The sequence below is a fragment of the Narcine bancroftii genome, chromosome 10 (assembly GCF_036971445.1).
Source record: "Narcine bancroftii isolate sNarBan1 chromosome 10, sNarBan1.hap1, whole genome shotgun sequence".
NCBI classification, from domain to species: Eukaryota; Metazoa; Chordata; class Chondrichthyes; order Torpediniformes; family Narcinidae; genus Narcine; species Narcine bancroftii.
In genome coordinates, this window is record NC_091478.1 from 108,316,559 (window position 1) to 108,388,647 (window position 72,089).

A 72,089-nucleotide genomic window follows, 5' to 3' on the forward strand; every position below is an offset into this window, starting at 1 on the left:
CATCTGTGTACCGAGAACATTTAATCTTCCTGCTTGTTTTGGTCACAGACTGTCAGAGCCTAGCCTTGATGTAGAATAAACCATTTTATTAAAAATGATAAGCTGAAAATTATGTTATTCGTTAATTAACCTAGCATGCTAGCTCGCTTGCTTAACTTTCATGCTGTGCTGGGAATAGGTGCTTGGGTAAGCAGTTTTTGGGTAATAAAAGGCAAGGTCCCGCTGCTGAAGGGAGAGACTCTCCGAGAGGTGGCAACAACTCTCAGCAAGAAGAAGAACTTCTGGAGTCCAGCCAACGTCCCGGTCAGGGGAGGTGGAGAAGTTGCTACTGGCGCCCTGACAACCAACTACAAGTGTGCAGTCATTGCCTCGCTTCAGCAGTTGGGACCAGTCCAAGTGTTGATAAGTATAGTTGGGAAGGGCTTGCATATTGTAGTGTGAAATCAGCTTTTGAATTTGTAATAAACATTTGTATAATCTGAACTGCTCTCGGTGTGTGTGTCTATTTTCTTTCGGTAGTTCAAACATTGTGACCAATCTAAAATGAACAAAGTGAGAGGTACAATTTTACCCAAGATAAGTACCTTCACAGAAATTGCTCGAGACAAAAATTGAGAACAAAAAACATTTATTATACAACAATGCAAAGTTGGGTGCTTCCCCTTACCCTGGGAATACACACATACACAGGGGCTCACCCAACTTTTATAGAGTTGATTTCAGTATAGGAATACCCTCCCCCTTACATTCTTCTGCCACCTGGATGAGTTTGGCATTAGGCAATCCTGTCTGCCCACGTGCTGTTTCTGTGAACTTGGAGGACCGGGGGTATCCTGTCGGTGTCCCATCATGTCATTATCCTCTTTTCTTCTTTGGCTTGGCTTCGCGGACGAAGATTTATGGAGGGGGTAAAAGTCCAAGTCAGCTGCAGGCTCGTTTGTGGCTGACAAGTCCGATGTGGGACAGGCAGACACGGTTGCAGCGGCTGCAGGGGAAAATTGGTTGGTTGGGGTTGGGTGTTGGGTATTTCCTCCTTTACCTTTTGTCAGTGAGGTGGGCTCTGCGGTCTTCTTCAAAGGAGGTTGCTGCCCGCCAAACTGTGAGGCGCCAAGATGCACGGTTTGAGGCGATATCAGCCCACTGGCGGTGGTCAATGTGGCAGGCACCAAGAGATTTCTTTAGGCAGTCCTTGTACCTTTTCTTTGGTGCACCTCTGTCACGGTGGCCAGTGGAGAGCTCGCCATATAACACGATCTTGGGAAGGCGATGGTCCTCCATTCTGGAGACGTGACCCACCCAGCGCAGCTGGATCTTCAGCAGCGTGGACTCGATGCTGTCGACCTCTGCCATCTCGAGTATTATCCTCATTATCCTCATTGTCCTTATTCACAAACCTGTCTTTGTTCTAATTTACACCTTCCCAACTCTCAGGGCTACAACCTCTTCATATGTAGAACTTGTTAATACTGTCTAGGGCTACATTCTAATATCCATTTCTTATCCTGTTCATACTGGCTTTATTCATTTACCCATATATCTATATTAGTTTCCTAATCTTCATATTTTTATACCAGTTTTACTCATCTCTTACAATCCTCACTTTTTTTTTAGATCAGTGATACTGATCTCTCACAATGATCAGTGTTACTAATCTCTTACACGATCAACAAAGTAGAGAGGGTGCAGAGAAGATTTACATCAATGTTACCTGGATTTCAGCAACTTGATTACAAAGAAAGATTGAGCTAATGAAGTCTTTATTCTTTGGATTGTAGATGGTTGAGAGCGGATTTGATAGAGTATTTAAAATTACTAGAAGGATAGATTGAGTTGATGTGGATAAGCTTTTTCCATTGCGAGTAGCAGAGATTGAAACAGGTCATGAGTTAAGAGGCAAAAGTTTGGAAGTAACATGAGGGGGAACTTCTTTACTCAGAGTGGTGGCTGAGTGGAGTGAGCTTCCAGGAGAAATAGTGGTGGCAGGGTCCAAATTGGAGGGGTTGGGAATGCAGAGAGGTGGTACGAGAGGAGAGTATTTAGTTCAGTGCAGACAAGAAGGGCCAAATGACCTGTTTCTGTGCTGTAATTGTTATAGGGTTAAAATGTGTGGCAGTAACTTGGAAGTCCGATGCGTATTTGGGAATGGGTCGATGGCCACACTGAAATAGGCCGTTGATTCCCACGAAATAATTACATCGAATTCACGGAACAAATTTGAATTTCTCTTTTGAAGATTTGGGATGTGTATTTACCAATTGTAGGAATTAAGTTGTAATCACCCAACACTAACTTTCTGACTCCTAAAACCAAGAAAAGCAAGATTTTATTTGAGAGTTTTGGCCAATTTTTATAAATACTATCTAGATGTTTTCTCTCTTTATTGTTTTCTATTGGGCAGCTGTGGGAGGGGTTACTTTTGAAATCACTATGCATTAATTTTATCTTATTTTCAAATAAGAAATTTAAGTTTTTTAATGCATATGTTAAATTAAATGTAAAAATGTTACAAATAAGATGAATGAAGAATTGTTTCAGGAACTGGCGATCTTCCACGAGTGCCGTGAACCCCAGGCAGCAGGAATGTGTGAACGAAACACAAAACTGGCCAGAACAACTGAGGAAACACGGCTAAAAGTGCCCAAAAAGGTGCTAATGCCATCTTGATTTTAATGCAGGTGACACCGAGGAATGCGTTGGGGCAGAGATGGTCTATGGGCAGCCAATACAGACGCCTTGGGGAACAAAGCCCGCACCACCAGTAGGAATGGATAATGGTGGGTAATGAATAAACAAATATGATTGACACCGAGAGAGAGAGTCACAGACAGACCCCCGATTGGTTCGTGAGGTGCCTGGGACGCAGGTTAATGATATTCCCCACCTGATTGGTTCAGGGGTTGCATGTGACCATGAGTAATGGTATTCCCCACCTGATTGGTTTGGGATTGCATGTGACCCTGGTTAATGATATACCCCGCTCGATTGGTTCATGCATTGCCTGGGATGCTGGTTTTTTTTTAAAATTTTTTATTTTTCACACCATAAATCACAATAGCCATGATATACACTTTTTCTTTGCCTGGGATGCTGGTTAATGATATGCCCCATCTGATTGGGTCAGGGATTGCATGTGACACTGGTTTATGATATACCCGACCCGATTGGTTCAGGCTTTGCCTGGGATGCTGGTTAATGATATGCTCCACCCGATTGGTTCATGCGTTACATGTGACGCTGTTTATTTATATTCACCTCCCGATTTGTTCACAATTTGCCGAGAATGCTTTTTATTGATATTCCCCACCCGATTGGTTCGTGAGGTGCCTTTAACGCTGGTTAATGATATTCCACACCTGATTGGTTCGTGGGTTGCACGTGACGCTGGTTAATGATGTGCCCCGCCCGATTGGTTCATACGTTGCCTGGGACGCTGGTTAATGATATACCCCACCCGATTGATTCATACGTTGCCAGGGACGCTGGTTAATGATATGCCCCACCTGATTGGTTCAGGGGTTGCATGTGACCCTGAGTAATGATATTCCTCACCTGATTGGTTTGGGGGTTGCATGTGACCCTGGTTCATGATATACCCCGCTCGATTGGTTCATGCGTTGCCTGGGATGCTGGTTAATGATATGCCCCATCTGATTGGTTCAGGAGTTGCACGTGACGCTGGTTTATGATATACCCGACCCGATTGGTTCAGGCTTTGCCTGGGATGCTGGTTAATGATATGCTCCACCCGATTGGTTCATGCGTTACATGTGACGCTGTTTATTTATATTCACCGCCCGATTGGTTCACAATTTGCCGAGAATGCTTTTTATTGATATTCCCCACCCGATTGGTTCGTGAGGTGCCTTTAACGCTGGTTAATGATATTCCACACCTGATTGGTTCGTGGGTTGCACGTGACGCTGGTTAATGATGTGCCCCGCCCGATTGGTTCATACGTTGCCTGGGACGCTGGTTAATGATATACCCCACCCGATTGATTCATACGTTGCCAGGGACGCTGGTTAATGATATGCCCCACCTGATTGGTTCAGGGGTTGCATGTGACCCTGAGTAATGATATTCCCCACCTGATTGGTTTGGGGGTTGCATGTGACCCTGGTTAATGATATACCCCTCTCGATTGGTTTATGCGTTGCCTGGGATGCTGGTTAATGATATGCCCCATCTGATTGGTTCAGGAGTTGCACGTGACGCTGGTTTATGATATACCCGACCCGATTGGTTCAGGCTTTGCCTGGGATGCTGGTTAATGATATGCTCCACCCGATTGGTTCATGCGTTACATGTGACGCTGTTTATTTATATTCACCGCCCGATTGGTTCACAATTTGCCGAGAATGCTTTTTATTGATATTCCCCACCCGATTGGTTCGTGAGGTGCCTTTAACGCTGGTTAATGATATTCCACACCTGATTGGTTCGTGGGTTGCACGTGACGCTGGTTAATGATGTGCCCCGCCCGATTGGTTCATACGTTGCCTGGGACGCTGGTTAATGATATACCCCACCCGATTGATTCATACGTTGCCAGGGACGTTGGTTAATGATATGCCCCACCTGATTGGTTCAGGGGTTGCATGTGACCCTGAGTAATGATATTCCCCACCTGATTGGTTTGGGGGTTGCATGTGACCCTGAGTAATGATATTCCCCACCTGATTGGTTTGGGGGTTGCATGTGACCCTGGTTAATGATATACCCCGCTCGATTGGTTCATGCGTTGCCTGGGACGCTGGTTAATGATATACCCCTCCCGATTGGTTCATACGTTGCCTGGGACGCTGGTTAATGATATGCCCCACCCGATTGGTTCAGGCGTTGCCTGGGACGCAGGTTAATGATATGCCCCACCCGACTGGTTCATGCGTTACCTGGGACGCTGGTTAATGATGTGACCCAACACTTGGGCACTGAGGCTTAGGGTTTCCACCCATTTGTTTCCAAACGTCTGTTTCTACGCCTCTTGATTCAATCTTCTGTTTCCTCCCTTTGTTTCCCCGCCTCTTTTTACATCCCTCTGTTTGAATCCATCTATTTGCAGCCCTCTGGTTGCATCTTGGTTTCAACGTCTCTGTTTCCACCCTTCTTTTTCCACACCTCTCACTCCATGCGGTGTCTCCTCCTCTTGCTTTTGACCCCTCTGTTTTGAGCCCTCTCATCTGTCTCTGCCCCTCCAATTCTGCTCCACTGAATGAAGCGCTCAAGTGCGCAGTGAGTTCACTCTGACACCAGGGGGAGATATTGCACCTAATGTGGGCTTTTGCAGTTTGCCCATCTTGACACTGGAGGGCGGTGTGGTCCCAATTTCTCTCAACTCCATCTCCACCTGCACTTACTGATTCACCAAAATTAAGTCAATCATTTTTAGGTGTTTTTGAATCTTAAATCTTTGTAAAACACTCTTTATTCCAATGTTTAATTTTAGAAGTGTTTTGGGTCATTAAGAAGTTTGGTGGTGTCTTTGTGCCCAGATATAAGCACCAGCAACTCGTTTTTCTGGTTGAGGCTCTTGTTAAATGTTGTTTGACATCACAAAGTGCTTTCCAAGGACGTCCTCCCTCCATGGAATGAGATTCTGACCAAGAACGTCTCCCCTCCATGGAATGAGATCCTGCTGTATAAAGGTCACAGGAAAGATTTCAAGCAGAGCACATAATGGGAAGGTGAAAAGAGTCCTTTGCGAGTGGGTGTAGGGAGAGTCCCAATGCATTTTATACCCTCATGGAAAACCAGAGAGGGAATGGGACCATTCAAGGTCAGTTTGGAATTTAAAAATTAAACATACAGCACAGTAACATGCTGTGCTTCCCAAATCCCCATTGAATTGGCAGACCCTGTATGTTTTGAAGCATGTGAGGAAACCAGAGGAAACCCACAGACACAAGGAGAAAGTACCAACTCCTTACGGACAGTGCCAGATTTGAAACCCGGTCACTGAGGCTGTGACAGTGTTGCTTGGAGTCTGAGGACATGGTTGTGGTACTGACTGGGTGTTTTCCATCAGTATTTACTAAAAAGGACATGGTGGATATTTGGGCATGTTCATGGGTCCAGGTGTTTTGAGCGGAATTCTTGGGATTTTTTGAGGAGTCTGAGCCCTTCATCAGGAGTGCAGGATAACAGGCAAACACTTGAATAAAAAGATAGGGGAGAGGAAGAGACAAAAAGGTAACAGTTAAGGGGTAACAGGTGGACACAGGTGGGAGGGTAGAAGAGAAAAATGGGGGGAAAAAGGACAGGGAAGCATAGCTCTGATAGAATAAAGGCAAAGGGACATGAGAGGAAAGGAGACAGGTGGGGAAATAGAGACCAGAGGAGTGGTCTTACCAGAAATTTGGAGGTCGATATTGATGCTATTTGATTAGAGACTTCCAAGATGGAATTTGTGCTGGGCCTTGATTTGGCAGTGCGTGAGGCCATGGACAACCATGTTGAGTGGGAATGGGATGTGGAATTAAAATGGTCTGCCCCTGGGAGATCCTTCTGTTGGAGCCATCAGAGTGAAGGTGACCAATGAAATGATTTTTCCAGTTTGCGTCCAATCTACCCAGCATAGAGGATCAACAGATCCAGTGAAGGACCCTACGGGTTCATCAGTGAAGTTTTGCTTCACAGAGTCAGGTTCCAAGGGAACAGTTGATGGGAAGGAATGAGCGAATCACTGATGGAGTAATCACAACAGAAAGGAAGGAGGTGTCTGATGGCAGGAGTGGTGGAAAATATATGGTGTGGGAGGCAATGACCAGGAGAATTCTGTCCTTGTTATATTGAGGGGGGTGGGGGAGGAGGGGCAGGGCTGGGAATAGAGATGTGGGCAAGGGCATTAGGCCAGATATCCTGGACCAGATGGCCATACAAGCACAAATGTGAGCTGAATTCATCACCTCACAAAGATATGTCACTTGCTTTAGCTAGTCTACTGCCCAGCAGCATCCCATTCCAGGAGCTGCTCAAGATGTTACTATTCTATGATGTTGTCTTGACCACAATGAAGAAGGTCGAATCCGCCCCTTGTTTCAATGTCCAGCAACATTCAGCTGTGATACCTCACACCTGAAGGATCAGCCAATTAACTCTTGGCCAGATTCCAGCTCAGGCCTGGCTGCTGCCTCCATCACCATGGCCAATAGTGAGAGAGCATCAGTTCAGGGGCTGTTAATCAGGTGACAGAAATTCATGGGTTTAAAGCAGATGAATTTCTCTCCCCGCCCCACTCTCCTCTCTTACCCCTTCCCCCGCTCCCCATGGCCCCCGCTCATGACGATGGAGCCAGAGAAATGTGTTGGTTTCATGTGTGTGGTTTACGCTGCCTGCAACTTTCGCTCTTGTCTTGGAATGATGGTTTTGGGATGTTTGTACCTGATTGTGTCTGAGGTTTGCTTTTGAAGTGTGGGCTGCTGATGGATGTAGGTGGGCAAGAGCTGGGTTTGGGGATTGCATGGGCAATGGGGAATTCTCTTGCTCTTGAATGCAAGAAGCACTTCATTTAACTTTCTGCTAATGTAACCCTATCTGCCTTATGCATGAATGAGTGGTTTGTGTAATATTGCACTTTATTACAGGACAAACAATTGAATTTTGATCTTGGCATGTTTAGCAGAATGTTCTTAAAGTGACAGTGACCCAGGTTCATATCTGTCCCCATGTAAGGAGTGTTTTTATCTCACCCTTTACAAAATGGGAAGGTGAATGAGGGTATTTGTGTGGTTCTGTTCTGAATGTTTAAAGTTCCTGTCTCTGGATGTACAGTTCAGGGGTGAAATGTCCTGATGTCAATTCTTCTGTGTTCACACGTAGTAACTCAACCAATTTCTGTAGCGACGCAAATGCTGGGGAGGCTCAGCAGGTCAAGCAGTGAACTTTATATAGTACAGATACTTGCCCTGATAAAGGGCTCAAGCCTGAAACGCTGTTGTGTGTTTATCTGAATACTGTCTGGAGCAAATAAACCAGGGTCTCCAATCAGAATTGGGTGGGGAGTTTTGTGCATTACAGTCGTAGCGATGCAACATTTAAAAATATTTAGGTTCATCTGTGTCTTAAATCTTTAAAGTTATACCTGCAGGACAATAACAGGCCCTTCACCCCCAATTAACCTCCAGTCTCCAGAGAACAGTCCAGCACAGAAGCAGGTCCTTCGGCCCTTCGAGTCTGTGCTGAACTATTATTTGGCCCATTCCCACTGACCTGCAACCAGTCCATTGCCCACCATACCCTTCCCATCCATATACCCATCCAAATTCTTCAATATTAAGCTTGACTCCTCATTCACCATCACCCAGTAGCTCATTCCACATTCCCTTTACTCTCTGAACAAATTTCTTCCAATTTTCCCTCTAAACTTTTCCCATTTCACTCTTATTCCAAATCCGCTGGTTTGTCTCTGAGTGGATAACGCTGACCTACATTTACTGTCTATCCTCCTCAAAATTTTAAATACCTCTGTCAAATCTCAGTCATTCTTCTACCCTCCAGGGAATAAAGTCCTAACCTGTTAAACCTTTCCTTGGAACTGATTTCCTGAAGTTAGAGCAACATCCTAGTGAATTTTCTCTTTCAATCTTATTGATATCTTCCCTGTCGTTAGGTGATCACAACTGCACACAAAACTCCAATTTTGGCCTCACAAATTTCTTGTGAGGCTTCACCGTAAACTCCACACTTTGAAACTCAGTACTTTGGTATATGAAGGCCAATATGACAAAAACTCTCTTTACAACTCTATCCACCTGTGACAGCACTTTCATGGAATGACACCTGTTAGAGATAGAGAATTTAGGTTAAAATGGCTTAAGTTAAAATGTGATGATTAATCATAAAAAGGGAAGCCAGAACGGACAGGGAGCTTACTAGCAGCCAAGGACAAAAAGTTCAGCTGGATATGTTTTTTTAAACATATCTTTTCATGGTCATAGTGAGAGACATGCAGGAGACAAAAGATTGATAAGAAGGGTGAGAAACAGAATTTAGTGTATGTAGAGTTCGCAGCGTACGTAACGAACGTGATAATTAAAAATGCAGTTGTACTTAGAATGCTTTTGCAATACTAACCAATTAAAACAGTATTAATAAGAAGGGGAAGGGCAAACAACAAGGGTATAAAAATCAATGCACTGTATGTATCGGGGCTTAACTGGTGAGAAGCCAGTTGAGTCCAACTCTGCAGACTTGTAAATAAAGCTTGTCGTGTCATCAGTTTTAAAGAGACTCATGTGTGAGAAGTTTTATTTCTGACAACACCTGTTTCCCAGTTCCCTCTGTTCTACCGCACTCCTCAGTGCCCAACCGTTCACCGTCTTTTCATGGTTTGTCCTTCAAAATGCAACACCTCACAGTTGTTCATGTTAAATTCCATCTGCTGTTTATTCCAGCTGGTCCAGATCCATCTGCAAGCTTTGAAAACCTTCCTTGCTGTCCACAACGCTTCTGATCTGAGTATTGTCTGCAGACTTGCTGATCCAATCACCACATTGTTGTCCAGATTGTGCATCTCTATGACAAGCTACGCTGGTCCCAGCACCGATCCCTGCAGCACAGATCCCTGCAGCACACCACTAGTTACAGGCTTCCCCCTTCCCACCCCCCTCCAAAAACAGTAAATATTGAACATATAAAATACAATAAAACAATATCTTTTACAAAAGGAATACGAACAAAAAAGACGTATCATCTACTTATTCACATTAAATCTGATCGTGTTTATCTTCTTATCATTTTAGGTGGTGGTGGTCCAAGGCCTGCTCTTTCTGTTATGTTCCATATATGGTTCCCAGGATTTTTCAAACATTGTAACTTTGTCTTTTAAATTGTATGTGATTTTTTTTCCCATGGGATATACTTAAACTTGGTTATATTATTCCATTAATGTTTATAGTCATATCGTCCAAAGTGGCCATCTTATATCTTTATTTTCACTCTTTCCCACCTCTTCACCACCTCCATCCCTTTTTTCCATTACTGTTTTTTAAGCTTTCCTTTTTAAACTCAGTATATGACAACGCACTTAAGATATGAAATACCCCAACAATCCCCACAAGCAATAACCCTTTAACCCCAAATGAACCTCCCCTCCTTGGATTGCCCTTTGTCCCTTGACAGGAACCATAACTCCCCTTTCCATTCAGTTTGCAAACTTACTCGCAAGCGTCAACCGATTTCACAGTGACCATTATTCTTCCCCCCCCCCCAACCCCCCAGAGAACACTATTTTCCTATACATATAACAAAGCTCTCTCTCTCTCTCTCTTTTTTTCCCTTCTTCTCCTTCTCTTAGCCATCTTTAAATCTTTATGGATACATTATCTTTACTTTATATTTTTGAATATTTTCTTGCCAGTCTTCTTTCTTGTCACTCTTCTCCTGTCCTGCAAATGTTCAGCAAATTCTTGGGCTTTCTTTGGGTCCAAGAACATTCTATTCTGTTCCCCAGAAATAAATACTTTGAGTACTGCTGGATGTCTTAATATCAAGTTATAACCTTTCTTCCATAAGATTGTTTTCGCCATGTTGAATTCCTTCCTCTTCTTTAAAAGTTCAAAGCTTATGACCGGGAAAAAAATTTTTTGTCCCTTGTATTCCAACGGCTTATTGTGTTCTCTTGCCTGCTCCAGTATGTTATCTCTTGTCGTCTATCTTAGAAATGTTACCAATATGGATCTCGGTTTTAGATGTGGTGGCGATTCCAGTACTAGCGTTCTATGTACCCTTTCGATTTCTATTTCTTCATGTGAATCTGTCATTCCCAGCATCTTTGGGATCCATCCTTTTATAAATTCCTTCATACCTGACCCTTCTTTACCTTCTTTCAGGCCCACAATTTTTATGTTGTTCATGTTGTTTCGCCTACTGTTTCCAATACGTCAATTTTTTGTGTTTCTTAGCTGGCCTCTCCTCAGCTAAGTTCCCCTCCCACTGGCATTCACCTTTTCTTTGACTTGCGCATTGCGCATGTGCAACTCTTCGCGCAGGTGCAGTTGAAGTCCACCGGTCGGGAGGACACCACTCCTCGGGGAACATCAGAGATCGGACACTCTTCTCCACGGTGGCTCTCTGCTCCAATGTGCAGATAAGGCCTTCTTCTTTCTTCTCCAGTGATTTTCCTTCTTCCCTTTTCTCTTTTATTCTTACGATTTCTCTTTTGGGTGCCATCTTCTGTCTCTTCTCTGAAACTTTATCTTTCTCTTCCTGTATTTATGTTTATTGAGCTCTGTTTTTCAAACTTTTTTTTCTTTTCCCTGGAGAGGGCTGGTTCCACTCGACCAGCCACGACTCCATCACGTGACTCCCTCTCCTCACCCTCGTACTTGAGAATGATGTGAACTCTACTCTAGAAACAACCACAGCAAAGAGACCATTCAGCCCTTCTCGTCCCTGGTGAAATAAAATTTTGCCAGTCTCATCGACCTGCACCCAGTCCCTAACCCTCCTGACTTCCCACATCCATGGATCTCTACAATTGATTCTTAAAACGAAAGAGTTTTAATGTTAAATGGCAGACCATTGAGAAGTGTCGTCGAACAAAGGGATGGAGGAACTGTGGAACAGAACTGCCCGAAAGTGGAGTCCCTTGTAGAGATGGGGGGGGGGGGGGGAGATGAAGAAAGCTTCTGGTATTTTGGCCTTCAGAAATGAGAGGATTGAGTGCAGGAGGTGGGAGGCCATGAGGAAGTTGGACAAGGCATGGGTGAGGCCAACTTGGGAACGTTGTGTGCCGTTTGGGTGGCCGGAGGAGAGGAAGGATAGGAATGAGAGCGCATCGAGGAGAGGGACAAGAAGGTGGTCTGGCTTTCGGGGTTTGAGTTCCAGGGGAAGGTTGGACAGGCTGGGACTTTATTCCCCGGAGCGTAGAAGATTGAGGAAGATTTGAAAATTGTGAGGGGGGACGGATCGTGTCCATGGGGACAGGCTGTTTCCAAGGAGAGTGGAAGAGATTCAAAGAGGAGGACATGGATTGAGATTGAAGGGGGATTTTCTTCCCTCAGAGGGGGGTGGGAGTGTGGAATGAGCTTTGGGCCAAGGTGGTGGAGGTAGGATGGACTGGACTCTTGGGGGGGAATGTGGGGCAGGTCCTGGTGTGGAAATGTGCAGCCTGAAGGGGAGATGGACTGGAGGCCCGAGGCAGCTCTCGGCCCCTTCCCCAGTGGGACTGGGCTGGCGAAGAGATCCCGTGGAGGGGTGGCTCAAGCTCTCGCGAGAGCGACCCCTGGGGGCCGCCATGTTGTTGATCTTTCCCGCCTTCGGAGCAGTTGGTCGCGAGCGGGAGAGGTTCGTGTCGGTGCTTCACGGGCGGGAATCGGGGCATTTTGGGAGCGAGACCAGGGAGGAGGGAGTTTCCACGGGTCGCCCTTTGGGTCTGGGGCGGACGGAGCTCGGAGGGGAACGGGCGGGGAGATGGTTGTGAGGTGGGGCCGGGGAACCGTGAGGGAGTTTGTGGCGGGGTGACATTAGGGTGTGTGGTAGTCGGGGACCCGCGAGGCTGACGGGGGGGGGGGGTCGGGGGCTGCGAGACTGAGGGGGGGGTCGGGGGCCCGCGAGCTTGAGGGGGGTCGGGGCCCGCGAGCTTGAGGGGGGGGTCGGGGCCCGCGAGGCTGGAGGGGGGTCGGGGGCCGCGAGGCTGAGGGGGGTCGGGGCCCGCGAGCTTGAGGGGGGGGGTCGGGGCCCGCGAGGCTGAGGGGGGTCGGGGGCCGCGAGGCTGAGGGGGGTCGGGGGCCGCGAGGCTGAGGGGGGTCGGGGGCCGCGAGGTTGAGGGGGGTCGGGGGCCGCGAGGCCGAGGGGGGTCGGGGCCCGCGAGCTTGAGGGGGACCCGGGAGGCTGAGTCATCCCGTGAGTGTGAGGGGGTTGGGGACCCTTGGATGGGAATGAGCGGGAAGTTTGTGAGCGATGTGAGGGGGCTGGGGATGGGGACCTGCAAGTGGGACGGGTGGTCAGGGCCAATAATAGAAAGGTTCCACTTTTCCACAGGACTCTCTGTTCCTCAAGTAGATGCGGCAGTGATGTTCCCCCCATCCCATCCAGCGCCAGGATTCCAGGCGTGGCGGTCAATGAGGGATCAGGGATGCTATGAGGACAGTCTGACCCGTTTGGGGACCCCTGACCTCAACCATATCAAGTGTTACTAAAAGGAATGGATGAAGGTCTGGCAGAGGATGAGGTTTGTCTTCATTTTGGTGAGGCATTTGATAGGCTCCACAGACTCAGTCATAAGGCTTGGGATCTATGGATGTGTGGATTCAGAAATGGCTTAACTGCAGAAAGCATTTGGATATGGGCATGGATGGGAGGGGTATGAAGGGATATGAAATGGGTGCTGGTCAGTGGGATGAGAAAATCAGTTCACCACAGACTGGAAGGTTTCTGTGCTGGAATGAGACGTCATTAACAATGACACCGACAGCCTAATCCTCTTTCTGCCAGTTCCGCTGCAGACATTGGAAGACGGTCCTGTTTAAAATAATCCGAATACCCCTGGGCGCGGACCCGGCGAAGCCACAGTTTAGTTCCTGCACCTCAGATGGTGAAGTCCACAGATTTTTCTTTAAAATATTGCTTACATTGTAAAAAAATTTGAAAAGTGCATGAGCATATATTGTAATGTTCAATTCAAAAGGAAAAAATAATGAAAAAATCTTAATTCAAAGCCCTAGCGCTAAGCGAGGTTAAAAAAAAACACACAGGAATAAAGTGCCAACATCCTGCAGATGGATTTATCAGTGGCTAAGGACCAGATATGTTCTCGTCGCTCGCCGTGCACACACGAAGATGAGAGCAGTGTTTGAGGTGCTCCAGGCTCCATGTTATAACGTGTACCCAGCCAGAAAGAATTCCGATCCATATCCCCACGTTTTTATTCCTGGGGCTGACGGCAAGGTTCAGCCTGAAATAGTAGAGGATGAGAATCCAGGCAAAAGGACAGAAGCCCAGACCAAAGCAACAATTGGAGCAGAAGGATTTAGTTCCACCGGTAGAGGGAGAGTGGAAGGACACTGTCAGAATGCCCATAGGATTTAACCTGTTTAAAAGCAGGTGGCACAAATCTGTGCAGAGGGGCACAATTTCAAGGTGATTGCAGATGTTTGGGAAGCTGCAGGAATTCAGCCCATCAGAATGAAGTAAATGCAATATCCAGAGAGAGAAACCTTGGGCTTTTCTCTGGAGTGATGCAGGAAGCTCATGTAGTGAATGGATTTGTGGCAGAGCTTGGTGGAGGAGCAGGCAGTGCTCAGGAAACACAAGGCTGCTGAAGGACTTGTAAAAAGAGAACGTGCAGAAGGCTGCGGGTGCCTGGAGCACATGGCCGGGCAGGATTGTGGTGTCTGGAATAATAGGGACCTTTAACATTTAGACAGGCACATTGATGCAACAAAAATAGTGGGTTACGGGTTTGAGGGGTGAAATGTTCAGTTTGTAGTAGATTTGAGCAGTTGTCTTGTGACACCAATACACCTGAGCAAAAAGCTCTGCAAAAGTATGGACACTGCCCAGGACATCTCAGGTAACCATTGAGAACATTTGCCGGGAATGCTGCTGTCAGAGAACAGCAGGAATCAAAGATCCACGTCACCCGCTCTGTTCTCACTGCTCCCATCAGGAAAGAGGTATAGCCAGGTTTATCACGAGACTCAACACACATTCAGGGACTCTTCCTTTTGCACTTTGAATTTTTTCTCTCTCCCAGTTTGTTTTCATATGCACATTTTCAGAGATTACATGTATTATAAGTAGATGAGTCCAGTTAGGGAAACTTCGTTTTGGTCTATATAATGGTTACTTTTATCCCCTTTTATTGTTCATTTATATTAGTGTCTGGGCCCCTATGTGGTCCAGGTACAGCTGACAGACCTTTACCAAAGGGTTACGTTTATGTGATTTTTTTTTCCCGTAGGTAACAGCAGTTCATTTCCACAGCCCAGCGTGCTATCGGACATCCAGTTGATCGTGATACATCTTTTCGCTAAGGCCAGTGCTATTTTTATAAATGAGATTAGATATTTGTTCAAGTTGTTGCTTGTTTCCATGAAGATATTGCTCCAGGTCTCACGTGGAGGCCACTCCTGTGATCGTGGTTAATTTTTCTGCGCTTTCTTGCCAAAATGGCCTCACTTTCATGCACGACCACGTAGAAAAGTTTAATGAAGCTCATCATCCCATTGGCCTTCATAACTATCCTATCAACCTGAGCGGCAACCTTGAGGGATGTTTGGATTTGAACCCCAAGTCCCTCTCTTTATCCACACTCAAGTAACCGACTGGTAACCTTGTGCCCAGCCTTCTGGTTTGTCCTTCCAAAATGCATCACCTGACACTTACCTGGATTGAAATCCATCTGCAACCTTTCTGCCCAAATCTGCATCCTGTCTGTATCCTCTTGTATCCTTCGACAACCTTCAGCTTCATCCACAACTCCTCCAACCTTCACATCGTCCGCAGACTTACTGACCCATCCTCTGCCTCTTCATCCAAGTCATTTATAAAAATCACCAAGAGCAGGGGTCCCAGAACAAATCCCTGTGGCACTCCACTGCTCTCTGCTTTCTTCCAACAAGACAATTTTTTATCCACAGCCAAAGTTATCCTGATCCTTTGCCAAATTACTTTCTGGATGAATCTCGTCAAATTCTTGCTAAAATCCATGTAGATCACATCTACCACCTGAGCCTCATTCATTTCCTTTGTTACCGCCCTTAAATAAAACTCATTTAGACTCATGAAGCATGACCTTCCCTTCACAAAGCCATGCTGACTGTCCTTGAGAAGTCTGTACTTCTGCAAATGCTCATAGATCCTATACTGGTCTATAATTCCCAAGATTCTCCCCATTACCTTTTTTAAACATGGCGACTGCATTTGAATGTTTGTGCTGGATTTTGGGGGCGGGGGGCTGGGTGTTTGTGGGCAAGGGCTGGGTTTGGGGGTGTAGGGAACTCAGGGAATTCTCTTTTCCTCTTGACTGCAAGGAACACTTTGTCTAACTTCCTGCTCATGTGACTCTCTGCTTTATGCCTGAATGAAGTGAATTTTGTGTAATATTGCACTTTATACCATGACAATCAATTGAATTTTGATCTTGGCATGTTTGGAAGAATGTTCTTAGTGACAGTGACCCAGGTTCAAATCTGTCACCATGTAAGGGGTTTGAGTGTTTTTTTTTCTCACCCTTGTTGAAGTTGACTTCCTGTCAAGGTACAAAAAGGTACAGTAACAAACCACAAACTCTAAAACACAGTCTTTATTGAGTCATGCCAGCAAGAATGATGTGTACCAGTGGTGGGTGAATAGACTCACCTCACTATTAATGTTTGAACGGGAGTTAAAGAACACAGTCACATGGTAGAGCTTTTAAGACATTTTCCTGCCAACAAATTAGATAACATTTCTTGGAAGGTATTGGTACAGCTCTGCTTTACATTTTGCACATCCTCTTCCTCAAGACATGGAAAGGAAGGAGTCACGTGATGGAGTAGTGGCCGGTAGGGGAACTCCAGCACTTTCCAGAAAAGTTTAAAAAAAAGATAGAGAAAAAGCAAAGGCACAAACTTAAAAACCAAAACAAAGTGAAAGTAAAAGTGTGAAGAAAATGGCAGCGAAGAAAGGAAAACAAAAAACAACAGGAAGAAAAGAAGAAGGAAAGACGTCGGAAGAAGAAGGTGAAGGCCTTACCTGTCCGAAGAGGCCCGTTGCGGAGAGAGAGGCCCGCTCCCACAGGTCAGTGGAGGTCCCGGGCTCGGGACTACAAAAATGGCTCGCAGAGCCGAGTAAAAGTGCGCAATCGCGCATGCGCGACAACAGATGGTCAACCCAGAGGAAGAAGAAGAAGAAGAACAGAAAGAAGTGGAAGAAGAAGAGAAAAGCAAGACAATGGATGTATCTTTTTTAAAGAATATATGGAATCAGTGAAAGAATGGCAATTACAAGAATATATGGAATCAGTGAAAGAATGGCAATTACAAGAATTTGATGAGATAAAAAGAAGAATTAAGAATGCAGAAGAAAGAATGAATAAAATGGAAGTGGCCATATCAGAATTGGCAAAAAGAGTGGAAAATATGGAAAAATGAGAAACATTTGTAGATATGGAAGTAAAAGACTTAAAAGAGAAATTAGAAGAATCTAATAAAAAAGCTAAAGAAGCACAGGAGCTGTTAGCTCAGAAGATAGATATAATAGAAAACTATAATAGAAGAAATAATATAAAGATAGTGGGCCTTAAGGAAGATGAAGAAGGCAAGAATATGAGAGAATTTATAAAAGATTGGATCCCCCAGGGTCCTGGGAAGACCAGAATTACAGGAAGAAATGGAAATAGAGAGGGCACATAGAACTTTAGCCCCGAAACCACAACCGCAGCAAAAACCAAGATCCATTTTAGTAAAATTCTTAAGATATACAACAAGAGAAAATATATTGGAGAAAGCAATGAAGAAAGTAAGAGAGGACAAAAAGCCACTGAAATATAAAGGTCAAAAAATTTTTTTCTATCCAGACATAAGTTTTGAACTCCTGAAGAAGAGGAAGGAGTTCAATACAGCGAAAACGATCTTATGGAAAAAAGGATATAAATTTATGTTAAGGTACCCAGCGGTACTTAAAATAATTATTCCAGGGCAACAAAACAGACTATTCTCAGATCCAGAGGAAGCAAGGAAATTTGCAGAACAACTACAAAACAAGCAGAGAGATGAAGACATGTAATAAGAGTAAAAATGACCACGATCTATATGTATGTGTGTAAAGGGGTATATGTGTGTGTATATATATATATATATATATATATATAGTGTGCATACATGAATGTATCCGTATTTAGAGGAAAATATATAGAGTATAGACAAGAATTAATAAGGGAGGGAAAGGGAATAGAGGGAATAAGGAGGGAATTAAAAGAGTGACCTTTGTTACATATGAAAATTGAAATCTTTTCTGGGGGGGCTGGGTGGGGAGGAGTTACGGTCACTGCAAAATCAGCTGACGTTTGCGAGTGAATTCGCAAATCCAAATGGAGAGGGGAGATGTGGTTGTCCGACAAGGGATAAAGGACAACTCAGGAGGGGGAGGGGAGAATGGGGTTAAAGAAGTTTTAAATAGGAGAATAGGGAAAATGTTTGATGTTTTAGAAATGTTGTTTTATAAAGTGTTCAAAACAAGAAAGCAAAAATGGATAAGAAGGAAAGGTAATGATGGAGAAAGGGAAGATAAACAAAGTATAAAATGGCTACGCTGAACTATATGACTTTAAATATTAACGGAATACATAACCAAATTAAAAGGAAGAAACTGCTAAATTTACTGAAAAAAGAAAAAATTGATGTAGCATTTGTGCAAGAAACAAATTTAACTGAATTGGAGCATAAGAAATTAAAGAGAGATTGGGTAGGACACGTAACAGCAGCATCGTATAATTCAAAAGCAAGAGGAGTAGCTATATTAATTAGTAAAAATGTGCCAATTAAAATAGAAGAGGAAATAATAGATGAAGCAGGGAGATATGTAATAAAATGTCAGATATATTCGGAGTTTTGGAATCTACTCAATGTATATTCACCTAACGAAGAAGATCAAAAGTTTATGCAAGATATTTTTTTGAAGATAGCAGATACGCAAGGGAACATATTAATAGGAGGGGATTTCAACCTGAATTTGGATTCAAATATGGACAAAACTGGGAAAAAAATTAACAGAAAGAACAAAGTAACCAAATTTGTAATTAAATCGATGGAAGAAATGCAACTTTTGGATATATGGAGGAAACAACACCCAAAGGAAAAGGAATATTCATATTACTCGGCTAGACATAAAACATACTCAAGAATAGACCTATTTTTGTTATCAGCTCGTATGCAAGATAGAGTAAGAAAAACAGAATATAAAGCTAGAATATTATCGGACCATTCACCCTTAATATTGACAATAAAGTTAGAGGACATCCCTCCAAGAATGTATAGATGGAGATTAAACTCCATGTTACTCAAAAGGCAGGATTTTAGAGAATTCATTGAAAGACAAATTAAAATGTATTAAGTTATGTAACCAAGATGAAGAAGGATTATAATCAGGAAACAGAGCAGTTGGAAAGGGAAATAGTAAATATAGAAAAAGAATTAGCAATGAAGGAAGATGCAGCTAAAAGAAGAGAATTGGCAGATAAAAAAATAAAATATGAAACACTACAAACATATAAGGTGGAGAAGAATATAATGAAGACAAAACAGAAATATTATGAACTAGGGGAAAAAACGCACAAAATTCTAGCATGGCAGTTTAAGACAGAACAAGCTAAGAAAATGGTATTGGCATCAAGGAAAAAAGACAAACAAATCACATATAATCCAAAGGAGATCAAGGAAAACTTTAGAGAATTCTATGAACAATTATACCGAACTGAAAACGAAGGGAAAGAAGGGAAAATAGATGAATTTCTAACTAAAATTGAACTACCAAAACTACAAATAGAGGAACAAAATAAATTAACAGAACCATTTGGAATAGTAGAAATACAAGAGATAATAAAAAAATTACCAAATAATAAAACACCAGGAGAGGATGGATTCCCAATAGAATTCTATAAATCATTTAAAGATTTATTAATTCCTCCCCTCCTGGAAGTAATCAACCAGACTGATAAAACACAAAGCTTACCAGATTCATGCAAAACAGCAATAATTACAGTAATACTAAAGCAAGGGAAAGATCCACTCGCACCAGTGTCATATATCTTTACTTAACACAGATTATAAGATAATAGCTAAACTATTAGCAAACAGATTAGCAGAGTATGTACCGAAAATGAACATTTTTCCAAGGATATTATACCTATTTCAGGCATTGCCAATACACCTGACAGAGAAATTCTTCAAGGAGTTAAAGAAAATAATATGGAAATTTTTATGGAAAGGGGGGAAACCGAGGATAGCACTAGATAAATTAACAGAATGGTATAAACAAGGAGGCTTACAACTGCCAAACTTTAAAAATTATTATAGAGCCGCACAATTAAGATACCTATCAGATTTTTATCAAACAAGGGAAAAGCCAGATTGGACTAGATTAGAATTAGATAAAATAGGGGAAAAGATCTTTCTTTGGCTTGGCTTCGCGGACGAAGATTTATGGAGAGGGTAAAAAGTCCACGTCAGCTGCAGGCTCGTTTGTGGCTGACAAGTCCAATGCGGGACAGGCAGACACAATTATTATATAAATGGGATGAAAAATTGGTACAACATAGAAGTTCTCCAGTATTACATCATCTACTCAATATTTGGAAGAAGATTCATGTAGAAAGAAATAAAACAAATTATCAATTACCAAAACTAATATTGACGCAAAACAAGTTACTCCCTTTTACAATAGATAACCTTTCCTTTAGAGAATGGGAAAAAAAAGGGATCAAAAGAATAGAAAATTGTTTTTCAGGAAATAGATTATTATCCTTTGAACAAATGAAAGATAAATACAATATAACTCAAGATACAGTGCTGGCATATTACCAATTGAGATCCTACTTGAAGGACAAATTAGGAAGCAGTCTGAGTTTACCAGAGGGAAGTAACTTTGAATATGTGATTACAGATACAATGATAATCAAAAGATTTATAACAAATATGTATATTAAACTGCAAGAAAAGGAGAATGAGGAAACAAATGGTAAAACTAAACAAAAATGGGAACAAGATTTAAATATAAAGATAAAAAAGGAAACATGGGAGAAGTTATGTTCTGGAACGATGAGAAATACAATAAATACGAGGTTACGTATGATACAATATAACTGGATACACAGGCTATACATTACACCTCAAAAGTTAAATAAATGGGACCCAACAGTATCTGATAGATGTTTTCGATGTAAAAAAGAAATGGGAACAACAATTCCTGCAATCTGGACATGTGAGAAAGTAAAAAAATTTTGGGAAGATCTAAATCAGATATTAAATAAAATAACAGAAAACAATATACCAAAGAATCCAGAGATCTTCCTCCTAAGTTACATAAAAAATAAAGAATTTGGAATTGATTTGGAGGATGCACAAAAAAGATTTGTTAAGATAGCTCTAGCCGTAGCAACAAAATGTATTATGTCAACCTGGAAATTGGAAGATAATTTGAAAATACAACAATGGAATATAGAAATGAATAAATGTATTCCATTAGAAAAAATAACATATAGTTTAAGAAATAATATTGAAATATTCGAACAAATATGGGAGCCTTACATTAAATACAATAGCGAAAACCTACCAGGGACAATCGGCCGCAACAGCAGTGTAGCCGTGTCAAGATGGTGCTGCTGAGCGCATCTTCTCCCCAGCTCAAACGGGCCATGCAGATGCACTTGGCTGCGTCATAACATCACCGCCCATGTGTGGGCATGACTTACGGGCCGCCTGATAAGGTGCAGCACAGGGATTTTCTAATTTAAACTGTTGGAAGTGCAAGCGACTAACAGAGTCATCTCCTTATTTCACTTCTCCTTGTAGCTACCGCTACAATTGGTGACCCCGACGAGTCCAGACGATTCTGGACCGCACACCATGGATGCTGCAGCAGTCAACGCAGTGGCTATGAAATTGCCAACCTCAGGATGCTTTGCCCACGCACTTAGTTCAGGCAAGCGGAAGCACGATTTCACCTCCGGCAGATCACGTCTGATAGGACAATGTTCTACCATGTCATCAGCTTCCTGGACCAAGAGACTGTGGCCAGGGTGGACGACCTGATACACGATCCCCGGAGGAAAGAAATACCCAGCCCTTCACAAACTCCTCTTGAGGGCTTTCGGCCTGTTCAGACGACAGAGCGCTGCCAGGCTGATGCACCTGCACAGCTTAGGAGACAGAGCACCATGTGCCCTGATGGATGAGATGCTCGCACGAGCAGAGGGCCACAAGTCATGCCTCATGTCTGAGTAGGCTTTCCTGGAACAGATGCCAGATGACATACAACTACTGTTGACGGACGAAGATTTCTCAGACCCACGTAAGGTCACGGCCAGAGCTGATGTACTGTGGCACATGAAACACGAAAATGAGTCCGCCTTGAACCAATTGACTCATCCCCATGTGGGGCAGCAGAACTGATCCCACCCGAACCGAGCACAATCGCACCCCACCAAATTAGCAGAGGTACTGAACGTTAGCTGGTTGTTTTATCACCAACACTGATGGGCTCGAGCGTGTAGATGCAGCCTACCCCTGCTCATTTTCAGAAAATGCCCAGGCCAGCCACCGCTAATGGACAAGGTGGCTGGCCTCACCAATCGCCTCTTGCACATTACTGACAAGGCTAGTGGCTAGTGGCCGGCAGTTCCTGGAGACACAGGTGCTGAACTCAGTGTCATCCCACCAATCGCCCTGAAGACACGAACATACCCAAAAGGTCCCACCCTCTGGGCGACAAAAAACACTGCCATCAAGACCTTTGACACGCACAATGTCCAAATACAACTCGGCAGAGAAAATTTCCAGTGGAATTTCACTCAAGGCACTGTGGACACATCACTTCTCGGCGCAGACTTTCTACGAGCACACAGCCTGCCTCTGGACGTGAAGGCCAAACGCTTGGTCCATTCCCAGACATCCCAATAGATATTTCTCCAGGAATGCTTTATGTTCTTGGCATTCTCTGGTTTATTTCTATTTTTAGGAGTGGGGGGATGTTGAGAGGGTGAGTTGAGGGGGATGGGAGGATAAATACCACGTGTTTAATTTTTAAAAATAATTTACAATTGAATGTAATACAATTATTATTGTGGTGAAAAATTGAGAAATAAAGTATTAAAAAAAACAAATTGCATTGTCTGCAAATCACCCAGAATGTGTGATGTGTGGCCGCTCACCACCAGGCAGGCGAACCAGCCCCGCTTGTAATCCACGCAGCGGGACAACCGGCCAAAATTGAACCGTTATGTGTGTTCCCTTCCTCCCAGCACGGGGCTCAGAAGACCCGTGCTGGGGGACCACGTGATGCCCGGGTGACGTCAGCGCCCTCCAGCTTGGTTCTCAGCCAGGTCCAGGATGGGAGTATAAGTACAGCTCAGCAGCCTGCAATAAACTAGTCTGCTCACTGAGCTCAAACTGTCTGGTTGTGTGTGTTCTTTCAGGAGCAGGTGTAGCTGATGCTACAATTGGTGACCCTGATTGGATCAAACGTCTTTGAACCCATCATGAGTGAGCCTGGGGTGATCAGCGCTTTAGCCACGAAACTCCATGAATTCTGGGTTCAGGAGCTGGAGACCTGGGTCGGCCACGTGGAGGCTCAGTTTCACCTCTGCCAGATTTCGTCCGACACAATCAAATTCTATCATGTGGTCGCTGACCTGGACCTGGCCATCAGCAGACACGTGCTGCACCTTTCTCAGCACCCACCCGCCGAAGACAAATACGAGACCATCAAGCAAGTGCTTACTGGATCCCTCGGACTATCCAGACAGCAGCATGCTGCTCAGATGCTACACCTCGACGCCCTGAGGGACAGGTCCCCGATGGAGCTGATGGATGAGATGCTCGCGCTCATGGGTGAGCACACCAACTCCCCACTCTTCGAGTGCATTTTACGCGACCATATGCCCGGGGACATCCAGCCGCTGCTGGTCCAGGAGAGCTTCACTGACCTGAGGAAGGTCCCCCAGAAGGCCCAGGAGCTATGGCTCACACGATTCCCAGAGGGCTCAGTGGTCCAGCAGGTCACGAGGCACAGACATGACCACGCCAAGCCTGCCCCGAGCACTGCAGTAGAGCATTTGGCTCCTGCAGGGGTGCCCAAGAGCATAACCAAGGCCACAGCATCTGCTCCAGGCCTCTGCTTCTACCACCAGCGCTGGGGAGCCAAGGCTCGGAAGTGTCATCAGTCTGACTCATTCCAGGGAAATGACCAGGCCGGCCAGGGTTAATGGCTGCGGGGGCTGGCCAAGAACACAGCCTCCTCTATCTGCGGGATAGGAGCACAGATCAACGTCATCCTGGCCACGGCGGTCGAGTCCAGGAACTGACCTCGTGGTCCTCCCCTCCATGCAGTCAATGCAACAGCAATCCAGATGTTGGGAGACAAGACAGTCCACTTCCAGATCAGCCAACGAAATTTCACATGGAGGTTCACCGTCTTGTCCTTTCGAACTGCCATCCTGGGTGCAGACTTCCTCCTCGCACATGGGCTTCTGCTAGACATTCGAGGTAGGCGTCTGGTGAACGCCGTACCTTCCAGGCCATTCGTCTCGACGCCTCCCGCTCGTAGCAACCGCAGATGGCCACGATCAGCACACCCAGAGACTCGTTCCAGTGAATCCTGGAAGAGTTCACGACACTCATCAAGCCATAGTTCTCCGCTGCCTCACCGCACCACGGGGTGTTCCACCACATCCCCACGCCGGGCCCACTGGTTCACGCCAAGGCTCGCCGGCTCCTGCCTGACAAGCTCAAGGAGGCGAAGGAGGAGTTTTCGCACCTGTTGGAACTGGGGATCATTCGGCGGTCTGAAAGCCCATGGGCCTCGCCGCTCCACCTGGTCCTGAAAGCCTCCGGCGGCTGGGGTCCCTGCGGAGACTATCGACGGCTCAATGAGGTAACAGTTCCTGACCGTTACCCCATCCCTCACATCCAAGACTTTGCGGCCAACCTACATGGTGCGAGGGTTTCCTCCAAGGTTGACTTGGTGCGCGGATATCACCAGATCCCGTTGCACCCTGAGGACATACCAAAGACAGCATTCATCTCCCCCTTTGGCTTGTTCGAATTCCTGCGCATGCCATTCGAGCTCAAGAATCCCGCTCAGACCTTCAAGCGCCTCATGGACTCTGTGGGTAGGGACTTGGATTTTGGCTTTATTTATTAGGACTACATTCTCGTTGCCAGCAAGGACCAGGCGCAACACAAGGCCCACCTATGTGCCCTTTTCTCCCGGCTGGCCGATTTCAGCCTTGCCATCAACCTGGCCATTTGCTAGTTAGGGAAAGAGTCCATGCAGTTCCTGGGCCATACCATCACGGCCAAAGGAGCCACGCCCACCGCTGCAAAGGTCTCCGCTCTCGGAGTTACCATGTCCGGACAGCCTCAAGGAGCTGCAGGAGTTTGCAGGTATGGTGTACTTTTACAACTGCTTCATCCCGGGATTTGATGGATGCAGCCGGTGCTGTATTAAAAGTAAATATGTCTGATGATGTTAAAAATCCACTGGCTTATGTATCTCAGACATTGAATTAACACTCAAAAGAATTCTTCTGCTGCTGGAAAATAATTTTTGTCCCTTGTATTAGCTCTGCAACATGTAGAAGAATGTGTTTGCGCTGCTATTTGATTAAGTATTGATCATAATTTTTGAGTAAGATTAAAAGTAAGAATAGATGATGATTCAACTGGAGTTTAATTTTGCAAGAATAGGACTGAAGTATAAGACATTATAATGATATTAAGGGCCAGTGTCATTGAGGATTGCTTATTTAGATGTTGGATTTAGAGGTTTCTGCTATATTTGTTTTTATTCTATTGATTATGGCTGTGAAATCTATTAAGAACAAATTGGAGATTGCAGTTTAAAATTTTGACCTTTCAGAAGTCTAAAAATTTCTCCATGGGAAGGAGGTGTCATTGAATTGTGTTAACCTTTCAAATAAATCCTCAAAGTCTTAACTTTATCACACAACCAGACAGACAAAAAAAAGTATTAATTTGAATCCCACAATGAAAACATAAATCTGAATGACTAAATCCTTATCTTTTTTTCCTGGAGTTAAATACAACTGATGTAAAAAAAAAATTATAATTCATCCAATTATATCACACATTAATCAATTTAATCCACCATCTTCACACATAGTAAGTAGTCCGTTCTTCTTGGGTTAATTCTAAAGAGGAATCTCCCATTTAATCTAAAGATGGTTTAGCCATTTTCTGTTGTCACAAACATTTCTGAAATAGATCCCTTTTTTTGCCCCATTTACAATTTTCAATTTTACTTAACTTGGGTATCTTCAATTCCCGCCTAAATCCACCTGTGACAGCACTTGCATGGAATGACACCCGTTTACCATGTCCCTCTGTTCAACCTCACTCCTCAGTGCCCGACCGTTCACCGTGTCTATCTTTTCTTGGTTTGCTCTTCAAAATGTGACACCTCACACTTGTCTGCATTAAATTCCATCTGCCCTTTCTCCAGCTGGTCCAGATCCTTCTGCAAGCTTTCCTGGCTGTCCACAACTCCTCTGTTCTTGGTGTCACCTGCAAACTTGCGAATCCAATTTACCAGATTATTGTTCCAGCACCTATCCCTGAGGCACATCTCTCGTCACAGGCCTCCAGTCTGAGGAACAATTGGCCACAGCCACTCACTGGCTTCTCCTGCACAGCCGTTGTTTCACATCCAAAATACAGAGGACATATGGATGGATGTTAAAATTCTCAAAGGTACATGAGTTAAAATGGTGTCAAATCACAAGGAACAGAAGTTGGCCATTCAGCCCACTGTGTCTGCTATCCCCTGATCTAAACAGTTCTCGCCTCTCATTCCAAGTTCTGGCTTTTTCCCCTGATCCCTTGATACCCTGACTCATTAAACATCTATTAATTCCGCCCCCCTCTCCCCCCACTTAAACTCCCTCAACAATCCAGCAACAAATTCCATGACCTACTGGTGAAATAAATTTCTCATCTGCTTTAAATAGGTATCTTCTAATTCTAAGACAATGTCTTTTTATCCAAGGGAAACATTATTCACATCTACTGTCCAATCCTTTCAGCATTGGAAAGGTTTCTGAGATCTCCTCTCCTTCTTCTATACTCCAATGAAGAGTGGAGATATATCATCCTGGTAAATCTCTGCTCTCTCTCCAACATCAGCACATCCTTTTTAAGATAAACTTCGCAGTTCTCCAAATGAGGTCTCTCCCATGCCCCATCAACACCTCCCTACCCTTGAAACAAAGGCCAACATAGAATTTGCTTTCTTTTCCTGCCGATCCAACCTGGTGGTTACCCACTCACTATGTTTTCCTGAACGAGAACCCCCCCAAGTCCCTTGACACTTGAAATAATTCCATGTAATTTCTGAAACAAATTTGAAATTTTTGGAAAGATTTGGGAATCCTATTTATAAACTGTAGGAATTAAGTTGTAATCGCCCAACCTGAACCTTCTGACTCCTAAATTCAAGAAAATTTGTTAGATTTTATTTGATAGTTTTTTAGTAATTTTTATATAAATACTTTCCAGATGTTATCTTTCTTTTATATTGGGTTGTTGGGCAGTGGGAATTTTAAAGAAAAATACTATGTATTAATTTTTCATTATCTTTGAATGAGAAATTTATGTATGCATTTAATGAAAGTGAAATTAAAATTTTCAAAGAAAAGCTTAACATAACGTAATACATTTTGCTTATTTTCAAGAGTTGTGGAGAGTGAGGAGGGTTTTCATGGACTACAAAAGGATTTGGACTGTTTGGAAAGATGGCAGATGGAGTTTAATGTAGGTAAGTGTGAGGTGCTTTATGTTGGGAGGAATAACCAAGACGTATGCAGTGAAGGGGAGGGCATTGATGAACAGAGGGATCTTGGAGGAATGGTTCAATAGACAATAGGAGCAGGAGTAGGCCCTTCGGCCTGTCGAGCCTTCAGTGACCGCCATTTTACAGAGCATGGCTGATCACTACTATCAGTACCCCTTTCCAGCCTTATCCCCATAACCCTTAACTCCTTTGCCCACTAGAGTCTTATCTAACTCTCTTTTGAACATAATCAGCGAATCTGCCTCTACCACCCTCTGTGGCAGAGCATTCCACAGATTCACACTTCTCTGGGTAAAAAAATGTTTTCTCATCTCCGTCCTAAAGGGTCTACCGTGTATTCTTAAACTATGCCCTCTAGTCCTCATCTCCCCCATCATTGGGAACAAGTAATCCGGCTTCACCCTGTCTATCCCCCTGATAATTTTGTAGACCTCAATCATGTCCCCCCTCATCCTTCTAAACTCCATCGGATACATGTCCAGTTTTTCTAGCCTTTCAGCATATGTCAACCCCGCCATCCCTGGAACTAACCTTGTAAATCTGTGCTGCACACCCTCTAGAGCTAGTATGCCCTTCCTCAAAATTGGAGACCAGAACTGGACGCAATACTCCAAGTGGGGTCTCACCAGGGCCCTGTACAACTGCAAAAGGGTGTCTCTGTTCCTATACTCCAATCCCTTCTTTATGAAAGCCAACATGCCATTTGCCTTCTTCACAGTTTTCTGAACCTGCATGTTATCCTTCAGTGACCGGTGAACAAGTACACCCAGATCCATTTGCACCTCCCCACTCCCTAGCTTGTCTCAATTTAAATAATACTCACCTTTCCTATTATTTCCCCCAAAATGGATAACCTCACATTTGCTCACATTGCACGTCATCTTCCATTCAGCAGCCCACTCCCCCAATCTGTCCAAGTCCCTCTGCATTTTCCTGACATCCTCCTCACACCCCACACCGCCACCCAGTTTAGTGTCATCTGCAAATTTGCTCATGTTATTAATAATCCCCTCATCCAAATCATTTACATAAATTACAAACAACTGAGGACCCAATACCGATCCCTGCGGCACTCCACTCGTCACATCCTGCCATCCTGAAAAAGACTCGCTTACTCCAACCCTTTCTTTCCTATTTCTTAACCAATTTCCTATCCATGTCAGCACCTTACCTCCAATACCATGCTCCCTGATCTTGCCCACTAGTCTCCCGTGCGGTACCTTATGAAAGGCCTTCTGGAAGTCCAAATACACCACATCCACTGGCTCTCCCAAGTCCACCCTCTTTGTCACATCCTCGAAAAATTCCAGGTTAGTCAAGCATGACTTGCCCTGAAGGAATCCATGCTGACTAGCCCTTATACTATTATTTCTGCCTAAGTGTTCTGCTATTACTCCTTTTATGATAGATTCCAATATCTTCCCCACCTCTGACGTCAGGCTGACTGGTCTATAATTTCCCGTTTTCTCCCTCCCTCCCTTCTTAAAAATCGGCACCACATCAGCCACTCTCCAATCCTCAGGGACCTCCCCCGAATCTATGGAACTTTGGAAAATGTCGACCAGTGCCTCCACAATTTCCATAGCAACTTCCTTAAGCACCCTGGGATGCAGCCCATCAGGCCCTGGGGATTTATCAGCCCTCAGTCCCAACAATTTGCTCACAACCTCCTGCTTCTAGATCCGGATATCCATGAGATCCCCTACTTCCCCAGGAAAGTTCCCCAAGTCTCTTGATACCGCATGACCACTAGCCCCTAACTGACCATAACCTATATCCTCCTTGGTGAAGACCGATGCAAAGTATTTGTTAAATTCCTCAGCCATCTCCTTGTTTCCGGTAATAATTCCAGCCTTTTCCATTCTTAATGGACCAATTTTAGACCGAACCAATTTCTTCCTCTTCACATATTTAAAAAAGCTTTTGTATCCTCCATTATATTATTTGCTAATTTCCTCTCGTACTTCATTTTCCCCTCTCTTATGACTTTCTTAGTTACCCTCTGATGCTCCTTGAAGGTTTCCCAATCCTCTAACTTCCAAATCCGCTTTGCTATCTTATACTTACTCCCATTGGATTTGATATTGCACTTGATTTCATTAGTTAGCCACGGCTGCCATTTGCATCTCCTCGAGCCTTTCCTCCACTTTGGAATAAATTTGTCCTGAATCCTGTGAAAAATGTCCAACAATATCTGCCATTTTTCCCCAGTTGTCCTCCCAGCTAGTGTATCTTTCCATTTTATTTTGGCTAGCTCCTCCCTCATAGCTGCATAATCCCCTTTATTTAACTGCAGTACAGATGCTTCCGACTTCCTTTCTTTTTCCCTTTCTAATTGCAGCTCAAAAGTAACCATACCATGGTCACTATTCCCTAATGGCTCCCCTACATCGAGGTCACTTATTAACTCTGCGTCGCTGCACAGCACCAAATCCAGAATCGACTTCCCCCTGGTTTGTTCCTCCACTAGCTGCACCAAGAAAGTATCTCGTAGACATTCAATAAACTCACTCTCTTGTGTTCCTGCCCCCGTCTGATTATCCCAATCCACCTTCATGTTGAAGTCCCCCTTAACTACCATATTGCTACCACTTTGACATGCCACTCTTAATTCCTGATTTATACTTCTCCCGATATCTGAGCTACTTTTCGGAGGCCTGTAAATGACCCTCATTATGGTCCTCATGTCTTTACAATTTCTTAATTCTATCCAAACAGACTCTACCCACCTGTTTCAGTGTCTTTCCTTTCAAACGCCTGAATTTCATTTCTTACCAACAGAGCTACCCCACCTCCTCTTCCTAACTTTCTGTCTTTTCTATAGAACGTGTACCCGGGAACATTGATTTCCCAATCCTGCCCTTCCCGCAGCCATGTCTCCATAACTCCGACAATGTCATAACCTCCCATTGCCATTTGCGCCTCAAGCTCATCCATTTTATTCCTTACACTCTGTGCATTCATACACAATACCTTGATACCATATCTCCTTTCTCCCTCCACCTTTGTTCTCGATGCACTTGCCCCTACTCTCCTATCACATTTAGTTCCCTTTTTCCTTATTGTTTCACCGTCTAACAGAACCACCCCTATATTCACTCTCCTATCTGCTTCCCTATCAGTCCTGTTCCCTTCCCCCTGCCAAATTAGTTTTAAATTTGAAGGTGGATTCCCATGGACACAGAAGACACACACAGAGACACAGACAGAGAGAGAGAGACACACACACATACAGACACAGAGAGAGACACACATTGAGATACAGAGGAAGAGACACACACAGACACACACAGACACACAGAGAGAGACACACACAAACAGACAGAGAGAGAGAGACACACACACACAGACCCACACAGAGTGAGACCCACACAGAGTGAGACCCACACAGAGTGAGACCCACACAGAGTGAGACCCACACAGAGTGAGACCCAGACAGAGTGAGACCCAGACAGAGTGAGACCCAGACAGAGTGAGACCCAGACAGAGTGAGACACAGACAGAGTGAGACACAGACAGAGTGAGACACAGACAGAGAGAGACACAGACAGAGAGAGACACAGACAGAGACACAGACAGAGAGAGAGACACAGACAGAGAGAGAGACACAGACAGAGAGAGAGACACAGACAGAGAGAGAGACACAGACAGAGAGAGAGACACAGACAGAGAGAGAGACACACAGACAGAGAGAGACACACAGACAGAGAGAGACACCGACAGAGAGAGAGACACCGACAGAGAGAGAGACACCGACAGAGAGAGAGACACCGACAGAGAGAGAGACACCGACAGAGAGAGAGACACCGACAGAGAGAGAGACACCGACAGAGAGAGAGACACCGACAGAGAGAGAGACACCGACAGAGAGAGAGACACCGACAGAGAGAGAGACACCGACAGAGAGAGAGACACCGACAGAGAGAGAGACACCGACAGAGAGAGAGACACCGACAGAGAGAGAGACACCGACAGAGAGAGAGACACCGACAGAGAGAGAGACACCGACAGAGAGAGAGACACCGACAGAGAGAGAGACACCGACAGAGACAGAGAGAGAGAGACACAGACATAGCCAGATAGACAGACACACTCACACACAGACACACAGAGACACATACACAACACAGACACACAGAGACACATACACAACACAGACACACAGAGACACACACAGACAGAGAGCGAGACACTGACAGCGAGAGAGAGACAGCAAGAGAGAGACACAGACACAGAGACACAGACAGAGACACACACAGAGACACACACAGAGACACACACAGAGTGACACAAAGAGAGAGACAGACAGGCAGACACACACACAGAGAGACACAGAGACACACACAGAGATACACACAGAGTGACACAAAGAGAGAGACACACAGAGAGACACAGACAGACAGAGACACAGAGAGAGAGAGACACAGATAGAGAGACACACAGACACCGAGACACACACAGAGAGACACACAGAGTGACACAAAGTGAGACACAGACAGACAGAGAGACACAGACAGACAGAGAGACACAGACAGACAGAGAGACACAGATAGAGAGAGACACAGACAGAGAGAGACACAGACAGAGAGAGACACAGACAGAGAGAGACACAGACAGAGAGAGACACAGACAGAGAGAGACACAGACAGAGAGAGACACAGACAGAGAGAGACACAGACAGAGAGAGACACAGACAGAGAGAGACACAGACAGAGAGAGACACAGACAGAGAGAGAGACACACACACACACACACACAGAGACCCCTTGGTTGTGCCCTTCACCTTCGCACTTAACTCCCTCATCTCTCCTGGCAGGATCTCATCACCTTTCCTACCCGTGGACCATGACATCTGTCTGCTCATCCTCCTTCCTGAGAATGGTGTGAACTCTACCCTAGAAACCCCACAGCAAAGAAAAGAGACCCTTCGGCCCTTCTCGTCCATGGTGAAATATCATTCTGCCAGTCTCATCGACCTGCACCCCGTCCCTAGCCCTCCTGACTTCCCACATCCATGGATCTCTGCAATTGATTCTTAAAACGTAAGAGTTTGAATGTTAAATGGCAGACCATTGAGGAGTGTTGTGAAAGAAAGGGATTGAGGAACTGTGGTACAGAACTGCCTGAAAGTGGAGTCCCATGTAGAGATGGGGTGGGGGGGGATGAAGAAAGGTTCTGGTATTTTGGCCTTCAGAAATGAGAGGATTGAGTGCAGGAGGTGGGAGGCCACGAGGAAGTTGGACAAGGCATGGGTGAGGCCAACTTGGGAACGTTGTGTGCCGTTTGGGTGGCAGGAATGAGACAGCGCGTCGAGGAGAGGGACAAGAAGGTGGTCTGGCTTTCGGGGTTTGAGTTTCAGGGGAAGGTTGGACAGGCTGGGACTTTATTCCCTGGAGCGTAGAAGATTGAGGAAGATTTGAAAATTGTGAGGGGGGACGGATCGTGTCCATGGGGACAGGCTGTTTCCAAGGAGAGTGGGAGAGATTCAAAGAGTAGGACATGGATTGAGATTGAAGGGGGATTTTTTTCCCTCAGAGGGGGGTGGGAGCGTGGAATGAGCTTTGGGCCAAGGTGGTGGAGGTGGGATGGACTGGAATCTAGGTGGGGAATGTGGTGCAGGTCCTGGTGTGGAAATGTGCAGCCTGAAGGGGAGATGGACTGGAGGCCCGAGGCAGCTCTCGGACCCTTCCACAGTGGGACGAGGTTCTCAGGACAGAGGGGGCTCCAAAGAGCTGGACCTCGAGCCCTGGGGCTCCATTCACGGGCTCGGGGTGGCGGAGAAGAGATCCTGTGGAGGGGTGGCCCAAGCTCTCGCGAGAGCGACCCCTGGGGGCCGCCATGTTGTTGACCTTTCCCGCCTTTGGAGGAGTTGGTCGCGAGCGGGAGAGGCAGAGAGGTTCGTGTCAGTGCTTCACGGGCGGGAATCGGGGCATTTGGGGAGCGAGACTAGGGAGGACGTAGTTTCCACGGGTCGCCCTTTGGGTCAGGGGTGGCCGGAGCTCGGAGGGGAATGGGCGGGGAGATGGTTGTGAGGTGGGGCCGGGGAACCGTGAGGGAGTTTGGGTCGGGGAACCGTGAGGAAGTTTGGGTCGGGGAACCTTGAGGGAGTTTGGGTCGGGGTGGCGTTAGGGTGTGTGGTAGTCGGGGCCCGCGAGGCTGAGGGGGGTCGGAGCCCGCGAGGCTGAGGGGGTTAGCGGCCCGCGAGGCTGAGGGGGGTCGCAGCCCGCGAGGCTGAGGGGGTCGCAGCCCGCGAGGCTGAGGGGGTCGCAGCCCGCGAGGCTGAGGGGGTCGCAGCCCGCGAGGCTGAGGGGGTCGCAGCCCGCGAGGCTGAGGGGGTCGCAGCCCGCGAGGCTGAGGGGGTCGCAGCCCGCGAGGCTGAGGTGGGGGGAGGGGGACCTGCGACGCTCAGGTGGGGGGAGGGGGACCCAGAAGGCTGAGGGGGTGGGAGGGGGACCCAGAAGGCTGAGGGGGGACGGGGACCCAGAAGGCTGAGGGGGGACGGGGACCCAGAAGGCTGAGGGGGGACGGGGACGGCGACCCAGAAGGCTGAGGGGGGACGGGGACGGCGACCCAGAAGGCTGAGGGGGGACGGGGACGGGGACCCAGAAGGCTGAGGGGGGACGGGGACGGGGACCCAGAAGGCTGAGGGGGGACGGGGACGGGGACCCAGAAGTGTGAGGGGGGACGGGGACCCAGAAGGCTGAGAGGGACGGGGACCCAGAAGGCTGAGAGGGACGGGGACCCAGAAGGCTGAGGGTGACGGGGACCCAGAAGGCTGAAGGGGGACGGGGTCCGGGACCCAGAAGGCTGAGGGGGGACGGGGACGTGGACCCAGAAGGCTGAGGGGGGACGGGGACCCAGAAGGCTGAGGGGGGACGGGGACCCAGAAGGCTGAGGGGGGACGGGGACCCAGAAGGCTGAGGGGGGACGGGGACCCAGAAGGCTGAGGGGGGACGGGGACCCAGATGGCTGAGGGGGGACGGGGACGTGGACCCAGAAGGCTGAGGGGGGATGGGGACGTGGACCCAGAAGGCTGAGGGGGACCCGCGAGGCTGAAGGTGGGGGTGTTAACCCGCGTGGTTGAGGGGATCTGTGTGGTTGAGGTGATCGGGGAATTGCGAGTGTGAGGGGGACACGTGAGGGTGAGGGAGTCCCGGACCCATGGATGGGAATGAGCAGGAAGGGGTGCTGATCAGTGGAACGAGAATATCAGTTCACCACAGACTGAAAGCTTTCAGTTCTGTAATGTGACGTCATTAACTATGACACCGACAGCCCAACCCTCTTTCTCCCAGTTTCACTGCAGACATTGGAAGACGGTCCTGTTTAAAATAATCCAAATACCCCTGGGCGCGGACCCGCCAAAGCCACAGATTAGTTCCTGCATCTCAGATGGTGAAGTCTTCAGATTTTTCTTTAAAATATTTTTTACTTTGTAAAACAATTTGGAAAGTGCATTAGCATATATTGTAATGTTCAATTCAAAAGGAAAAACTAATGGAAAAATCTTAATTCAAACACCTAGCACTAAGCAAGGGTCAAAAAAAACATACAGGAATAAAGTGCCAACATCCTGGAGATAGATTTCACAGTGACTAAGGACAAGATTTGTTCTTGTCTCTAGTTGTGCACACACAAGGATGAGAGCAATGTTTGAGATGCTCTCGCCAGAAAGAATTCCGATCCATATCCCCACGGTTTTATTCCTCGGGCTGACGGCAAGGTTCAGTCTGAAATAGCAGAGCATGAGAATCCAGGCAAAAGGACAGAAGCCCAGACCAAGCAACAATTTGAGCAGAAGGATTTAGTTCCACTGGTAGAGAGAGAGAGAGAGAGAGTGGAAGGACACTGTCAGAATGCCCATAGGATTTAACCTGTTTAAAAACAGGTGGCACAAATCTGTGCAGAGGGGCACAATTTAAAGGCGATTGCAGATGTTTGATTGGGAAGCTGCAGGAATTCAGTCCATCAGAATGAAGTAAATGCAATATCCAGAGAGAGAAACCTTGGGATTTTCTCTGGAGTGATGCAGGAAGCTCATAGAGTGAATGGATTTGTGGCAGAGCTTGGTGGAGCAAGCAGTGCTGAGGAAACACAAGGCTGCTGAAGGACTTGTAGAAAGAGAACGTGCAGAAGGCTGCGGGTGCCTGGAGCGCATGGCCAGGCAGGATGGTGTAGTCTGGAATAATAGGGACCTTTAACATTTAGACAGGCACATTGATGCAAGAAAAATAGTGGGGTTACGGGTGTGAGGGGTGAAAGGTTCAGTTTGTGGTAGGTTTGAGCTGTTGTCTTGTGACACCAATACCCCTGAGCAAAAAGCTCTGCAAAAGTATGGACACCGCCCAGGACATCTCAGGTAAAAACCCTCTACCATTGAGAACATTTGCAGGGAACGCTGCTGTCAGAGAGCAGCAGCAATCAAGGATCCACATCACCCGCTCTGTTCTCACTGCTCCCATCAGGAAAGAGGTATAGCCAGGTTCAGGAACAGCTGCTACCCCTTCACCACGAGACTCAACATACATTCAGGGATTCATTAAAAGACTCTTCCTTTTGCACTTTGAATTTTTTCTCTCTCTATTGCAGTTTGTTTTCATATCCACATTTTCAGAGATTACAAGTAGATGAGTCCAGTTGGGGAAACTTGGTTTTGGTCTATATAATGGTTACTTTTATCCCCTTTTATTGTTCATTTATATTAGTGTCTGGGCCCCTATGTGGTCCAGGTACAGCTGACAGACCTTTACCAAAGGGTCACGTTTATGTGATTTTTTTTTTCCGTAGGTAACAGCAGTTCATTTCTACAGCCCAGCGTGCTATCGGACATCCAGTTGATCGTGATACATCTTTTCGCGAAGGCCAGTGCTATTTTTATAAATGATATTAGATATTTGCTCAAGTTGTCACTTGTTTCCATGAAGATATTGCTCCAGGTCTCACGTGGAGGCCACTCCTGTGATCGTGGTTAATTTTTCTGCGCTTTCTTGCCAAAATGGCCTCACTTTCACGCACGACCACGTAGAAAAGTTTAATGAAGCTCATCATCCCATTGGCCTTCATAACTATTCTATCAACCTGAGCGGCAACCTTGAGGGATGTTTGGATTTGAACCCCAAAGTCCCTCTGTTTTTCCTCACTCATGTAACCGACTGGTAACCTTGTACCCAGCCTTCTGATTTGTCCTTCCAAAATGCATCACCTGACACTTAACTGGATTGAAATCCATCTGCAACTTTTCTGCCCAAATCTGCATCCTGTCTGTATCCTCTTGTATCCTTCGACAACCTTCAGCTTCATCCACAACTCCTCCAACTTTCACATCATCTGCAGACTTACTCACCCATCTTCTGCCTCTTCATCCAGGTCATTTATAAAAATCACCAAGAGCATGGGTCCCAGAACAGATCCCTGTGGCACTCCACTGCTCTCTGCTTTCTTCCAACAAGACAATTTTTTATCCATAGCCAAAGTTACCCTGATCATTTGCCAAATTACTTTCTCGTCAAATTCTTGCTAAAATCCATGTAGACCACATCTACCACTCGATCCTCATTCATTTCCTTTGTTACCCCCCTCAAATAATACTCATTTAGACTTATGAGGCATGACCTTCCCATCACAAAGCTATGCTGACTGTTCTTGAGAAGTCTGTACTTCTGCAAATGCTCATAGATCCTATACTGGTCTATAATTCCCAACATTCTCCCCATTACCTTTTCTAAACAAGGCAACTGCATTTGATGGTTTGCGCTGGATTTTGGGGGCAGGGGGCTGGGTGTTTGTGGGCAAGGGCTGGGTTTGGGGGCTGTAGGGGACTCAGGGAATTCTCTTTTCCTCTTGACTGCAAGGAACACTATGTCTAACTTCCTGCTAATGTGACTCTGTCTGCTTTATGTATGAATGAAGTGAATTTTGTGTAATATTGCACTTTATACCATGACAATCAATTGAATTTTGATCTTGGCATGTTTGGAAGAATGTTCTTAGTGACAGTGACCCAGGTTCAAATCTGTCACCATGTAAGGGGTTTGAGTGTTTTTTTTTCTCACCCTTGTTGAAGTCGAGTTCCTGTCAAGGTACAAAAAGGTACAGTAACAAACCACAAACTCTAAAACACAGTCTTTATTGAGTCATGCCAGCAGGAATGAGGGGTACCAGTGGTGGGTGAATAGACTCACCTCACTATTAATGTTTGAACGGGAGTTAAAGAACACAGTCACATGGTAGAGCTTTTAAGACATTTTCCTGCCAACAAATTGGATAACATTTCTTGGAAGGTATTGCTACAGCTTCTGCTTTACATTTTGCACATCCTCTTCCTAAAGACATGGAAAGGATTTGTTGTTGGCAATTTAATCTCATGTGCCCGTTATAATTAAGAACATCCTTCTGGTCTACAAAATTTCAACAGAAATCTGGAAGGGTTGCTCATAGTACACATTGGTAATCATTCTCTGCCTGTCTGATTTCTGGTTTCCAATTTACACATGCAAATGTCTAGTTTCATAGTAATTTTAAATTCTTGAAGTTGACAATGGTGGCTAACAGTTCAAAGCAGAAACTGCCATTCTGGGACTGAGTGGTGCTGAAGGCTTCTTGCAGCCTTTGGATCAGGCCTGATGAGCCTCCTTCAGGTGGCCAGAATACCCCCGATGTAAAGTCACATATTCTTCCCGAATGCGGCTGTATGGAGGCCATGTGAAAGAGCCTGATGCGGCTCGGAGGAGTACTTACCAATCTTCCTTCGGGAGTATAATCTCTGTGTCTGAGCAATTCCCCCGAAGAACCTGAATGCAGCCGCCTGATGATAATCGGCCAGGGACCCAAATCCCCGCGCCTGACGGCCCCCCTCCTCATGCCCGACAACCCACCCTTCCCGCGCCCGACAGCCCCATTCACCTCACCCGAGAGCCCCCATCTCCATGCCCGACACCACCCATAACTGCTGCCTGACAGACTCCCCTGCCCCAACATCATGAGCCAGCCGCACCTGCCCTGATGTCCCGCGCTGACAGGAACTGGAGTGCGCTCTGAGGCGCCTCTCCTGCAGCTGTCCCTTTCAGGCTGCCACCTGAAAGAACATTCCACAGGGCTGTTTCTGCTTCTGCAGACTGATTCTTGACGTAGAATGCACCTGAAAGTGGCTCCAGCTGTAGTCAATTCGCACTATTGTTTTAGAGATGAGGCAGCCATTAGGATATGAGACTCAAGTCGAGGAGTTGAGAATTGATTCCTGTCTGAAATGTCCTTGGTCACTCTCTCTCCTATCTTCCTGGTAAAATCTGTGTGATGGCGTCTTCATCACAATTATCAGAACAAGATCCAGCTAATATTCTGCACCCTTCATCAAATTGGAAAGTGAATGGGGGGATTTGTGTGGTCAGGGCTTAATATGACACAGAATGATGCAGGTCTGTGTGGATTCAGTTGAAATGAGAGGGCAGATAACGTTTAACTTATCCCTGATCCCCCAACAAACCCACGTCTTACCCCCAACCTTCAATACCTGACACTCCCCCAATACTAATCCCCCAAATGGCACAAGGTTGAACTGAGTCCTTTCAGGGTGAGAGGCAGAAGAGTGGCCTTTGTTCTGTACAAGGGCCAACAGATGCCAAGGACTGATCACCTCAAGGAGTGAACAAGGATTTAGAATAGGTTTTCCCCAACACAGAATCAAGTAGGATCAGGAGGCTGTTTCTCCCCTTGAGCCCATTCTGCCTTTAGGTGAAGGACCACCAGAATGAGGAATAAAGAATGAAGCTGGAGGAACTCAGCAGGTTAGGCAGTGTCCATGGAGAGAGATGGTCAGTTAATGATTCAGGTCCGTACACAGACTGAAGCGAGAAGGGGAGCTGGCACAAAATTGGGAGGGCCCAGTGCCTCGGAAGCCACAGAGGATCACAAGACCACCCGACAGGCTGAACCTGTGATGGAGACTATGATCTATGTATGTCATAAAGTAGTATGTGCTCTGTGTCGCCACATCACCTCGTTGGGTTTTATCTCAAAGAAGTGGTGAAAGGCTTTTATATAGATGTATGGACTGGCCAGTCCATATCTACCTGACCTTCTCCAACCTCTCCCTTAGCTCCACCCTGGATTTCCCGGACTTGCCCCCTCTTGCTTCTGTTCATGGATCCTGGCCCAGTCGTGTATCAGTAATGCTCAGGTTTTTGGTCATTGAAGGTGTTTAATCATTCCATCCTATTTGACGTGATTATTGTGTGCACCACAATGCTGATCCCAAAGGCTTTGGGCAATGTGTACACCTGGTGTAACTGCCCAAAATGTCTGGGCTGCACACGTAGATGAGGAATCGAACTCCCACTTTGAGTTGACTCAAAGAATAAATGAAGGACACAGAGTTTCACCAAACCACACCCCAACTCTCTTTAGTTCTTGTATGCAAGATTCTTTGCACAAAACAGAGAGTTATTGATCGTATTTACACCAGCTTGACTTAGAGTCACAAGATAGTCTCGTGAGCCATTTACTTGAATGATGGCTCGCGTGGCAGCACCCACTCCTGGCGACTATGGGTCACTCTGATTAGGGCGTCCGAGCAATGCCAGCATAAATGTTGCCAATATTTAGGAGAAGTGTTCCCCAATTAAGGAATGGTTGTGGTGTTTTGAGAATTTGTGTACAATGGTTGTTTTGGGAGAAGTGAAGGTTCTAATAAACAAAAACTGAAGGTTGTGTTTTGAAGGAAAGTATGGAGTGTTTTGCTAAAAAAAGACAAAAGTTGTATTTTTCAAAATATGTCCTGTTTTTGGGTCAAAACCGACATCTTTGCTGTGCAAAAATGTGTGCAATTTTCATTTCAAAAGCCAAAACTGTGATTTACAAATTGGGGTTGAAAAAAACATCTGTGCTTTGTAAAATATGAGACAATAAGATACAGGAGCAGAAGTAGGCCATTTGGCCCATTGTGTCCATTCCATCATGAACTGATCCATTCTCCCACTCACCTTTAATACCTTGACTATTCAGATATGTCACGGAGTTGTGTTAACCTTTAATATTAATTTAATATTTCTCGTATATAAAAATGTCTTAGTAAATTAAATTACTGAGGTAAAATATTGTACTTGTATTCTTGATGAGATACCTTGGATATTTGAGGGGCACAAGGACAAAGCATGAGCATTTTAAACACACATCGTTCTTGGAGAAGGTGAAAAGGATTTATCATGTTTTTGAGATATTGAAAACAATAGGTGTTAGTTCAGAAGCACCTGTACAAACGCAGGCCATTTTAGTTCTGAGGAAAGCAGACTTCTCAGAGGAATAAATGGATTTAAATGCTTTTTAGCACATTCTTGTCCCAAACATGATTAAAAAGGTTGTTAGTTCATAACATATTTTGGGATTGTCCTTGTGATTTGGAGTTTTGGGATGTGAAATCTTTGGAGTTTTTGTGATTTATTAGTAAACTGATTTCCCAAGCTAATTAAAAGGCTTATTGTGTGTGTGGTTAAAGTACAGCGATGGATTTTGGTCCATGTTTGGCAACACCAATCAGTGTCGATTTGAAAGTGGAAACTTTGTCAGTTTCTGCAGAATGTGAATGTTTTAAACCCCAATATGAAGTGAGATTCTTTACAAAGTACAGATGAGTGTGTTTTGGAAACAAAACTTAAGTGTGGGCCAAGTGAACTTGTCCAAATAGAAATTAAAACTGTGTTTGGAATCACCAAACTTTTCAGATCTGAAAAAGGAGGAGTTGTTGCTTATTGCTAAGGAGATGAAACTTCTGGAGGTTAAAAGTTGAACAACGCAAGTTGGCAGTTATGTTGAAAACCTTGGCCAGTGAAGAAGATACTGGACAATTGATTTCAAGAAAGCTTGAGAGATACAGCAGCTGAAAGAAACAAGCTGTCAGGTACAGAAGCAAACTAATTAAGAGATCACAGAGTCGAGCTGTGAATCACCAGTCATTTTAAATATTTTCTTCAGTCAGAATTCTGATTCTGATTTTAAATTTTAAAGTTGTGACAGTGAAGGCAGTGATGTCTAAAATGGTTTAAAAGTTTGTGACAGTGAGCAGCAGTTGGAAAAAGGATTTTTCAGAACTTCGCGGAAAATTGATAGAAAAACAAAATGGAGATGGATGGAAACCATTCTCTGGTGAAGGAATTAAAAAGGGCCAGTTGGATATTATTTCAAAGGAGGTTTATTGATGAGAAAATATAATGTGACGTTGGCTAATGAAGAATGGGCAGAGGTTCATTGGCTTATAGAGCCTACAGCCTATAGAGATGAGATTTTGAACATGGCTCATAAAACACATTTGGGTGGGCACCTTGGGGTAAAGGAAATGATGAAACAATTCTACTGACCTAATTTGGAAAAGGATGGAAAGAGATTTTGTCACACTTGTCAAGTTGCAAGGAAACCTAATGAAGGTCCCACAGTAACATCTTTAAAATCTGTTCTTGGAGAACATTATTCTAAAGTAATTGTGGACTGTCTTGGTCCAATGCCTGAAACAAAAACTGGAAATGAATATCTATTGACCATTATGTGTGCCATTTCCAGGTGTACAGAAGCCATACCACTTGGGAACATTAAAGCAAAAACTGTGTCTGGGGCTCGAGAAAAATTTTTTCAATTGGTTTGGTTTGCCTCAAGAAATAAACTCAGATCAGGGGAAGAATTTTATGTCAGGTGTATTTCATGTTAGTTTAAGGAGGTCAACAAATTGCATTGTCAGGATTTAAATATGGCGGTTCGGAAATTATGTAAAGATAAAATGCCCAGGGTTTCTTTGGAGAAATTGACTTGGAAATATGAGTTGGTGGGGGGTGGGGGGTGGGTGGGTGTGGTTTGTGTCTTCCTCATTTTAAGAATTATTAAAAAGCAGCTGAATTGAGATTTATAAATATATTGTATAATTTAGATGATATTCCAGCTTGGGTTTCTGTTGAATTTAATGCAATAGGGAATATGGATCCCCAAGATTTTATTTACAAATGGAATCCTAAGTTTTATTTGGAAGTGGGGAATCATCTATTTTGAAACATTTGATTGAGTTGATAATGAAATTGGCATGAAAGGTTTAATATTGAAATAGGCGTTTTCCTTTTTCAAGAGACAACCAATTCTGGAAGATTTGGAGATGGAAGGGTATTAAGAAAATTAGTTTTGAGGACGTGAGATTGAAACCTTTGAAAGAATTATCTTGTTTTTACCAAGTTAAAGCTTTTTTATCTGTAAAAATAGGTCTTACTTTGATGTTACCTAATCAAAGAGAATTAGAATTACTGATTTGTAATCCTACTGGAAATAAATTTATTTCAGTAATGTATAACTTGCTTCAATCTAAGGCCCCCAAAACTGGAGTGAATAAATCTAGATGAAGATGGGAAATAGATTTAAATTCTCAAATAAGCGAAAAGGATTGGATGGATTTGTGTAAATAATATGACTAAGATATAGGTTGGTTCGATGTAATTTTTTACATCAGTTCTATTTGACTCCACACAAATCAAATAGATTAAATCCTGCCGTATCGGATTAATGTTTTCGACGTGGACCTGAGATTGGAACATTTTTGCATTCAACTTGGCAAATTCCTAAAGTTAGACAGTTTTGGTTTGGGATAGGTAATTTTCACAGGACTTCATGTTATTTTTACTGAGTAATATTAAGGTTAAGAGGCCAAAATTAAATTGAAGTATTTATCACATTGAATTTGTGTTAATTGCTTCAGCAGTTGCTATTCAGCAGTTGTATAGCTGTAGCGGCACACATCGAGACGCAGGCGAATCGGCTCTGCACTGTTACGGCCGCAGCAGCAGTGTAGACGTGTCAAGATGGTGCTGCTGGGCGCATCATCTCCCAGGCTCAAACGGGCCATGCTGATGCACTTGGCTGCGTCATAACATCACCGCCCATGTGTGGGCGGGACTTACGGGCCGGGCCGCCAGATAAGGTGCAGCACGGGGATTTTCCAATGTAAACTGTTGGAAGTGCAAGCAACTTACAGAGTCGTCTCGTTATTTCACTTCTCCTTGTAGCTACCGCTACAATTGGTAACCCCGACGAGTCCAGACGATTCTGGACTCCACACCATGGATGCTGCAGCAATCAACGCAGTGGCTATGAAATTGCCAACTTCTGGACGCTTCGCCCACGCACTTGGTTCAGGCAAGCGGAAGCACGATTTCACCTCCGGCAGATCACGTCTGACTCGACAATGTTCCATATCGTCAGCTCCCTGGACCAAGAGACCGTGGCCAGGGTTGACGACCTGATACACGATCCCCGGAGGAAGGAAATGCCCAGCCCTCAACAAACTCCTCTTGAGGGCTTTCGGCCTGTTCAGACGACAGCGCGCTGCCAGGCTGATGCACCTGCACAGCTGAGGAGACAGAGCACCATGTGCCCTGATGGATGAGATGCTGGCACGAGCAGAGGGCCACAAATCATGCCTCATGTCTGAGTAGGCTTTCTTGGAACAGATGCCAGATGACATACAACTGCTGTTGACGGACGAAGATTTCTCAGACCCACGTAAGGTCACGGCCAGAGCTGATGCAATGTGGCACATGAAAAACGAAAATGAGTCCGCCATGAACCAATTGACTCATCCCCATGTGGGGCAGCAGAACTGATCCCACCCGAACCGAGCACATCCGCGCCCCACCAAATTAGCAGAGGCACTGAACGTTAGCTGGTGTTTTTATCACCAACACTGCTGGGCTCGAGGTGAAGATGCAGCCAGCCCTGCTCATTTTCAGAAAATGCCCAGGCCAGCCACCGCTAATGGACAAGGTGAATGGCCTCACCAATAACCTCTTGCACATTACTGACAAGGCTAGTGGCCGGCAGTTCTTGGTCGACACGGGTGCTGAACTCAGTGTCATCCCACCAATCGCCCAGAAGACACGAACATACCCACAAGGTCCCACCCTCTGGGCGACAAAAAACACTGCCATCAAGACCTTTGACACGCACAATGTCCAAATACAACTCGGCAGAGAAAATTTCCAGTGGAATTTCACTCGAGCCACTGTGGACACATCGCTTCTCGGCTCAGACTTTCTACGAGCACACAGCCTGCCGTTGGACGTGAAGGCCAAACGCTTGGTCCATTCCCAGACGTCCCAATAGATATTTCTCCAGGAATGCTTTATGTTCTTGGCATTCTGCGGTTTATTTCTATTTTTAGGAGTGGGGGGGATGATGGGAGGGTGGGTTGACGGGGATGGGAGGATAAATACCACGTGTTTAATTTTTAAAAATAATTTACAATTGAATGTAATACAATTATTATTGTGGTGAAAAATTGAGAAATAAAGTATTAAAAACACCAAATTGCATTGTCTGCAAATCACCTAGAATGTGTGATGTGTGGCCACTCACCACCAGGCAGATGAACCAGCCCCGCTGGTAAGCCACGCAGCGGGACAACCGGCCAAAATTGCACCGTTATGTGTGTTCCCTTCCTCCCAGCACGGGGCTCAGAAGCCCGTGCTGGGGGACCACGTGATGCCCGGGTGACGTCAGCGCCCTCCAGCGTGGTTCTCAGCCAGGACCAGGATGGGAGTATAAGTACAGCTCAACAGCCTGCAATAAACTAGTCTGCTCACTGAGCTCAAACTGTCTGGTTGTGTGTCTTCTTTCAGGAGCAGGTGTAGCTGATGCTACAATTGGTGACCCTGATTGGATCAAACGTCTTTGAACCCATCATGAGTGAGCCTGGGGTGATCAGCGCTTTAGCCGCGAAACTCCATGAATTCTGGGTTCAGGAGCTGGAGACCTGGGTCGGCCACGTCGAGGCTCAGTTTCACCTCTGCCAGATTTCGTCTGACACAAGCAAATTCTATCATGTGGTCGCTGCCCTGGACCTGGCCATCAGCAGACACGTGCTGCACCTTTCTCAGCACCCACCCGCCGAAGACAAATACGAGACCATCAAGCAAGTGCTTACTGGATCCCTCGGACTATCCAGACACCAGCATGCTGCTCAGATGCTACACCTCGACGCCCTGAGGGACAGGTCCCCGATGGAGCTGATGGATGAGATGCTCGCGCTCATGGGTGAGCACACCAACTCCCCACTCTTCGAGTGCATTTTCCGCGACCATATGCCCGGGGACATCCAGCCGCTGCTGGTCCAGGAGAGCTTCACTGACCTGAGGAATGTCCCCCAGAAGGCCCAGGAGCTATGGCTCGCACAATTCCCAGAGGGCTCAGTGGTCCAGCAGGTCACGAGGCACAGACACGAAGCATGCCCAAGCCTGCCCCGAGCGCTGCGTAGAGCATCTGGCTCCTGCAGGGGTGCCCAAGAGCACAACCAAGGCCTCAGCATCCGCTCCAGGCCTCCCCAGCGCTGGGGAGCCAAGGCTCGGAAGTTTCATCCGTCTGGCTCATTCCAGGGAAATGACCAGGCCTGCCGGTGTTAATGGCTGTGGGGGCTGGCCAAGAACACAGCCTCCTCTACCTGCGGGACTCAGTCAGCAGCCGGCAGTACCTCGTTGACACTGGAGCACAGATCAACGTCATCCTGGCCACGGCCGTCGAGTCCAGGAACTGACCTCGTGGTCGTCCCCTCCATGCAGCCAATGCAACAGCAATCCAGATGTTGGGAGACAAGACAGTCCACTTCCAGATCAGCCAATGAAATTTCACATGGAGGTTCACCGTCTTGTCCTTTCCAACTGCCATCTTGGGTGCAGACTTCCTCCTCGCACATGGGCTTCTGGTAGACGTTCGAGGTAGGCGCCTGGTGGACGCCGTACCTTCCAGGCCGTCCGCCTCGACGCCTCCAGCTCGGAGCAACCGCAGATGGCCACGATCAGCACACCCAGAGACTCGTTCCAGTGAATCCTGGAAGAGTTCACGACACTCATCAAGCCATAGTTCTCCGCTGCCTCACCGCACCACGGGGTGTTCCACCACATGCCCACGCAGGGCCCACTGGTTCACGCCAAGGCCCGACGGATCCCGCCTGACAAGCTCAAGGAGGCGAAGGAGGAGTTTTCGCACCTGTTGGAACTGGGGATCATTCGGCGGTCTGAAAGCCCATGGGCCTCGCCGCTCCACCTGGTCCTGAAAGCCTCCGGCGTCTGGCGTCCCTGCGGAGACTATTGACGGCTCAATTAGGTAACAGATCCTGACCGTTTCGCCATCCCTCGCATCCAAGACTTTGCGGCCAACCTGCATGGTGTGAGGGTTTTCTCCAAGGTTGACCTGGTGCGCGGATATCACCAGATCCCGGCGCACCCTGAGGACATACCAAAGACGTCAATCGTCTCCCCGTTTGGCTTGTTCGCATTCCTGCGCATGCCGTGCGGGCTCAAGAATCCCGCTCAGACCTTCAAGCGCCTCATGGACTCTGTGGGCAGGGACTTGGATTTTGACTTTATTTATTAGGACGACATTCTCGTCGCCAGCAAGGACCAGGCACAGCACAAGTACCACCTATGTGCCCTTTTCTCCAGGCTGGCCGATTTCAGCCTTACCATCAACCTGGCCAAGTGCTAGTTCGGGAAAGAGTCCATGCAGTTCCTGGGCCATACCATCACGACCGAAGGAGCCACGCCCACCACTGCGAAGGTCTCCACTCTCAGGGAGTTACCATGCCCGGACATCCTCAAGGGGCTGCAGGAGTTCGCGGATATGGTCTACTTTTACAACCGCTTCATCCTGGGATTTGATGGATAGAGCCGGTGCTGTATTAAAAATAAATATGACTGATGATGTTAAAAATCCACTGGCTTATGTATCTCAGACATTGAATAAACACTCAAAAGAATTATTCTGCTACTGGAAAATAATTTCTGTCCCTTGTATTAGCTCTGCAACATGTAGAAGAATGTGTTTGCGCTGCTATCAGTTTAGGTATTGATCATAATTTTTGAGTAAGATTAAAAATAAGAATAGATGATGATTCAACTGGAGTTTAATTTTGCAAGAATAGGACTGAAGTATAAGACATTATAATGATATTAAGGGCCAGTGTCATTGAGGATTGCTTATTTAGATGTTGGATTTAGAGGTTTCTGCTATATTTGCTTTTATTCTATTGATTATGGCTGTGAAATCTATTAAGAACAAATCGGAGATTGCAGTTTCACATTTTGACCTTTCAGAAGTCTAAAAATTTCTCCATGGGAAGGAGGTGTAATGGAGTTGTGTTAACCTATAATTTAATATTAAATTATATTCCTCATATATAAGAATGTCTTGGTAAAGTAAATTATAAAGTTAAAATATTGTATCTGTATTCTTGGTGCGTTAGCTTGGATGGTTCAGGGGCACAAGGACAAAGCATTAGCATTTTAAACACACATGGTTCTTGGAGATCGCAGACAGAAGGCAGTTGAGACAAACATGGGTGCTGATTGAAGTTAGAGTCAAGAAGGTGAAACGGATTTATGATGTTCTTGAGATATTGAAAACAATAGGTGTTAGTTCAGAAGCACCTGTATAAATTCTGGCCATTTTAGTTGTGAGGAAAGCAGACTTCTCAGAGGCATAAATGGATTTAAATGCTTTTTAGCACATTCTTGTCAAAGGGTCCTTTCGTCCCAAACATAATTAAAAAGGTTGTTAGTTCATAACATATTTTGGGCTTGTCCTTGTGATTTGGAGTTTTGGGATGTGAAGTCTTTGGAGTTTTTGTGATTTATTAGTAAACTGATTTCCCAAGCTAATTAAAAGGCTTATTGTGTGTGTGGTTAAAGTACAGCGATGGATTTTGGTCCATGTTTGGCAACACCAATCAGTGTCGATTTGAAAGTGGAAACTTTGTCAGTTTCTGCAGAATGTGAATGTTTTAAACCCCAATATGAAGTGAGATTCTTTACAAAGTACAGATGAGTGTGTTTTGGAAACAAAACTTAAGTGTGGGCCAAGTGAACTTGTCCAAATAGAAATTAAAACTGTGTTTGAAATCACCAAACTTTTCAGATCTGAAAAAGGAGGAGTTGTTGCTTATTGCTAAGGAGATGAAACTTCTGGAGGTTAAAAGTTGAACAACGCAAGTTGGCAGTTATGTTGAAAACCTTGGCCAGTGAAGAAGATACTGGACAATTGATTTCAAGAAAGCTTGAGAGATACAGCAGCTGAAAGAAACAAGCTGTCAGGTGCAGAAGCAAACTAATTGAGAGATCGCAGAGTCGAGCTGTGAATCACCAGTCATTTTAAATATTTTCTTCAGTCAGAATTCTGATTCTGATTTTAAATTTGAAAGTTGTGACAGTGAAAGCAGTGATGTCTAAAATGGTTTAAAAGTTTGTGACAGTGAGCAGCAGTTGGAAAAAGGATTTTTCAGAACTTCGAGGAAAATTGATAGAAAAACAAAATGGAGATGGATGGAAACCATTCTCTGGTGAAGGAATTAAAAAGGGCCAGTTGGATATTATTTCAAAGGAGGTTTATTGATGAGAAAATATAATGCGACGTTGGCTAATGAAGAATGGGCAGAGGTTCATTGGCTTATAGAGCATACAGCCTATAGAGATGAGATTTTGAACATGGCTCATAAAACACATTTGGGTGGGCACCTTGGGGTAAAGGAAATGATGAAACAATTCTACTGACCTAATTTGGAAAAGGATGGAAAGAGATTTTGTCACACTTGTCAAGTTGCAAGGAAACCTAATGAAGGTCCCACAGTAACATCTTTAAAATCTGTTCTTGGAGAACATTATTCTAAAGTAATTGTGGACTGTCTTGGTCCAATGCCTGAAACAAAAACTGGAAATGAATATCTATTGACCATTATGTGTGCCATTTCCAGGTGTACAGATGTTCTTGGAGAACATTATTCTAAAGTAATTGTGGACTGTCTTGGTCCAATGCCTGAAACAAAAACTGGAAATGAATATCTATTGACCATTATGTGTGCCATTTCCAGGTGTACAGAAGCCATACCACTTGGGAACATTAAAGCAAAAACTGTGTCTGGGGCTCGAGAAAAATTTTTTCAATTGGTTTGGTTTGCCTCAAGAAATAAACTCAGATCAGGGGAAGAATTTTATGTCAGGTGTATTTCATGTTAGTTTAAGGAGGTCAACAAATTGCATTGTCAGGATTTAAATATGGCGGTTCGGAAATTATGTAAAGATAAAATGCCCAGGGTTTCTTTGGAGAAATTGACTTGGAAATATGAGTTGGTGGGGGGTGGGGGGTGGGTGGGTGTGGTTTGTGTCTTCCTCATTTTAAGAATTATTAAAAAGCAGCTGAATTGAGATTTATAAATATATTGCATAATTTAGATGATATTCCAGCTTGGGTTTCTGTTGAATTTAATGCAATAGGGAATATGGATCCCCAAGATTTTATTTACAAATGGAATCCTAAGTTTTATTTGGAAGTGGGGAATCATCTATTTTGAAACATTTGATTGAGTTGATAATGAAATTGGCATGAAAGGTTTAATATTGAAATAGGCGTTTTCCTTTTTCAAGAGACAACCAATTCTGGAAGATTTGGAGATGGAAGGGTATTAAGAAAATTAGTTTTGAGGACGTGAGATTGAAACCTTTGAAAGAATTATCTTGTTTTTACCAAGTTAAAGCTTTTTTATCTGTAAAAATAGGTCTTACTTTGATGTTACCTAATCAAAGAGAATTAGAATTACTGATTTGTAATCCTACTGGAAATAAATTTATTTCAGTAATGTATAACTTGCTTCAATCTAAGGCCCCCAAAACTGGAGTGAATAAATCTAGATGAAGATGGGAAATAGATTTAAATTCTCAAATAAGCGAAAAGGATTGGATGGATTTGTGTAAATAATATGACTAAGATATAGGTTGGTTCGATGTAATTTTTTACATCAGTTCTATTTGACTCCACACAAATCAAATAGATTAAATCCTGCCGTATCGGATTAATGTTTTCGACGTGGACCTGAGATTGGAACATTTTTGCATTCAACTTGGCAAATTCCTAAAGTTAGACAGTTTTGGTTTGGGATAGGTAATTTTCACAGGACTTCATGTTATTTTTACTGAGTAATATTAAGGTTAAGAGGCCAAAATTAACTTGAAGTATTTATCACATTGAATTTGTGTTAATTGCTTCAGCAGTTGCTATTCAGCAGTTGTATAGCTGTAGCGGCACACATCGAGACGCAGGCGAATCGGCTCTGCACTGTTACGGCCGCAGCAGCAGTGTAGATGTGTCAAGATGGTGCTGCTGGGCGCATCATCTCCCAGGCTCAAACGGGCCATGCTGATGCACTTGGCTGCGTCATAACATCACCGCCCATGTGTGGGCGGGACTAACGGGCCGGGCCGCCAGATAAGGTGCAGCACGGGGATTTTCCAATGTAAACTGTTGGAAGTGCAAGCAACTTACAGAGTCGTCTCGTTATTTCACTTCTCCTTGTAGCTACCGCTACAATTGGTAACCCCGACGAGTCCAGACGATTCTGGACTCCACACCATGGATGCTGCAGCAGTCAACGCAGTGGCTATGAAATTGCCAACTTCTGGACGCTTCGCCCACGCACTTGGTTCAGGCAAGCGGAAGCACGATTTCACCTCCGGCAGATCACGTCTGACTCGACAATGTTCCATGTCGTCAGCTCCCTGGACCAAGAGACCGTGGCCAGGGTGGACGACCTGATACACGATCCCCGGAGGAAGGAAATGCCCAGCCCTCAACAAACTCCTCTTGAGGGCTTTCGGCCTGTTCAGACGACAGCGCGCTGCCAGGCTGATGCACCTGCACAGCTTAGGAGACAGAGCACCATGTGCCCTGATGGATGAGATGCTGGCACGAGCAGAGGGCCATAAATCATGCTTCATGTCTGAGTAGGCTTTCTTGGAACAGATGCCAGATGACATACAACTGCTGTTGACGGACGAAGATTTCTCAGACCCACGTAAGGTCACGGCCAGAGCTGATGCAATGTGGCACATGAAAAACGAAAATGAGTCCGCCATGAACCAATTGACTCATCCCCATGTGGGGCTGCAGAACTGATCCCACCCGAACCGAGCACATCCGCGCCCCACCAAATTAGCAGAGGCACTGAACGTTAGCTGGTGTTTTTATCACCAACACTGCTGGGCTCGAGGTGAAGATGCAGCCAGCCCTGCTCATTTTCAGAAAATGCCCAGGCCAGCCACCGCTAATGGACAAGGTGGATGGCCTCACCAATAACCTCTTGCACATTACTTACAAGGCTAGTGGCCGGCAGTTCTTGGTCGACACGGGTGCTGAACTCAGTGTCATCCCACCAATCGCCCAGAAGACACGAACATACCCACAAGGTCCCACCCTCTGGGCGACAAAAAACACTGCCATCAAGACCTTTGACACGCACAATGTCCAAATACAACTCGGCAGAGAAAATTTCCAGTGGAATTTCACTCGAGCCACTGTGGACACATCGCTTCTCGGCTCAGACTTTCTACGAGCACACAGCCTGCCGTTGGACGTGAAGGCCAAACGCTTGGTCCATTCCCAGACGTCCCAATAGATATTTCTCCAGGAATGCTTTATGTTCTTGGCATTCTCCGGTTTATTTCTATTTTTAGGAGTGGGGGGGATGTTGGGAGGGTGGGTTGACGGGGATGGGAGGATAAATACCACGTGTTTAATTTTTAAAAATAATTTACAATTGAATGTAATACAATTATTATTGTGGTGAAAAATTGAGAAATAAAGTATTAAAAACACCAAATTGCATTGTCTGCAAATCACCCAGAATGTGTGATGTGTGGCCACTCACCACCAGGCAGATGAACCAGCCCCGCTGGTAAGCCACGCAGCGGGACAACCGGCCAAAATTGCACAGTTATGTGTGTTCCCTTCCTCCCAGCATGGGGCTCAGAAGCCCGTGCTGGAGGACCACGTGATGCCCGGGTGACGTCAGCGCCCTCCAGCGTGGTTCTCAGCCAGGACCAGGATGGGAGTATAAGTACAGCTCAGCAGCCTGCAATAAACTAGTCTGCTCACTGAGCTCAAACTGTCTGGTTGTGTGTCTTCTTTCAGGAGCAGGTGTAGCTGATGCTACAATTGGTGACCCTGATTGGATCAAACGTCTTTGAACCCATCATGAGTGAGCCTGGGGTGATCAGCGCTTTAGCCGCGAAACTCCATGAATTCTGGGTGCAGGAGCTGGAGACCTGGGTCGGCCACGTCGAGGCTCAGTTTCACCTCTGCCAGATTTCGTCTGACACAAGCAAATTCTATCATGTGGTCGCTGCCCTGGACCTGGCCATCAGCAGACACGTGCTGCACCTTTCTCAGCACCCACCCGCCGAAGACAAATACGAGACCATCAAGCAAGTGCTTACTGGATCCCTCGGACTATCCAGACACCAGCATGCTGCTCAGATGCTACACCTCGACGCCCTGAGGGACAGGTCCCCGATGGAGCTGATGGATGAGATGCTCGTGCTCATGGGTGAGCACACCAACTCCCCACTCTTCGAGTGCATTTTCCGCGACCATATGCCCGGGGACATCCAGCCGCTGCTGGTCCAGGAGAGCTTCACTGACCTGAGGAAGGTCCCCCAGAAGGCCCAGGAGCTATGGTTCGCACAATTCCCAGAGGGCTCAGTGGTCCAGCAGGTCACGAGGCACAGACACGAAGCATGCCCAAGCCTGCCCCGAGCGCTGCGTAGAGCATCTGGCTCCTGCAGGGGTGCCCAAGAGCACAACCAAGGCCACAGCATCCGCTCCAGGCCTCCCCAGCGCTGGGGAGCCAAGGCTCGGAAGTTTCATCCTTCTGGCTCATTCCAGGGAAATGACCAGGCCTGCCGGTGTTAATGGCTGTGGGGGCTGGCCAAGAACACAGCCTCCTCTACCTGCGGGACTCAGTCAGCAGCCGGCAGTACCTCGTTGACACTGGAGCACAGATCAACGTCATCCTGGCCACGGCCGTCGAGTCCAGGAACTGACCTCGTGGTCCTCCCCTCCATGCAGCCAATGCAACAGCAATCCAGATGTTGGGAGACAAGACAGTCCACTTCCAGATCAGCCAACGAAATTTCACATGGAGGTTCACCGTCTTGTCCTTTCCAACTGCCATCTTGGGTGCAGACTTCCTCCTCGCACATGGGCTTCTGGTAGACATTCGAGGTAGGCGCCTGGTGGACGCCGTACCTTCCAGGCCGTCCGCCTCGACGCCTCCAGCTCGGAGCAACCGCAGATGGCCACGATCAGCACACCCAGAGACTCGTTCCAGTGAATCCTGGAAGAGTTCACGACACTCATCAAGCCATAGTTCTCCGCTGCCTCACCGCACCACGGGGTGTTCCACCACATGCCCACGCAGGGCCCACTGGTTCACGCCAAGGCCCGACGGATCCCGCCTGACAAGCTCAAGGAGGCGAAGGAGGAGTTTTCGCACCTGTTGGAACTGGGGATCATTCGGCGGTCTGAAAGCCCATGGGCCTCGCCGCTCCACCTGGTCCTGAAAGCCTCCGGCGTCTGGCGTCCCTGCGGAGACTATCGACGGCTCAATTAGGTAACAGATCCTGACCGTTTCGCCATCCCTCGCATCCAAGACTTTGCGGCCAACCTGCATGGTGTGAGGGTTTTCTCCAAGGTTGACCTGGTGCGCGGATATCACCAGATCCCGGCGCACCCTGAGGACATACCAAAGACGTCAATCGTCTCCCCGTTTGGCTTGTTCGAATTCCTGCGCATGCCGTGCGGGCTCAAGAATCCCGCTCAGACCTTCAAGCGCCTCATGGACTCTGTGGGCAGGGACTTGGATTTTGGCTTTATTTATTAGGACGACATTCTCGTCGCCAGCAAGGACCAGGCACAGCACAAGTTCCACCTATGTGCCCTTTTCTCCAGGCTGGCCGATTTCAGCCTTACCATCAACCTGGCCAAGTGCTAGTTCGGGAAAGAGTCCATGCAGTTCCTGGGCCATACCATCACGACCGAAGGAGCCACGCCCACCACTGCGAAGGTCTCCACTCTCAGGGAGTTACCATGCCCGGACATCCTCAAGGGGCTGCAGGAGTTCGCGGATATGGTCTACTTTTACAACCGCTTCATCCTGGGATTTGATGGATAGAGCCGGTGCTGTATTAAAAATAAATATGACTGATGATGTTAAAAATCCACTGGCTTATGTATCTCAGACATTGAATAAACACTCAAAAGAATTATTCTGCTACTGGAAAATAATTTCTGTCCCTTGTATTAGCTCTGCAACATGTAGAAGAATGTGTTTGCGCTGCTATCAGTTTAGGTATTGATCATAATTTTTGAGTAAGATTAAAAATAAGAATAGATGATGATTCAACTGGAGTTTAATTTTGCAAGAATAGGACTGAAGTATAAGACATTATAATGATATTAAGGGCCAGTGTCATTGAGGATTGCTTATTTAGATGTTGGATTTAGAGGTTTCTGCTATATTTGCTTTTATTCTATTGATTATGGCTGTGAAATCTATTAAGAACAAATCGGAGATTGCAGTTTCACATTTTGACCTTTCAGAAGTCTAAAAATTTCTCCATGGGAAGGAGGTGTAATGGAGTTGTGTTAACCTATAATTTAATATTAAATTATATTCCTCATATATAAGAATGTCTTGGTAAAGTAAATTATAAAGTTAAAATATTGTATCTGTATTCTTGGTGCGTTAGCTTGGATGGTTCAGGGGCACAAGGACAAAGCATTAGCATTTTAAACACACATGGTTCTTGGAGATCGCAGACAGAAGGCAGTTGAGACAAACATGGGTGCTGATTGAAGTTAGAGTCAAGAAGGTGAAACGGATTTATGATGTTCTTGAGATATTGAAAACAATAGGTGTTAGTTCAGAAGCACCTGTATAAATTCTGGCCATTTTAGTTGTGAGGAAAGCAGACTTCTCAGAGGCATAAATGGATTTAAATGCTTTTTAGCACATTCTTGTCAAAGGGTCCTTTCGTCCCAAACATAATTAAAAAGGTTGTTAGTTCATAACATATTTTGGGCTTGTCCTTGTGATTTGGAGTTTTGGGATGTGAAGTCTTTGGAGTTTTTGTGATTTATTAGTAAACTGATTTCCCAAGCTAATTAAAAGGCTTATTGTGTGTGTGGTTAAAGTACAGCGATGGATTTTGGTCCATGTTTGGCAACACCAATCAGTGTCGATTTGAAAGTGGAAACTTTGTCAGTTTCTGCAGAATGTGAATGTTTTAAACCCCAATATGAAGTGAGATTCTTTACAAAGTACAGATGAGTGTGTTTTGGAAACAAAACTTAAGTGTGGGCCAAGTGAACTTGTCCAAATAGAAATTAAAACTGTGTTTGAAATCACCAAACTTTTCAGATCTGAAAAAGGAGGAGTTGTTGCTTATTGCTAAGGAGATGAAACTTCTGGAGGTTAAAAGTTGAACAACGCAAGTTGGCAGTTATGTTGAAAACCTTGGCCAGTGAAGAAGATACTGGACAATTGATTTCAAGAAAGCTTGAGAGATACAGCAGCTGAAAGAAACAAGCTGTCAGGTGCAGAAGCAAACTAATTGAGAGATCGCAGAGTCGAGCTGTGAATCACCAGTCATTTTAAATATTTTCTTCAGTCAGAATTCTGATTCTGATTTTAAATTTGAAAGTTGTGACAGTGAAAGCAGTGATGTCTAAAATGGTTTAAAAGTTTGTGACAGTGAGCAGCAGTTGGAAAAAGGATTTTTCAGAACTTCGAGGAAAATTGATAGAAAAACAAAATGGAGATGGATGGAAACCATTCTCTGGTGAAGGAATTAAAAAGGGCCAGTTGGATATTATTTCAAAGGAGGTTTATTGATGAGAAAATATAATGCGACGTTGGCTAATGAAGAATGGGCAGAGGTTCATTGGCTTATAGAGCCTACAGCCTATAGAGATGAGATTTTGAACATGGCTCATAAAACACATTTGGGTGGGCACCTTGGGGTAAAGGAAATGATGAAACAATTCTACTGACCTAATTTGGAAAAGGATGGAAAGAGATTTTGTCACACTTGTCAAGTTGCAAGGAAACCTAATGAAGGTCCCACAGTAACATCTTTAAAATCTGTTCTTGGAGAACATTATTCTAAAGTAATTGTGGACTGTCTTGGTCCAATGCCTGAAACAAAAACTGGAAATGAATATCTATTGACCATTATGTGTGCCATTTCCAGGTGTACAGAAGCCATACCACTTGGGAACATTAAAGCAAAAACTGTGTCTGGGGCTCGAGAAAAATTTTTTCAATTGGTTTGGTTTGCCTCAAGAAATAAACTCAGATCAGGGGAAGAATTTTATGTCAGGTGTATTTCATGTTAGTTTAAGGAGGTCAACAAATTGCATTGTCAGGATTTAAATATGGCGGTTCGGAAATTATGTAAAGATAAAATGCCCAGGGTTTCTTTGGAGAAATTGACTTGGAAATATGAGTTGGTGGGGGGTGGGGGTGGGTGGGTGTGGTTTGTGTCTTCCTCATTTTAAGAATTATTAAAAAGCAGCTGAATTGAGATTTATAAATATATTGTATAATTTAGATGATATTCCAGCTTGGGTTTCTGTTGAATTTAATGCAATAGGGAATATGGATCCCCAAGATTTTATTTACAAATGGAATCCTAAGTTTTATTTGGAAGTGGGGAATCATCTATTTTGAAACATTTGATTGAGTTGATAATGAAATTGGCATGAAAGGTTTAATATTGAAATAGGCGTTTTCCTTTTTCAAGAGACAACCAATTCTGGAAGATTTGGAGATGGAAGGGTATTAAGAAAATTAGTTTTGAGGACGTGAGATTGAAACCTTTGAAAGAATTATCTTGTTTTTACCAAGTTAAAGCTTTTTTATCTGTAAAAATAGGTCTTACTTTGATGTTACCTAATCAAAGAGAATTAGAATTACTGATTTGTAATCCTACTGGAAATAAATTTATTTCAGTAATGTATAACTTGCTTCAATCTAAGGCCCCCAAAACTGGAGTGAATAAATCTAGATGAAGATGGGAAATAGATTTAAATTCTCAAATAAGCGAAAAGGATTGGATGGATTTGTGTAAATAATATGACTAAGATATAGGTTGGTTCGATGTAATTTTTTACATCAGTTCTATTTGACTCCACACAAATCAAATAGATTAAATCCTGCCGTATCGGATTAATGTTTTCGACGTGGACCTGAGATTGGAACATTTTTGCATTCAACTTGGCAAATTCCTAAAGTTAGACAGTTTTGGTTTGGGATAGGTAATTTTCACAGGACTTCATGTTATTTTTACTGAGTAATATTAAGGTTAAGAGGCCAAAATTAACTTGAAGTATTTATCACATTGAATTTGTGTTAATTGCTTCAGCAGTTGCTATTCAGCAGTTGTATAGCTGTAGCGGCACACATCGAGACGCAGGCGAATCGGCTCTGCACTGTTACGGCCGCAGCAGCAGTGTAGATGTGTCAAAATGGTGCTGCTGGGCGCATCATCTCCCAGGCTCAAACGGGCCATGCTGATGCACTTGGCTGCGTCATAACATCACCGCCCATGTGTGGGCGGGACTAACGGGCCGGGCCGCCAGATAAGGTGCAGCACGGGGATTTTCCAATGTAAACTGTTGGAAGTGCAAGCAACTTACAGAGTCGTCTCGTTATTTCACTTCTCCTTGTAGCTACCGCTACAATTGGTAATCCCGACGAGTCCAGACGATTCTGGACTCCACACCATGGATGCTGCAGCAGTCAACGCAGTGGCTATGAAATTGCCAACTTCTGGACGCTTCGCCCACGCACTTGGTTCAGGCAAGCGGAAGCACGATTTCACCTCCGGCAGATCACGTCTGACTCGACAATGTTCCATGTCGTCAGCTCCCTGGACCAAGAGACCGTGGCCAGGGTGGACGACCTGATACACGATCCCCGGAGGAAGGAAATGCCCAGCCCTCAACAAACTCCTCTTGAGGGCTTTCGGCCTGTTCAGACGACAGCGCGCTGCCAGGCTGATGCACCTGCACAGCTTAGGAGACAGAGCACCATGTGCCCTGATGGATGAGATGCTGGCACGAGCAGAGGGCCATAAATCATGCTTCATGTCTGAGTAGGCTTTCTTGGAACAGATGCCAGATGACATACAACTGCTGTTGACGGACGAAGATTTCTCAGACCCACGTAAGGTCACGGCCAGAGCTGATGCAATGTGGCACATGAAAAACGAAAATGAGTCCGCCATGAACCAATTGACTCATCCCCATGTGGGGCTGCAGAACTGATCCCACCCGATCCGAGCACATCCGCGCCCCACCAAATTAGCAGAGGCACTGAACGTTAGCTGGTGTTTTTATCACCAACACTGCTGGGCTCGAGGTGAAGATGCAGCCAGCCCTGCTCATTTTCAGAAAATGCCCAGGCCAGCCACCGCTAATGGACAAGGTGGATGGCCTCACCAATAACCTCTTGCACATTACTGACAAGGCTAGTGGCCGGCAGTTCTTGGTCGACACGGGTGCTGAACTCAGTGTCATCCCACCAATCGCCCAGAAGACACGAACATACCCACAAGGTCCCACCCTCTGGGCGACAAAAAACACTGCCATCAAGACCTTTGACACGCACTATGTCCAAATACAACTCGGCAGAGAAAATTTCCAGTGGAATTTCACTCGAGCCACTGTGGACACATCGCTTCTCGGCTCAGACTTTCTACGAGCACACAGCCTGCCGTTGGACGTGAAGGCCAAACGCTTGGTCCATTCCCAGACGTCCCAATAGATATTTCTCCAGGAATGCTTTATGTTCTTGGCATTCTCCGGTTTATTTCTATTTTTAGGAGTGGGGGGGATGTTGGGAGGGTGGGTTGACGGGGATGGGAGGATAAATACCACGTGTTTAATTTTTAAAAATAATTTACAATTGAATGTAATACAATTATTATTGTGGTGAAAAATTGAGAAATAAAGTATTAAAAACACCAAATTGCATTGTCTGCAAATCACCCAGAATGTGTGATGTGTGGCCACTCACCACCAGGCAGATGAACCAGCCCCGCTGGTAAGCCACGCAGCGGGACAACCGGCCAAAATTGCACAGTTATGTGTGTTCCCTTCCTCCCAGCATGGGGCTCAGAAGCCCGTGCTGGAGGACCACGTGATGCCCGGGTGACGTCAGCGCCCTCCAGCGTGGTTCTCAGCCAGGACCAGGATGGGAGTATAAGTACAGCTCAGCAGCCTGCAATAAACTAGTCTGCTCACTGAGCTCAAACTGTCTGGTTGTGTGTCTTCTTTCAGGAGCAGGTGTAGCTGATGCTACAATTGGTGACCCTGATTGGATCAAACGTCTTTGAACCCATCATGAGTGAGCCTGGGGTGATCAGCGCTTTAGCCGCGAAACTCCATGAATTCTGGGTGCAGGAGCTGGAGACCTGGGTCGGCCACATCGAGGCTCAGTTTCACCTCTGCCAGATTTCGTCTGACACAAGCAAATTCTATCATGTGGTCGCTGCCCTGGACCTGGCCATCAGCAGACACGTGCTGCACCTTTCTCAGCACCCACCCGCCGAAGACAAATACGAGACCATCAAGCAAGTGCTTACTGGATCCCTCGGACTATCCAGACACCAGCATGCTGCTCAGATGCTACACCTCGACGCCCTGAGGGACAGGTCCCCGATGGAGCTGATGGATGAGATGCTCGTGCTCATGGGTGAGCACACCAACTCCCCACTCTTCGAGTGCATTTTCCGCGACCATATGCCCGGGGACATCCAGCCGCTGCTGGTCCAGGAGAGCTTCACTGACCTGAGGAAGGTCCCCCAGAAGGCCCAGGAGCTATGGCTCGCACAATTCCCAGAGGGCTCAGTGGTCCAGCAGGTCACGAGGCACAGACACGAAGCATGCCCAAGCCTGCCCCGAGCGCTGCGTAGAGCATCTGGCTCCTGCAGGGGTGCCCAAGAGCACAACCAAGGCCACAGCATCCGCTCCAGGCCTCCCCAGCGCTGGGGAGCCAAGGCTCGGAAGTTTCATCCTTCTGGCTCATTCCAGGGAAATGACCAGGCCTGCCGGTGTTAATGGCTGTGGGGGCTGGCCAAGAACACAGCCTCCTCTACCTGCGGGACTCAGTCAGCAGCCGGCAGTACCTCGTTGACACTGGAGCACAGATCAACGTCATCCTGGCCACGGCCGTCGAGTCCAGGAACTGACCTCGTGGTCCTCCCCTCCATGCAGCCAATGCAACAGCAATCCAGATGTTGGGAGACAAGACAGTCCACTTCCAGATCAGCCAACGAAATTTCACATGGAGGTTCACCGTCTTGTCCTTTCCAACTGCCATCTTGGGTGCAGACTTCCTCCTCGCACATGGGCTTCTGGTAGACATTCGAGGTAGGCGCCTGGTGGACGCCGTACCTTCCAGGCCGTCCGCCTCGACGCCTCCAGCTCGGAGCAACCGCAGATGGCCACGATCAGCACACCCAGAGACTCGTTCCAGTGAATCCTGGAAGAGTTCACGACACTCATCAAGCCATAGTTCTCCGCTGCCTCACCGCACCACGGGGTGTTCCACCACATGCCCACGCAGGGCCCACTGGTTCACGCCAAGGCCCGACGGATCCCGCCTGACAAGCTCAAGGAGGCGAAGGAGGAGTTTTCGCACCTGTTGGAACTGGGGATCATTCGGCGGTCTGAAAGCCCATGGGCCTCGCCGCTCCACCTGGTCCTGAAAGCCTCCGGCGTCTGGCGTCCCTGCGGAGACTATCGACGGCTCAATTAGGTAACAGATCCTGACCGTTTCGCCATCCCTCGCATCCAAGACTTTGCGGCCAACCTGCATGGTGTGAGGGTTTTCTCCAAGGTTGACCTGGTGCGCGGATATCACCAGATCCCGGCGCACCCTGAGGACATACCAAAGACGTCAATCGTCTCCCCGTTTGGCTTGTTCGAATTCCTGCGCATGCCGTGCGGGCTCAAGAATCCCGCTCAGACCTTCAAGCGCCTCATGGACTCTGTGGGCAGGGACTTGGATTTTGGCTTTATTTATTAGGACGACATTCTCGTCGCCAGCAAGGACCAGGCACAGCACAAGTTCCACCTATGTGCCCTTTTCTCCAGGCTGGCCGATTTCAGCCTTACCATCAACCTGGCCAAGTGCTAGTTCGGGAAAGAGTCCATGCAGTTCCTGGGCCATACCATCACGACCGAAGGAGCCACGCCCACCACTGCGAAGGTCTCCACTCTCAGGGAGTTACCATGCCCGGACATCCTCAAGGGGCTGCAGGAGTTCGCGGATATGGTCTACTTTTACAACCGCTTCATCCTGGGATTTGATGGATAGAGCCGGTGCTGTATTAAAAATAAATATGACTGATGATGTTAAAAATCCACTGGCTTATGTATCTCAGACATTGAATAAACACTCAAAAGAATTATTCTGCTACTGGAAAATAATTTCTGTCCCTTGTATTAGCTCTGCAACATGTAGAAGAATGAGTTTGCGCTGCTATCAGTTTAGGTATTGATCATAATTTTTGAGTAAGATTAAAAATAAGAATAGATGATGATTCAACTGGAGTTTAATTTTGCAAGAATAGGACTGAAGTATAAGACATTATAATGATATTAAGGGCCAGTGTCATTGAGGATTGCTTATTTAGATGTTGGATTTAGAGGTTTCTGCTATATTTGCTTTTATTCTATTGATTATGGCTGTGAAATCTATTAAGAACAAATCGGAGATTGCAGTTTAACATTTTGACCTTTCAGAAGTCTAAAAATTTCTCCATGGGAAGGAGGTGTAATGGAGTTGTGTTAACCTATAATTTAATATTAAATTATATTCCTCATATATAAGAATGTCTTGGTAAAGTAAATTATAAAGTTAAAATATTGTATCTGTATTCTTGGTGCGTTAGCTTGGATGGTTCAGGGGCACAAGGACAAAGCATTAGCATTTTAAACACACATGGTTCTTGGAGATCGCAGAATGAAGGCAGTTGAGACAAACATGGGTGCTGATTGAAGTTAGAGTCAAGAAGGTGAAACGGATTTATGATGTTCTTGAGATATTGAAAACAATAGGTGTTAGTTCAGAAGCACCTGTATAAATTCTGGCCATTTTAGTTGTGAGGAAAGCAGACTTCTCAGAGGCATAAATGGATTTAAATGCTTTTTAGCACATTCTTGTCAAACGGTCCTTTCGTCCCAAACATAATTAAAAAGGTTGTTAGTTCATAACATATTTTGGGCTTGTCCTTGTGATTTGGAGTTTTGGGATGTGAAGTCTTTGGAGTTTTTGTGATTTATTAGTAAACTGATTTCCCAAGCTAATTAAAAGGCTTATTGTGTGTGTGGTTAAAGTACAGCGATGGATTTTGGTCCATGTTTGGCAACACCAATCAGTGTCGATTTGAAAGTGGAAACTTTGTCAGTTTCTGTAGAATGTGAATGTTTTAAACCCCAATATGAAGTGAGATTCTTTACAAAGTACAGATGAGTGTGTTTTGGAAACAAAACTTAAGTGTGGGCCAAGTGAACTTGTCCAAATAGAAATTAAAACTGTGTTTGGAATCACCAAACTTTTCAGATCTGAAAAAGGAGGAGTTGTTGCTTATTGCTAAGGGGATGAAACTTCTGGAGGTTAAAAGTTGAACAACGCAAGTTGGCAGTTATGTTGAAAACCTTGGCCAGTGAAGAAGATACTGGACAATTGATTTCAAGAAAGCTTGAGAGATACAGCAGCTGAAAGAAACAAGCTGTCAGGTACAGAAGCAAACTAATTAAGAGATCACAGAGTCGAGCTGTGAATCACCAGTCATTTTAAATATTTTCTTCAGTCAGAATTCTGATTCTTATTTTAAATTTGAAAGTTTTGACAGTGAAGGCAGTGATGTCTAAAATGGTTTAAAAGTTTGTGACAGTGAGCAGCAGTTGGAAAAAGGATTTTTCAGAACTTCGAGGAAAATTGATAGAAAAACAAAATGGAGATGGATGGAAACCATTCTCTGGTGAAGTAATTAAAAAGGGCCAGTTGGATATTATTTCAAAGGAGGTTTATTGATGAGAAAATATAATGCGACGTTGGCTAATGAAGAATGGGCAGAGGTTCATTGGCTTATAGAGCCTACAGCCTATAGAGATGAGATTTTGAACATGGCTCATAAAACACATTTGGGTGGGCACCTTGGGGTAAAGGAAATGATGAAACAATTCTACTGACCAAATTTGGAAAAGGATGGAAAGAGATTTTGTCACACTTGTCAAGTTGCAAGGAAACCTAATGAAGGTCCCACAGTAACATCTTTAAAATCTGTTCTTGGAGAACATTATTCTAAAGTAATTGTGGACTGTCTTGGTCCAATGCCTGAAACAAAAACTGGAAATGAATATCTATTGACCATTATGTGTGCCATTTCCAGGTGTACAGAAGCCATACCACTTGGGAACATTAAAGCAAAAACTGTGTCTGGAGCTCGAGAAAAATTTTTTCAATTAGTTTGGTTTGCCTCAAGAAATAAACTCAGATCAGGGGAAGAATTTTATGTCAGATGTATTTCATGTTAGTTTAAGGAGGTCAACAAATTGCATTGTCAGGATTTAAATATGGCGGTTCGGAAATTATGTAAAGATAAAATGCCCAAGGTTTCTTTGGAGAAATTGACTTGGAAATATGAGTTGGTGGGGGGTGGGGGGTGGGTGGGTGTGGTTTGTGTCTTCCTCATTTTAAGAATTATTAAAAAGCAGCTGAATTGAGATTTATAAATATATTGTATAATTTAGATGATATTCCAGCTTGGGTTTCTGTTGAATTTAATGCAATAGGGAATATGGATCCCCAAGATTTTATTTACAAATGGAATCCTAAGTTTTATTTGGAAGTGGGGAATCATCTATTTTGAAACATTTGATTGAGTTGATAATGAAATTGGCATGAAAGGTTTAATATTGAAATAGGCGTTTTCCTTTTTCAAGAGACAACCAATTCTGGAAGATTTGGAGATGGAAGGGTATTAAGAAAATTAGTTTTGAGGACGTGAGATTGAAACCTTTGAAAGAATTATCTTGTTTTTACCAAGTTAAAGCTTTTTTATCTGTAAAAATAGGTCTTACTTTGATGTTACCTAATGTTAGGTCTGCTTTGTTCATGAATGAGTGAGACAAACACCAGGCTGAGTCGAAATCAGGGTTCTTTGTTCTTTATTACCGGATTGTAACACTTGCGACTAACAAAGTTAGTCGGAGAATGCATTCTGCCGTTATCAGCAAAATGGTGATTTTTTATACCCTTGGATACATGCTTAGAACATCATCATATCATTACTTGTCCAATGACTAAAACTGTTGCTATCCTTTCCCTGCTAGCTTCCTGCCTCTCAATCCATCAATGTCTCTCTTATCTTGTAAGTACAAGGATGCATTTACATCTTGTTACAGCCCTGTACATTCCCATCTCATGATGTTTTACCTAACAGGAGTACAAGGACACCTCCCCTTCTTGTTACTGCCCTGTACAGGGTAACTCCCTACACATTCCCATCTCATGATGTTTTACCTTACACTAATCAAAGAGAATTAGAATTACTGATTTGTAATCCTACTGGAAATAAATTTATTTCAGTAATGTATAACTTGCTTCAATCTAAGGCCCCCAAAACTGGAGTGAATAAATCTAGATGAAGATGGGAAATAGATTTAAATTCTCAAATAAGCGAAAAGGATTGGATGGATTTGTGTAAATAATATGACTAAGATATAGGTTGGTTCGATGTAATTTTTTACATCAGTTCTATTTGACTCCACACAAATCAAATAGATTAAATCCTGCCGTATCGGATTAATGTTTTCGACGTGGACCTGAGATTGGAACATTTTTGCATTCAACTTGGCAAATTCCTAAAGTTAGACAGTTTTGGTTTGGGATAGGTAATTTTCACAGGACTTCATGTTATTTTTACTGAGTAATATTAAGGTTATGAGGCCAAAATTAAATTGAAGTATTTATCACATTGAATTTGTGTTAATTGCTTTAGCAGTTGCTATTCAGCAGTTGTATAGCTGTAGCGGCACACATCGAGACGCAGGCGAATCGGCTCTGCACTGTTACGGCCGCTGCAGCAGTGTAGACGTGTCAAGATGGTGCTGCTGGGCGCATCATCTCCCAGGCTCAAACGGGCCATGCAGATGCACTTGGCTGCGTCATAACATCACCGCCCATGTGTGGGCGGGACTTACGGGCCGGGCCGCCTGATAAGGTGGAGCACGGGGATTTTCTAATATAAACTGTTGGAAGTGCAAGCAACTTATAGAGTCGTCTCGTTATTTCACTTCTCCTTGTAGCTACCGCTACAATTGGTAACCCCGACGAGTCCAGACGATTCTGGACTCCACACCATGGATGCTGCAGCAGTCAACGCAGTGGCTATGAAATTGCCAACTTCTGGACGCTTCGCCCACAAACTTGGTTCAGGCAAGCGGAAGCACGATTTCACCTCCGGCAGATCACGTCTGACTCGACAATGTTCCATGTCGTCAGCTCCCTGGACCAAGAGACCGTGGCCAGGGTGGACGACCTGATACACGATCCCCGGAGGAAGGAAATGCCCAGCCCTCAACAATCTCCTCTTGAGAGCTTTCGGCCTGTTCAGACGACAGCGCGCTGCCAGGCTGATGCACCTGCACACCTTAGGAGACAGAGCACCATGTGCCCTGATGGATGAGATGCTGGCACGAGCAGAGGGCCACAAATTATGCCTCATGTCTGAGAAGGCTTTCTTGGAACAGATGCCAGATGACATACAACTGCTGTTGACGGACGAAGATTTCTCAGACCCACGTAAGGTCACGGCCAGAGCTGATGCGATGTGGCACATGAAACACGAAAATGAGTCCGCCATGAACCAATTGACTCATCCCCATGTGGGGCAGCAGAACTGATCCCACCCGAACCGAGCACATCCGCGCCCCACCAAATTAGCAGAGGCACTGAACGTTAGCTGGTGTTTTTATCACCAACACTGCTGGGCTCGAGGTGAAGATGCAGCCAGCCCTGCTCATTTTCAGAAAATGCCCAGGCCAGCCACCGCTAATGGACAAGGTGGATGGCCTCACCAATAACCTCTTGCACATTACTGACAAGGCTAGTGGCCGGCAGTTCTTGGTCGACACGGGTGCTGAACTCAGTGTCATCCCACCAATCGCCCTGAAGACACGAACATACCCACAAGGTCCCACCCTCTGGGCGACAAAAAACACTGCCATCAAGACCTTTGACACGCACAATGTCCAAATACAACTCGGCAGAGAAAATTTCCAGTGGAATTTCACTCGAGCCACTGTGGACACATCGCTTCTCGGCTCAGACTTTCTACGAGCACACAGCCTGCCGTTGGACGTGAAGGCCAAACGCTTGGTCCATTCCCAGACGTCCCAGTAGATATTTCTCCAGGAATGCTTTATGTTCTTGGCATTCTGCGGTTTATTTCTATTTTTAGGAGTGGGGTGGATGTTGGGAGGGTGGGTTGACGGGGATGGGAGGATAAATACCACGTGTTTAATTTTTAAAAATAATTTACAATTGAATGTAATACAATTATTATTGTGGTGAAAAAATTGAGAAATAAAGTATTAAAAAAACCAAATTGCATTGTCTGCAAATCACCCAGAATGTGTGATGTGTGGCCGCTCACCACCAGGCAGATGAACCAGCCCCGCTGGTAAGCCACGCAGCGGGACAACCGGCCAAAATTGCACCGTTATGTGTGTTCCCTTCCTCCCAGCACGGGGCTCAGAAGCCCATGCTGGGGGACCACGTGATGCCCGGGTGACGTCAGCGCCCTCCAGCGTGGTTCTCAGCCAGGACCAGGATGGGAGTATAAGTACAGCTCAGCAGCCTGCAATAAACTAGTCTGCTCACTGAGCTCAAACTGTCTGGTTGTGTGTCTTCTTTCAGGAGCAGGTGTAGCTGATGCTACAATTGGTGACCCTGATTGGATCAAACGTCTTTGAACCCATCATGAGTGAGCCTGGGGTGATCAGCGCTTTAGCCGCGAAACTCCATGAATTCTGGGTTCAGGAGCTGGAGACCTGGGTCGGCCACGTCGAGGCTCAGTTTCACCTCTGCCAGATTTCGTCTGACACAAGCAAATTCTATCATATGGTCGCTGCCCTGGACCTGGCCATCAGCAGACACGTGCTGCACCTTTCTCAGCACCCACCCGCCGAAGACAAATACGAGACCATCAAGCAAGTGCTTACTGGATCCCTCGGACTATCCAGACACCAGCATGCTGCTCAGATGCTACACCTCGACGCCCTGAGGGACAGGTCCCCGATGGAGCTGATGGATGAGATGCTCGCGCTCATGGGTGAGCACACCAACTCCCCACTCTTCGAGTGCATTTTCCGCGACCATATGCCCGGGGACATCCAGCCGCTGCTGGTCCAGGAGAGCTTCACTGACCTGAGGAAGGTCCCCCAGAAGGCCCAGGAGCTATGGCTCGCACAATTCCCAGAGGGCTCAGTGGTCCAGCAGGTCACGAGGCACAGACACGAAGCATGCCCAAGCCTGCCCCGAGCGCTGCGTAGAGCATCTGGCACCTGCAGGGGTGCCCAAGAGCACAACCAAGGCCACAGCATCCGCTCCAGGCCTCCCCAGCGCTGGGGAGCCAAGGCTCGGAAGTTTCATCCGTCTGGCTCATTCCAGGGAAATGACCAGGCCTGCCGGTGTTAATGGCTGTGGGGGCTGGCCAAGAACACAGCCTCCTCTACCTGCGGGACTCAGTCAGCAGCCGGCAGTACCTCGTTGACACTGGAGCACAGATCAACGTCATCCTGGCCACGGCCGTCGAGTCCAGGAACTGACCTCCTGGTCCTCCCCTCCATGCAGCCAATGCAACAGCAATCCAGATGTTGGGAGACAAGACAGTCCACTTCCAGATCAGCCAACGAAATTTCACATGGAGGTTCACCGTCTTGTCCTTTCCAACTGCCATCTTGGGTGCAGACTTCCTCCTCGCACATGGGCTTCTGGTAGACATTCGAGGTAGGCGCCTGGTGGACGCCGTACCTTACAGGCCGTCCGCCTCGACGCCTCCAGCTCGGAGCAACCGCAGATGGCCACGATCAGCACACCCAGAGACTCGTTCCAGTGAATCCTGGAAGAGTTCACGACACTCATCAAGCCATAGTTCTCCGCTGCCTCACCGCACCACGGGGTGTTCCACCACATGCCCACGCAGGGCCCACTGGTTCACGCCAAGGCTTGACGGATCCCGCCTGACAAGCTCAAGGAGGAGAAGGAGGTGTTTTCGCACCTGTTGGAACTGGGGATCATTCGGCGGTCTGAAAGCCCATGGGCCTCGCCGCTCCACCTGGTCCTGAAAGCCTCCGGCGTCTGGCGTCCCTGCGGAGACTATCGACGGCTCAATGAGGTAACAGATCCTGACCGTTTCGCCATCCCTCGCATCCAAGACTTTGCGGCCAACCTGCATGGTGTGAGGGTTTTCTCCAAGGTTGACCTGGTGCGCGGATATCACCAGATCCCGGTGCACCCTGAGGACATACCAAAGACGTCAATCGTCTCCCCGTTTGGCTTGTTCGAATTCCTGCGCATGCCGTGCGGGCTCAAGAATCCCGCTCAGACCTTCAAGCGCCTCATGGACTCTGTGGGCAGGGACTTGGATTTTGGCTTTATTTATTAGGACGACATTCTCGTCGCCAGCAAGGACCAGGCACAGCACAAGTACCACCTATGTGCCCTTTTCTCCAGGCTGGCCGATTTCTGCCTTACCATCAACCTGGCCAAGTGCTAGTTCGGGAAAGAGTCCATGCAGTTCCTGGGCCATACCATCACGACCGAAGGAGCCACGCCCACCACTGCGAAGGTCTCCACTCTCAGGGAGTTACCATGCCCGGACATCCTCAAGGGGCTGCAGGAGTTCGCGGATATGGTCTACTTTTACAACCGCTTCATCCTGGGATTTGATGGTTAGACCCGGTGCTGTATTAAAAATAAATATGACTGATGATGTTAAAAATCCACTGGCTTATGTATCTCAGACATTGAATAAACACTCAAAAGAATTATTCTGCTACTGGAAAATAATTTCTGTCCCTTGTATTAGCTCTGCAACATGTAGAAGAATGAGTTTGCGCTGCTATCAGTTTAGGTATTGATCATAATTTTTGAGTAAGATTAAAAATAAGAATAGATGATGATTCAACTGGAGTTTAATTTTGCAAGAATAGGACTGAAGTATAAGACATTATAATGATATTAAGGGCCAGTGTCATTGAGGATTGCTTATTTAGATGTTGGATTTAGAGGTTTCTGCTATATTTGCTTTTATTCTATTGATTATGGCTGTGAAATCTATTAAGAACAAATCGGAGATTGCAGTTTAACATTTTGACCTTTCAGAAGTCTAAAAATTTCTCCATGGGAAGGAGGTGTAATGGAGTTGTGTTAACCTATAATTTAATATTAAATTATATTCCTCATATATAAGAATGTCTTGGTAAAGTAAATTATAAAGTTAAAATATTGTATCTGTATTCTTGGTGCGTTAGCTTGGATGGTTCAGGGGCACAAGGACAAAGCATTAGCATTTTAAACACACATGGTTCTTGGAGATCGCAGAATGAAGGCAGTTGAGACAAACATGGGTGCTGATTGAAGTTAGAGTCAAGAAGGTGAAACGGATTTATGATGTTCTTGAGATATTGAAAACAATAGGTGTTAGTTCAGAAGCACCTGTATAAATTCTGGCCATTTTAGTTGTGAGGAAAGCAGACTTCTCAGAGGCATAAATGGATTTAAATGCTTTTTAGCACATTCTTGTCAAAGGGTCCTTTCGTCCCAAACATAATTAAAAAGGTTGTTAGTTCATAACATATTTTGGGCTTGTCCTTGTGATTTGGAGTTTTGGGATGTGAAGTCTTTGGAGTTTTTGTGATTTATTAGTAAACTGATTTCCCAAGCTAATTAAAAGGCTTATTGTGTGTGTGGTTAAAGTACAGCGATGGATTTTGGTCCATGTTTGGCAACACCAATCAGTGTCGATTTGAAAGTGGAAACTTTGTTAGTTTCTGTAGAATGTGAATGTTTTAAACCCCAATATGAAGTGAGATTCTTTACAAAGTACAGATGAGTGTGTTTTGGAAACAAAACTTAAGTGTGGGCCAAGTGAACTTGTCCAAATAGAAATTAAAACTGTGTTTGGAATCACCAAACTTTTCAGATCTGAAAAAGGAGGAGTTGTTGCTTATTGCTAAGGGGATGAAACTTCTGGAGGTTAAAAGTTGAACAACGCAAGTTGGCAGTTATGTTGAAAACCTTGGCCAGTGAAGAAGATACTGGACAATTGATTTCAAGAAAGCTTGAGAGATACAGCAGCTGAAAGAAACAAGCTTGTCAGGTACAGAAGCAAACTAATTAAGAGATCACAGAGTCGAGCTGTGAATCACCAGTCATTTTAAATATTTTCTTCAGTCAGAATTTTGATTCTTATTTTAAATTTGAAAGTTGTGACAGTGAAGGCAGTGATGTCTAAAATGGTTTAAAAGTTTGTGACAGTGAGCAGCAGTTGGAAAAAGGATTTTTCAGAACTTCGAGGAAAATTGATAGAAAAACAAAATAGAGATGGATGGAAACCATTCTCTGGTGAAGTAATTAAAAAGGGCCAGTTGGATATTATTTCAAAGGAGGTTTATTGATGAGAAAATATAATGCGACGTTGGCTAATGAAGAATGGGCAGAGGTTCATTGGCTTATAGAGCCTACAGCCTATAGAGATGAGATTTTGAACATGGCTCATAAAACACATTTGGGTGGGCACCTTGGGGTAAAGGAAATGATGAAACAATTCTACTGACCAAATTTGGAAAAGGATGGAAAGAGATTTTGTCACACTTGTCAAGTTGCAAGGAAACCTAATGAAGGTCCCACAGTAACATCTTTAAAATCTGTTCTTGGAGAACATTATTCTAAAGTAATTGTGGACTGTCTTGGTCCAATGCCTGAAACAAAAACTGGAAATGAATATCTATTGACCATTATGTGTGCCATTTCCAGGTGTACAGAAGCCATACCACTTGGGAACATTAAAGCAAAAACTGTGTCTGGAGCTCGAGAAAAATTTTTTCAATTGGTTTGGTTTGCCTCAAGAAATAAACTCAGATCAGGGGAAGAATTTTATGTCAGATGTATTTCATGTTAGTTTAAGGAGGTCAACAAATTGCATTGTCAGGATTTAAATATGGCGGTTCGGAAATTATGTAAAGATAAAATGCCCAAGGTTTCTTTGGAGAAATTGACTTGGAAATATGAGTTGGTGGGGGGTGGGGGGTGGGTGGGTGTGGTTTGTGTCTTCCTCATTTTAAGAATTATTAAAAAGCAGCTGAATTGAGATTTATAAATATATTGTATAATTTAGATGATATTCCAGCTTGGGTTTCTGTTGAATTTAATGCAATAGGGAATATGGATCCCCAAGATTTTATTTACAAATGGAATCCTAAGTTTTATTTGGAAGTGGGGAATCATCTATTTTGAAACATTTGATTGAGTTGATAATGAAATTGGCATGAAAGGTTTAATATTGAAATAGGCGTTTTCCTTTTTCAAGAGACAACCAATTCTGGAAGATTTGGAGATGGAAGGGTATTAAGAAAATTAGTTTTGAGGACGTGAGATTGAAACC